Source organism: Phragmites australis, chromosome 16, assembly GCF_958298935.1.
Source record: "Phragmites australis chromosome 16, lpPhrAust1.1, whole genome shotgun sequence".
In the NCBI taxonomy this organism is placed as follows: Eukaryota; Viridiplantae; Streptophyta; class Magnoliopsida; order Poales; family Poaceae; genus Phragmites; species Phragmites australis.
The window spans coordinates 24,510,195-24,582,042 of record NC_084936.1 but is presented as its reverse complement, the minus strand read 5'-3'; the positions used below and the strand labels follow the sequence as shown (position 1 = coordinate 24,582,042).

At 44.4% G+C, this 71,848-nt stretch overlaps 5 protein-coding genes and 1 pseudogene across 18 annotated transcripts; 3 read left to right on the top strand and 3 right to left on the bottom strand.

Moving 5' to 3' along the window:
• Window positions 1-292: 292 nt before the first annotated feature.
• Window positions 293-1,517, bottom strand: LOC133896442 (2-hydroxyisoflavanone dehydratase-like). The gene has a single exon (XM_062337051.1). It carries the CDS (start codon window positions 1,386-1,388, stop codon window positions 438-440), a length of 951 nt encoding a protein of 316 aa, XP_062193035.1. The 5' UTR covers window positions 1,389-1,517; the 3' UTR covers window positions 293-437.
• Window positions 1,518-11,424: 9,907 nt separating this feature from the next.
• Window positions 11,425-19,340, bottom strand: LOC133896121 (uncharacterized). Of its 14 annotated transcripts, XM_062336638.1 has the most exons (9): window positions 19,025-19,340; window positions 18,886-18,932; window positions 18,713-18,799; window positions 16,422-16,495; window positions 15,206-16,263; window positions 12,713-12,884; window positions 12,474-12,623; window positions 12,125-12,227; window positions 11,425-11,952 (listed from the first exon to the last, which is right to left on the bottom strand). In XM_062336638.1, the coding sequence occupies exons 5-9, from the start codon at window positions 15,355-15,357 to the stop codon at window positions 11,879-11,881; spliced, it is 651 nt and encodes a 216-aa protein (XP_062192622.1). In that variant the 5' UTR covers window positions 15,358-16,263; window positions 16,422-16,495; window positions 18,713-18,799; window positions 18,886-18,932; window positions 19,025-19,340; the 3' UTR covers window positions 11,425-11,878. The 14 variants fall into 14 exon arrangements, 1 of the variants encoding a protein (XP_062192622.1); XR_009905706.1 differs by having other exon boundaries at window positions 11,425-12,227; window positions 12,713-13,036; XR_009905710.1 differs by lacking the exon at window positions 11,425-11,952 and adding an exon at window positions 12,972-13,036 and having other exon boundaries at window positions 12,218-12,623.
• Window positions 19,341-21,044: 1,704 nt separating this feature from the next.
• Window positions 21,045-22,760, bottom strand: LOC133894809 (probable carboxylesterase 2). The gene has a single exon (XM_062334979.1). It carries the CDS (start codon window positions 22,484-22,486, stop codon window positions 21,515-21,517), a length of 972 nt encoding a protein of 323 aa, XP_062190963.1. The 5' UTR covers window positions 22,487-22,760; the 3' UTR covers window positions 21,045-21,514.
• Window positions 22,761-30,029: 7,269 nt separating this feature from the next.
• Window positions 30,030-31,517, top strand: LOC133896496 (probable carboxylesterase 2). The gene has a single exon (XM_062337126.1). It carries the CDS (start codon window positions 30,186-30,188, stop codon window positions 31,230-31,232), a length of 1,047 nt encoding a protein of 348 aa, XP_062193110.1. The 5' UTR covers window positions 30,030-30,185; the 3' UTR covers window positions 31,233-31,517.
• Window positions 31,518-49,249: 17,732 nt separating this feature from the next.
• Window positions 49,250-56,502, top strand: LOC133895155 (2-hydroxyisoflavanone dehydratase-like; annotated as a pseudogene).
• Window positions 56,503-70,598: 14,096 nt separating this feature from the next.
• On the top strand, window positions 70,599-71,628 carry LOC133896093 (probable BRI1 kinase inhibitor 1). The gene has a single exon (XM_062336608.1). It carries the CDS (start codon window positions 70,779-70,781, stop codon window positions 71,397-71,399), a length of 621 nt encoding a protein of 206 aa, XP_062192592.1. The 5' UTR covers window positions 70,599-70,778; the 3' UTR covers window positions 71,400-71,628.
• Window positions 71,629-71,848: the final 220 nt, after the last annotated feature.

Sequence of the window (71,848 nt, the reverse complement as noted above, 5' to 3'; positions counted from 1 at the left end):
GCTATTGAAAATATAGCCATTGTAAATATTTTTTATTTATAGGATATTAATAAAATATATGTGAGTGAAATTTAAGAGCAGAATTTAAAGAGTTAGTTGGAGTGCGTAGAGAAATAGATAATTTTTATTTTTGAAAATACTCTGTATATGAAAATATAGGAAGTGAGATTTAGAGAATTGCTGACGCCGTGAAAGTTATAATCATCCCCTGAATTTCAGATGCAACAACGCCGCCTAAACGATGGCAATCCCCTTTCATCCATACACCCAATCGCAAAGAACACGAACACAATTCTGAATCTGAAATGTACCGGTAGTAATTTAGCGCAGCAGCATTCATCAGCAACGAAGCTGCAGTTATTTCGATTTCCGAGTAAGAGTATACACTGAAGCTAAATTTGGTTCGACTCCGGCGACGCCACAGCCTGCGACGCGAGTCAACGGTTGAGGAAGTCGCTGATGACCTTGTCCTGTGCGACGGCCTCGTCGCAGCACGGGTCAATGAGGTGGAACGTGTGGCCCTTGTCGGGCGCCTGCCATATCTCCGCCTCGCCGCGCCACCCGCTGGCCCTGAGCCGGTCGTAGTAGGCACGGCCGCGGTCCCGGAGCACGTCGACCTCGCCGACGCACACGAGGACGCGGCCGCACGCCAGCGCGTCCAGCCCCGGCGCGCCGTCCACGAAGGGGTTGATGAGCGGGTCGTCCTCCCCCGTGGTCCCCGGGCACATGACGCGCCACAGGGATCCCAGGCTCTCGCGCATCGCGGGGTCCAGGTCGTCGGAGGGCACCTTGTTGGTGCCCAGGAAATAGGGGTGGATCATGACGAGGCCCCGGATCTCGGCGCCGTGGGCCAGCCCCTCCGCGGCCACGCGCATCGCCATGTGGTGCGCAATGTTGGAGCCCGCGCTCTCGCCGCCAAGGTAGAGTCGGGAGAAGTCGGCGTGGCCGCGGAGCCAAGGCTCGGAGGCGGCGTGGGAGACGACCCAGGCGAGCGCCTCCCAGGAGTCGGCGTAGGCGGCGGGAACGGGGTGCTCGGGCGCGAGGCGGTACTCGACGGAGACGACGAGGACGTTGGCGAGCGCGGCGAAGCCGTTGAAGTAGGCGTGGAAGGTGGGGTTGAAGGCGGAGCCGAGGCAGAAGCCGCCGCCGTGGTAGTAGACGAGGAGGGGAAGCTTGGTGTTGCGCTCGACGCGGGGGAGGTAGAGGCGCGCGGAAACATTGGGGGAGATGGTGACGTCCTTGGAGGCGACGCCGGTGGCGGCGTCGGTGGAGGCGGCGACGAACTCGGAGCCGAAGTAGCGCTCCACGCGGTTCTTGTAGATGCGGATGCAGGGCATGGACTCGTAGACGATCTCGTCGTCGGGGGAGGCGGCCGCTGCGGCGGCCATCGGGCGGTGGAGATCTGGGCAGGCAACCGGTAGCTTGGCAGAGGGGAGGGAGTCGTCTAGCGATGGTCTGATGGCGATGGGAGGTTGCTACTGAAATTGTAGTTGGTGACTGTAGAGGGATAAGACATCGACTTGTGACTTGTCTAAACAATCTTGCAAAAAGCGAGTTTTTCTCCTTTGCGTTTATTTTGGGTAATCGAGAATTCGAGATCCAACGACAAAATCTGCGTATAAAACAATTTTGGGTAATCGAGAATTCGAGATCCAACGACAAAGTCTGCCTATAAAACACTAGTTGGTTGTTGTTTCATTCTCTCTCTTACTCTTATTCCATTTAATAAAAACTATTAAAATTTAAATAATTTACTTATTTTTATCATCTATTTTTATCCTCCAACGCCTTCATTTCGTTATCGGCTATGAGTATGCAATCAGTTTTACTAATACAAATAAATGAATAAATTAACAGATAATCTTCTTCTTTTTCGATCCCATCTAAAATCAAAGTACAACATAGCTTCAGATGTATTTATTCAGCAACGCTTCAATGCTCATCCACATCTTCGTATCTAAAGTTTATTTTTGATGTATCGTATCCAATATTTATATTTTTGTTGTAACGTATGAACACTTAGTTGGTTATCTAATTGCATATGAGCAATTCAGGGTTTCCAACACATCTTAAGGCTCATAAATGCAATGAACACCAGACTTCATATCCACTTTGTAGTAAAATTTGCAAGATCGGATAGAATATGTACATAATGAGAATGTATAAATAGGCTTAGTAAAGTTTTACCAAACCATAGTTATCATGGCACCATCTTCTCGTCGTCATATTGGCGTGGTGGAAATCCGTGTCTCGCCACACGACACAACGATGTGAGTGCATGTGGCATCCTCCATATAGGCGTGGCTTCCTCGTGGCGACGAGAAGGCATCTTGTGGTGACCAATTTAGTTGTGACGGGCACCATACCATGGAAGGAGTGGCAGATCTGGCATCAACGGTGGCGACAACAGATGTGGCAGATCTACGACGAGGAAGATTTCGTTGCTGGAGGATGCATCGGTGGAGGAGGGTTGTGGTCGACCATGACAACAAGAACGCGCACACGACGACATGCTTTGGAGTGGGAGCAGGATGGGCGCGAGGGATACGGCGGTAGGTGTAGCAGATCCACGCTAAGGAGGAGTTCGTTGTTGGAGGATGTGTCAGCGGAGGAGGGTTATGGTTGGCCGCGATGACAAGAACGTGAACACGACGACGCACTGGGGAGTGGGAAGCAGGAGGGGCGTGGCCACGACTTGGAGAGTAGGAGGGGCGTGGCGGCGAGGAGGAGAAAATGAGGGAGGGGCACTGGGGAGCTAAGCAGTTGTGGGTTAAAACCAGGATTAAGGAAACTCTAAGAATGCTAAAATCCTATAGCAGCTTTGGATAAGTACGAAGCAAGTTGCTCAAATGCTTTAAAGGTCAAATGCAGTCTTGGTCTCAAATAAATTAGGTTGATTAATGATCAATTCTTCGTCGTATGGTATGCAGTTGTACTCTATACTGGTTAAGGTCCACTCTTCTCTACACTGTTCTAAGCAACTATGGTCTGTACTTAGTTCTAGCTCTGTTCTAGTAAGTACTAAGGTCTGTACTCTGTAGTGTTTTAGTGATTGGTAGTGGTAAATCATGATGCATGTATGATGTGTATATTCACCACAGTGATATATATATGGTGTTACAACGTAAAGATGTAAAGATAGTGGGTCGCTGCGTCTCACCACATTGTCATAACAATTACATACCAAACATCAGGTTTGATATATGAGCAGCTGGCTCTGCATGTGACGCACAATGTGACAGCAAAATGGGATCTTCACTAGTTCTCTGAAATGCCATGCTGGGTTGAAAGTTGAAACTCATGTTCGACCACCATGGGCAGTATCCACCATGACCCTGAGCAGTGAGAAATGGAGTTGGCAGATGGAGCCGCACAAGTTTCATCTCCTTTAGAAGGAAGCAGCCATCAGCCAAGGCCACCATGAATCAGCCAGCAAAGAGCTATCAGTTGGTTACTTCATTGTTACCAACCAATCATCCAGTCAAATGCCCTCTTGGGAGGTTTACAGAAATCATCGATACTCGTGACATTTCAGCAACCTTTGGGAAACCCTGACGGCCCTCATTTCTAGCTCCTTTTCATCCAATTCATTTGTATCTGAACTCTTCAGTGGACCCTTGGGCGTCGAAAGTACGGTCAGGGAAAATAGCTAAAATATTTTCAGCTCCGTTTTCATATTAAAATTTTTATTTTCATCCCATTCCCGTTTAAATCTTGAAAATACGAAAACGGTTAAGAGAAAAATAGAAAACGAAACTTACCTCGCCCATTTTCATCCCTATGTACAAGCTTTGAAATGCAGTCATGTGGTGTTATAAGCCCCTCCTCCCTAATGCAGTTTCGTTGCTCTTCCAATGTCGGTTGATCTGTGGGCTTTATATACTCCAGCAAAATCTTCTCATGGTCTCACCACCATCCACTTGGTAATGGCGTGTAGTCAGGATCAGGAACCATTGACACCCTTGCATACTGAAACCATCAATCGAGCCCACAAGGCCCATTCTCAGCAAATTGTGGTATGACTGCCCTTTCTTATCCTTCAGTTTGTTTGTTTGGACTTTTGTTTTTGATTTTTTTTAAAATATTATATTTTTATTTTGTCTGATAAACTGTTCTTAAATAAGTTATTGGTTTCTACAATAAATTTTTGGTTTATCGACACATAGCTTTTCAGAAAAACATATCTCAACAAACTTCTTTTTAGTTTATTTTCCTCAGAATCAGTCTTTTGGCTTCTCTAAAAATTACTTCTCTAAAATCTCATTTATTCTGGCTTCTGATAGTAGCAGAAGTAAAATTAGAAACAGAAAACAAATGAGGCCTACTTCCTTGATGCAATCTTATCAGGTTGGGTCTGTGCTTCCTTTGGTGCAAATCCAAAGAACGCTGCAACCAGGGAGGCAGGCTTCGACTCCCCTCTAGCAGCTCCACCTTCTTCTGGTACTTCCTCCTCTTCATCTTCTTTGAAGCAGCATCGTCACCAGACCTCGCGGTCACCACCTGGGTGAGCAGCGCCGAGTGGATCAAATCCACAACCATCTTATCACGCACATCACGGATAAGCGCACCGACCACGAGTGCAGGATCAGGTGATCGAGTGGAGTAGCGGGGAGAGGTTGCCCTTGATGTACCTGTTGATAGTAAAAAAATGATAAGATCATATTTTTTATATATATCGGATAGTCCGGTGTTTAAGGTTATATTATCATTGAACTATCCGATATGTATAAAGATAATTTCTTGCAGAGAGTTTGCTCTTTGAAAAAATCAGTCGGCGCAGATCATCGGTGAGTACATGTGAGTCGTCAGAATGTCCGGTGAACATTAAAGTATAGTTTAGGATCGCATCTAAAATGAGCTCACCTAATGATCCAACGTTCAAACATTTATTCTCGTCGGACCATTCGACGTAATGAGAATTGATATTACAGCTAGGTAATGGAGATCTAGAGTGATTATTAGTTTGCTCAGTTACAAATATTAGTTGAATATGATGACAAGTGGATTAACTTAGCTATGATTAATAGAATAATTAAATCAATATGGTCGAGTAATTAGAGAAAGATTATTTGTTACTTAGCTCGGCTAATGCTTGATTTGGATCTTAGATAAATTAACTAGCAGGGGAATCGGTCGATTAAAGTTGGCACTTTATGGTTTGAAACATGTAAAATATGGCAGACTATAGTGTTTTGGCTTTAAATCATTGACAAGGCATTAGCCGATTGTAATTAGTTTGGTTCTGGCCACTAACACAGTAACACTGGCTAGTAATATTTTTTTGGGAGGAGGTGGCAGCATGGCGCATGCTAATGATTAGCTAATCATTGTTTAACTGCTGGGTTTAATACATGTTGATGGTAGGCTAAAGACCATTAGAAAGAGAGAGATTTTTTACATGGCCGAATAGAAGTTATTTTCGGTTGAAGAGTTAGAGATGTAATCTCCATATTTGGAGACGTGTCTGATTAGGAATTTTATTTCGATTTGGGAGGTTGTATGCAGCATCACGATGTGATATGACCGAACATATTTTTCTTTGGCGAAAGCTTGGCCATGGGGTAACGTGATCGATTCAGTTTCTCGTGGCAATTGGTCACGGTGGAGAAATATCGGCGGAGTCGATGTTGGCCAGGGAAAAGCGTATACTAGCAACTCTTATAAATAGTTGAGGGATGAAGACCGATTGAATCAAGACAATCGTTAAACATAAAACGTATCTATTTTTCTCGTTCCTTTCCTGGTTCTTACTAGGAGTAGGCCTAGAATAGCTATGTTTTGCTAATTTGACCAGTAAATCAGTAGCCTGCTCTTGCAACATTAGAGTAGGTATATTATCACGTCAAATACTGAGTATTTCATGTGTAATCCATAGCACCATGTATAGAACGTCGAGTGATCGATTTACGAACAAACTAGTAAAGGATAACTAACCCGACGAGCAGCATCTGGAAAGCCCAGTTTGACACTACGGTGACAGACCTTCATCAGCAAATCGCATTCGGGAGAGATCCCGTCAGAACACAATCAACCAACGGTTTATCTTTGATCGTTAAGATCAAGAACAAGTAGCAGCAGGAAAAAGGAAAAAGAAGGAACATGACTATATGAGCTACGTAGAAAATAATAGATACATATTGGTATTTGATCGATTGTTGAATCTTTTAATCAGCCATGACCCTTTTATATTTAAAGGGCGGCATGTTTTAGCCGTATAGGATTAAGACTCATAATTCAAACCGAACAAGACTTATAGGTATGATTCGACTATAACACATAAGTTCAAATTTTCTATAACTAACATATCTTTTCTATTTAAACACGTAAATTCTTATATATCTATTCGAGTATCCTTTATTGCAGTCTGATCTTCTTCGATTCAACTACGTTTTCGATTCGAACATACGCCCGTATCACCTAGTCGTGGTTATGGCTACTGTTCACTGGTTGAGGGGTACTGTTCATATGGTTAGAGATATTGTTCATCTGATCGGAGGTACTGATCGTAGTAATGACCACTGTAGATACCAAATCTTGTTATCAACGATATTCTTTGCTATTCTTACTTATAAAATAGCTCATTCTTCACCGTAATTAAAAAATTATCTTATTCGCTAGTTTGCTTGAAAACTAGTCGTGGCTTCCATAAAATTGAAGCAATCTGGTTATTGAAGAGCTGATGTGTTGATTTTTGGCGTCAACAATACCAAAGGTATGACCCTACCCTATTCTCGAACCCTCTGGCGCGAAGTATAAGCGGCGGATGGTGCGGATCGCCGCGTGCGGGGACTGCCCTGGGCGGAACACGAAAGACTTTGGCGAGAGCCTAGGAGTAGACGGGCTTGAGCAACAGCAGGAGCAGCTCCTACACGACGTGGTCATGGACGGGAGGCGGGCCGGGGGTGTTGAGGAGTACCCGGACCTTGCGCTTGGAGAGGGAGGCGGGGTCCGGCGAGCGGGGACCGGAGGAACTAGCGGGAGCGGGAGCTTCTTCAGCCTCAGCAATGGGAAGGATGCAGTTTATTTCCTTTGCCTATAGCAAGAAAGAGGAATTTTTACATTTTAATATTTTGAAAAATATATATTCTATAAATAGAATCCCGTGAAATAATTTCTAAAAATAGATAATTTTGCACGGCGCCATGATATTTGACACCGTGATTGAATAGTACGGTACTGTAACATTTGACGGTATGCTAGTGATCTTCTATTTCGGACTTGAAAGATTATACAACATCAATTTTCACGATACCGTGTTACTCAACGACGACGTTGAATGTCATGGCTAGAGATAGCGAACGAGAATGGTCAGGAAAACCCCCATAACTGTTTTTATTTATACATTTTCTCTCGAAAACGGAATCGAAAATGAAAAAGCTGGTAACAGATACAAACTCGAGGATATCAGGATATTGAAAACGAACTAATCCGGACAATTCAAACTAAGAACATCGACCTGTAACACCATGACTTTAAATATCTACACGAGACATAATTAATTTACACCAATAAAATAATGCATACCATACATAGATAGATCACATAATGGCATAAGTCTCAACTAAAAAACAACCACTATATCGTAACTCGAGTACTCGATATAACACACAGTCATATAAAATCACTAAATCACAAATAAACACAGTCACATACCCATACACAATCATACATGACACAATAATATCCTAATAAGATAGCAAAATACCGAAATAAACAATCTTTCACCTAGCCTACAACTCATCATCATCATTTATTATGATTAATATATGGATCGCTTCATAATTTCTTGTTTCTTCTCATTCTCATCCTCCTATAATTGAAAAAATAAGAATTCCAATGCGAAATTTCCAATTAAAAATAGGATACCAACAATACGATCAGAAAGCCAGCAAAACTGTTTTCATCCCGTTTCCGTATAAGTACTGAAAATCCAAAAACGATTAAAAAATATAAAAAATGGATCAGAATGGGACTGAATAAATCCAGTCCGTTTTTATCGTGATCATGGTGCCGTAAAAAGAGTTTTTTTTTTTACATTTTTTCCATACCTAGATTTTTTTTTAAAAAGGGCTAAAATCTAAAAATTTGACAAGCAAGAAAGTCATCTCCCACGGTGATCTGCAACAAGAAATCCAATGAATTTAGCACCGATTTGATGTTGAAACTTCACAATGAAATGTGGAAATTACCCTTCTTTTGTCCAACGAAAACTTTTTCTGGAAACTGCATCAACAAACACGAAACTTCCTCACACTAACCGACACATTTTGGAATACAATACTGGTTCCCAACTAACAGCATCAACATTTTGGAATGTATTTTTAAAAATCTGATAAAATCATGATTCTACGATCTGATATTGTCAAGGAAAAAACATCCCGATTCTAACAACCTTGAATAGATGAAGACTTAAAAAACATCCCGATTTTAACAGTTCATATCATACTTGCCGAGCAAAAAATTCCCCATGGAAAATGTTTTTCTTTCACCAAAAGCTCCTCCAAAAAGGTATCGATCCCCGTACCTCTCGCATGCTAAGCGAGCGCTCTACCATCTGAGCTACATCCCCTTTCATAGGGAAACTGAAAAGGTAAAATCTAGAAGTGTTTTCGCCTAAGTTTACAGCCCAGGTATCGCGCCAGCTCACTTTCCCGTGATGGAGGCCCAATGTGAAGCGGTGGCGAAGTTACCAGTAGTTCTTTTTAAGGGAAACACAAGCATAAGGCCCATCAAATCTGAGGAAGCAGGCTGGCCCATCAAGATGATGCATCGACGTGTACCAATACTGGGCCAGGTAAGAATGCACCACCAATCTGAAGGTCCAGAGCGTAAGCATTCAGGCTATTCCGAACAAGCAAAACCCTACCCACTCCCACTCCGCCACCCTCCCTCCCACTGCCGTCCCGATTCCAAACCCTACCCACTCCGCTCCCCTCCCCTCCCTCCGCCGCCATCACCATCGCCGCCGCCACCGTGACATATTGGGAGTACGACGGGCAGGAGGGGTCTTCGGTGTTGTTCTTCGTTCGATGCTCCGTACTGTCTTGCCATCTCCACACCCCCACACCCACTCCCACCCATTATCGGACTCGGGATCCTCCCATGACACGGCTGACGGCTCCTTCTCCGACTTCGAGCTCTCACCCACCTCTTCCCCGACCGTTTCGGACGATGACTCCGACGACATGAAGCTCAACCTCGCCCGGTCTCTGGCGGCTTCAGAGGAGAGCTCCTTCTCCGACGTCATGCTGCCCCCACCCTGTCCCTAGTTGCTTACGGCGACAGATCTTCTACCGATGTCATCGCGCGCGTCCCCATCCCTTCCCCAGTGACTTCGCACGACGGCCTTCCGGACCCCTCGTCGGCGGCTTCGGAAGACAGCGTCGACTACATCACCAACTCCCAGACAACCTCCCTCCGCGAGATCGTGTAACGTCTCTCCCTCAAGGAGGCGGGGCACACCGATGTGCTTTCTCGTCGCTGACGGGGCGTAAATGGCCGAAGTTTCAGCTTGATCTGCTCATGGACGTGGATCTACTTGCTACCCGTCAGTGGGGCAGCATCAGCGGCGTCTCGCTCCTCTCTGCCATCATGCGCTGCGTGGCTACCCACCGGGTCTCCACCTGTGCCGCGAGATTCACAAATATGTCCTTCGGAGGGCACTCCTAGGAGCTCCTAGAGCTGATCCTGCACCTCAGGGACAAGCAGGTTGAGGATCTGGTTCTGGTTCACAACCCTTTTCCATTCGGTCTTCAATCACCCAGAGAAATCCTCAGCTGCTCTTCAGTCCAGCGTCTACACCTCGGAATCTGGTAGTACCCTAGCCACCGGCACGTGCCTACCTGAGTTCAACAACCTGAGAGAGCTTGGTGTCTTCCATTGCATCCTTGCAGATTCTGATATGGATGCATTGCTTAAGCATAGCCCGCAGTTGGAGGTTTTGGCCGTTGTCTTGTGCAGGGAGCATCCAAACAGGCCGCAGCTTGCCTCTCGCACAATTCGGATTGCCTCTGGCACCCTCAGGATTGCCATGGCTTGGATGTGCAGTTTGGAGAAGGTGGTGATTGATAGCGCGCGCCTCGAGAAACTTCTTCTGCATAACAGCTTGCTCAGCAGCCGCCGTAACTACTATCCATATTGTTTCGGCTCCTATGCTCAAGGTTCTAGGGTTCTTGGACCTTAGGAAGCATGATCTGGCGATAAACAACACCCTGATCAAGGCTGGAATGGATATGAGGGCTGACACTATGATCCTGGGCCTGAAGGTACTTGGTGTGAAGATTGATTTGGCTGTGGACAGGGAGGTCAACTTGCTGGCCGTTCTCTTTAAGTGCTTCCCCAACATAGAGACCCTGCACGTCATGGTAATATTCGAGATGCTGCTCTTACCATTTTTGTTGTTTGCATCAGTATTTTTTGACACAAACATGCATAATATTCGAGACACCGTCCTCATTGTTTTCTTACTAGTTGATATTGCAGTCTACATCACCGGCACCATCAACAGCGTGGATGCTCAGTTCTGAGAGTCTCAGGATTCCATCGAGTGTGTTAGGTTTAAGATCTAGCCAGTGGTGTTTCATGGTTTTATAGACAAGAAGAATGAGTTTCGGTTTCTTCGCTACCTTGTTAGGGAAGGGATGACACTTGGTACCCTTGGAGTCATCCGTGACAAAGGTGTACTTGAGAGGCAACGGGCTTCACTAAGTGGCTTGCCCTAATACAAAACAGGTCAACAGTATCTGTTTCAAAATCTCATATCAGCCAACACCAGCATCAGCACTGTGGCATTTATGAAAGATAACAAAAAAAAAAGAGTATTCCACGTTTAATCCTTCAAAGTTATAGTTGTTGCATACTTGATAAACAGGCACTGAGAAGGTTGAGGTGTATTGACCATTTCTTTGGCAGATTGTGTTTCTTTGGTTTATTTGTTATTATATTTAGTGTTTATTTGGTTCATTTATTTATGAGAATGCACAAAAAGAGCCTTATTTATATGCCAGTGCCAACCACATAGATAAATGAAAAAAACATAGAAGTACAATTGATAATTAGAAACTAAGAAAGGGACACGATTTTAAACACATAAAAAAAACCAGAACTTGATCCAAACTTGCTGGATGCAGTATGACACACCAAGTTCAACAATAGAAACCTAAATTCATACGAAAGGAATTTTAGCTCGCAATAAAACTATAAGCTACACGATGAACAAGAATCACGGTATTTGGAGCTGCATATAAAAATATTTGCATGGAACAGTGAAAATCTTCATCAAACAATACTCTAGACTGAGCTACAAGTGTCTAATAGTATTACAGGTGTAAAGAACATAGGTCGGTGCCACTTATTACAGGTGTCTAATAGTACTAAACGCGGCAAGCAATACATTTCATGACCACAACAAAGAACAAAGTTCAATTTAGTGTGCAACGTAAATATATTCACATGTTCCTTATTATACGGGCGTTGAATACAACAGATGTTTGAAGCAAAACCATTAATTTCCTATAGGTTGTAAAAACTCATACCCAAGGAGGAAAACATATTGTCCAGCCAAGTTATCCACATCTCTGATGGAGTATTAGCTGCTGTAGAATTGCCACTGCCTCCAAGTATATTGAAAATGCCAACATATCTTCATACTAACTGTATATTTTAGCCTTTAAGGATGCTCTGTGTGTCTAGTGAATCTCTGGAACAACTAAAACAGGTCACCATAAGATGAACTTGCTCTACTTTAACTGGTGCTACTCCAGATGCATTACAACTACAACGTAGCTTGTTTGACTAGCGGCATATCATGCTTAGAAACCTCAACTCGGTAGAATCCAATACAACAATTTGCATCTAGCACATCTAAAGAGCAATATGATCACATTAAAAGAATGCCCACTTGTGGAGTGATGGTACTGCTCACATAACCTTGAGCAAAGAAGCACACATCATCTAGCCCATGTTGAACCAAACAACCACAACATGCAAAAACAAAAGTTTGAAATAACATGTCAGTAGCAGATAAAAAGATGGTTCTATACATGCTCACAATATGCAAACCTGAAAAAAAAAGAGCACAGAAGCTCTTGCCCATCAAATTTCACATTTTTTAGTTTTGACTTACCAGAAAACACAGCATAAATTTGTATTTCGGCACCCAGCAAAAATTTCGAGCAGACATGATCACTTGAACTAAAGAAAGGTGAATAACACATAGTGGCAGTCACCTGCAGTAAGATAACATCCCAACAAAATAATATTCAAGACAACATCACTGTAGCAGATAAAAATGATGATTTTAGACATGTTTACAACATGCAAAATCCGAAACAATAGCAAGATGACCATCAAACCCGACGATTAAGAGTGGAATCATGCAATCCGGCGCATCAACTCATAAAACGGGTCGTCTATGGTCAGGTCTGTCGCACTATGGAAGCACCAGGTATGGGAAGCAAGGTGGATCTCAATACCATAGTTCTGCTGCTCCTTGCGGTTGCATCAACCTCCTTAACCATCATGTCCTCCACCGCATCAGACTCCTCAGCCTTGTCCTCCTCCATGAGGATGGAGGGCAGGACCTCCAAGCCATGACGTTGGTCGTCGCCATGGAAGGTCATCGTCTTCACATGCAAAAGGTAGCAAGGCTATCAGTATGCAAGTGATTAGGATGCAGCCGTAGAGACAAACAAGAACATATCTTATAGCTCACCAAGAAAGGTGGTCGGGTCCAAATCCTCGTGTCCTCCGAGTTGTTGAAGGATAGGTGGGCACTATGTGGAAGGACAATCACTCGGTCTGTCGGGCCGCCTGGTGAAGCCCATTGCCTCTCAAGTATACCTTTGTCACAGATGATTCCAAGGGTACCAAGTGTCATCCCTTCCCTAACAAGGCAGTGAAGAAACTGAAATTCATTCTCCTTGCCTATAAAGCCATGAAATACCACTGGCTAGATCTTGAACCTAACATACTCGATGGAATTCTGGGACTCCCAGAATTGAGCATCCACGCTGTTGATGGTGTCAGGTGATGTAGACTACAATATCGACCAGCAAGGAAACAATAAGGATGGTGTCTCGAATATTATGCATATTTATGTCGAAAAATACTGATGCAAACAACAAAAATTGTAAAAGCAGCATCTCAAATATTAACATGATGTGCAGGGTCTCTACGTTGGGGAAGCACTTCAAGAGAATGGCCAGCAAGTTGACCTCCCTGTCCACCGCTAAATCAATCTTCACACCAAGTACCTTCAGGCTCAAGATCATAGTGTGAGCCCTCATGTCCATTCCAGCCTTGATTAGGGTGTTGTTTATCGCCCGATCATGCTTCCTGAGGTCAAGAACCCCAGAACCTTGAGCATAGGAGCTGAAACAATATGTATAGTAGTGGTGCGGCGGCTACCGAGCAAGCTGTTATGCAGAAGAAGTTTCTCCAGGCGCGGTGCGCTATCAACCACCACCTCCTCCAAACTGCACATCCAAGCCATGGCCAAAATCCATGTTCCATATTTGAAGCAATCCTGAGGGTGCCAGAGGCAATCCGAAGTGTGCGGGAGGCAAGCTGAGGCATGCTTGGATGCTCCGTGCACAAGACAACGGCCAGAACCTCCTAGTGCGGGCTATGCTTAAGCAATGCATCCATATCAGAATTTGCAAGGATGCAATGGAAGACTCCAAGCTCTCTTAGGTTGTTGAACTCGGGCAGGCACGTGATGGTGCTGGGGAACTGCTAGAATCCCAGGTGCAGACGCTGGACTGAAGAGCAGCTGAGGATTTCTCTGGGTAACTGCCAGAATACCTGCTGAAGTTGCCTGAATGGTCATAGGGTCGCTGTCGCTTGCTGGATCAATGATGTCAGCTTGGCGTCGCGGCTCAAGGGTACTGCAGGACTTCCGACAACACAACCGATGATGGAGGCGGTTGCCAAGCCATGTTGTAGAGCCACGCCTCCCAGAGCGAGTAGTGGACCAGCTTCCATGGCCCACAAAAGGTGGGCCAGCAGGGGAGCAGACCGTGGTAGGCGGGGTTGCCGGAGAGCAACCCACAGTTTCCGAGTTCAAACCACTAGGGGAGGAAGTGCTGGTGGGGTCTTTTGCCTTGAGCCCCAGGGGGAGTTCAATGGTTTGGTCATGACGTCGCTGCCTCGAATAAACTAGAGATACATGTCAGGACGCCATAGGCTTCACTGGGGCTCGGGTTACAATCCTGTCGAAGGGATGGAGATCCTCCGTCACAGGGTCAAAGGTTCACTGTATGGTGAAGTCACGAGGTGAGGAGGGGAGAGCGACAGGGTCCAACGTCCGGGTCTGTGATGCGCCGAAAGTTGGCAGCGCGGGGCTAGAGCCTGCAGGTAGAGACATGTGAATAGGCCTCTCCCCGAGTGGCGTGTCACGAAAAGATCTGAATGAGATTCACGCAGATGCCGAGGAAGGGAGAAGGATCCCGGTCGCCCATCGGACACCATGAGCACGGCCACGAACCGGTGGGCCCCCAACCCCAGCCGCTGTGGTTGGTAGGGGCAGGATCGAAAGCCACCGCCCTGAGGTAGACCTGATCAGCCCATGCCACTAGCGAGGTCACCATCAGCACCGCCGCCCAGTCGTCGCTACAAGAGGAGGACAGGACACAAACACGTTCAAACAGAAATCTTTCTACATGGTCTCATCTACTAGCTTCCTCATTCCGAACATATGTTTGGACGTGCCAATCGCCTTTCATTCCAGGAAACAAACATCGATAGCATATAAAAGGAGCTAAAATGTGGAATTACAATTGAAGACTAAATACTAAAAACTCTACGATCAGAAAGCTTATTCTTGTAATACTTAAGGCAAAGTAAATAACAAATGGATAGAAAATAGGAATTCTAATCTACAGCTAGTAGTTATTCCTCTTCACAATTTGATCGAAAAAGAAGTACCATACTAAACCTAAGGAGCACCTTACAGTGTAATTTTATCTGACTTCTTGCAATTACTATTTTGCTGTATTTATATGCGAATTTTTTTTTAAAAAAAAACTTTGATTAGAATTTAGGTTGTAGCTTCCCCTTTATTCTATGGAATATGTACATTTCAGTAACTAAATTTAATAAGGTGCCACTTATTTCATTCAATATAGAACAGAGGAAATGATGGAAAATAACAAATGAGCAATTTAACAAGAGGGAAAAAAAATAGATTTAGTCTGGTGACACATACCTTTCATTTGAAGCATGGTTCTGTAACCAGAAGAAAGCTCTCAAATAAACATATCTTCCCTGAAAGGCTTGCCTGCTATTCCCATGGCAGCAAAAAGAAAAGAACAAAAAGGAAAGAGGAGATAACTTATCTTCAAAAGTCAAAACAATCATTAACTGAATATAGTTAATGCAAGAACTCGGTAACAATCATGATAGGCATTCGATGTGCTTCCCTTTATATTTCACACTTTCTGAACGATTAATGAATAATAAAGCCTTACCAAACAATCATTTTTCCTTGCACAGCCCGGCCAACAGAACACGAATTCTAGGAATAACCAATTAAACAGCAGTGAAATTTAAAACTTTCATATATTGCAGCTTGCCAAGAAACAAACAAGCCCCCCACTCTTAGACCTTCCATCTATACACCAACCACATAAAACGAGGAAATAGTGTTCCTTAAACTTGACCAAATTAGCTCCTAAATCACACGCACGACTGCACCAGAACAAGAAGACCAGAGTAGCTAGCATGAGAGCAGCCAAACATGGAGATCGTTAACCACCTGAAACAAGAGAAGCAACAAGAACAAGGGGAAAAGAATCCCCAAACCTGACTAGGAAGGGCACGGGCTCATGCCATAGAAAAAAGAGGAAACACAACAAAAATCGAAGAGAATAATTAGCAAGAAAGATGGAGTAATTAGCGAAAAAATTAGGCACAAGAGCCCTTAGTTACCATCAATACTTATCAGATGCATAGTTTGGTGACAGCTGGAGCAGCTGTAGCGATGGCAATGGCACTCGATGTAGCCTAGCGCCTTATGTTCGAAGAAAGGTGAGCCGGATGGAGACATTGTATCTCAAACTCCTTGTTTCCATGATTTATGGCGGGATGTTGCTGAAGAGTTGCTGCTCACACCAAGCCACAACGCAGAGGTCAATGAGGTCAGCACACTCTATTAAGACTGCCTCATCCTTGAGTCGCTCCACCAAGCAGTGGTGGTTAAGGAGGTGTTGAGCCGTTGAGGTGGACCACGTGCGAGGAGGAAGGCCTTTGAAGGAGACAATGACCCTGTAGGCCAAGGCAGCACAGTGGCATGAGCCAATCTCGTCCAAGGTCTAAAAAACCAAAGAACATTTGTTGGCGCGGATTGATTGCTGGCGGCGAGAATGGCGTCCCGCGCAGCCTACGACTGGTAGACGATCAGAAAGTTGTCTGGGAAGAAGCACCTGACGCTGAATTCCTCCGTCGAGACGCCGAGTTCACTGGTGATGAAGTTTGACAACTCATTGGCAGGAATACCCTGTCGAGCACGATCAACGTAAGTGAGGAGCGCCCAACAAAAATAGTAGGATGAGTGTAACTTGACGCTTTAGGTGGGAGTTCAACTTAACAGTCTCTACTGAAACGCTGGTATATAATACAACATAGGGGATCAAGAAAATCTCTATGAGACTTTGAGATCTGGTGGGAGATTGTTAGAATTATAGAGACACGTATAATTTTAATAATTCTCAACAAATCTCAAAAACCCATTTTGTGGAGAGGCGGTTCATCATGAGGCCCACCATCTATTAGTACTATATTGCTAATAGAGATGGAGGTGAGAGGTTTTCTTCCTATATATATCTAAGGACTCCCACCTCATTGGATATATAATATAGACTATTAATTAGAGAATAGTCCTTAATTTGGAAATACTCTCATTATATGAGTCTATATAATAATTAGGGTTTTTGCATCTTCTTCTCTCTGTTGCACTACAGCTATAGTCTATTCCATCCTCGCGTCGGCATGCACCAGCAAACAAGAGAATAGATCTTCAAAACCCTTGCTCTTTAGATCTTGCACCGGAAGAGGGTGAATAAAGTTTTTGAGAAGCATTTCACGCGATTACTCAAGTTCTTCACCACGGCTCGTCTTCCTGGTCATCTGGGCACCACCCACTATCATCATCAACAAATCTGGTGCGTCGTCAACAGGTTCGATCGTGCCGTCAACACGGCGAAACTCGCATCTTCAGCAACCTCCACAGTGCAGGACCAGTACGTAAAAACCATATTACTCGTACTTTATTTCCCGTGATTTCTAATTTCTAGTATAGTAGACTGTACTTTCACTACAGCATCAAGTATTGACTTAATCACACACCAATTGTATTGCATGATATGATATGTGCATCTCAAAGCACCCCCAACAATCTATGGATGCATAGTCATGCTTAGATGACGGTGCCAACAAATACCCTATGACAAAAAATACAAATGCCATTTGGAAGCGGTCTTGTTCCAGTCGACTAGATGCTTCATTCAACTCCTTGTTCAAGAATGCTTCAGCTTGCTTCAGGCTACGTGCATCTTTCTCTGTCATGCTCAAGGATACTCGCATAAAATCAATGGCTTCTTATATTATCGGAAAAAATGCAAAAATCCCTCCAAAAGTCACTTGAATTTTAATTTCCCCTCAAAAGTTGTTTTGTTGAAAAAACCCCCTACATGTTTGATTTTGTTGCAAAAACATCCCAAAAATTCAAAATAATTTAAAAAAATCACAAAAAATTCTAAAAAACTAGAGACAATTCTAAGACCTTTTTTGAAATTTGTTTTCAAAAATAATATCCTTTACATCATATTTTATGGAGAGGAAGTTTAAAAAAAAGAAAAATGTGCAGTTCATTTACCAATTCGAGTTAAATGCATAGTTAATTATTACTAATCCAAAAACCATAAAACCAATTTTTTATTCTTCTTACATGATCCTCTATCTTCTAAAAATACATAAAATCTTGAAATAATTATTGTAACGTGCAAGATTGAGTAAATATGTTGCAAATAGATTAATTCATAACTAATCCATAATACCAAAATTAGTGAAACCACTTTTATTAGTTTACTTAAATAATTATTTGTGTAGGAAAAATAATGATAGATATAACAAATTTAAAATAACATGAGTTAATAAATGAGCTACATATTTTTCTTTTTTTTTCCAAATTTTCTCTGCATAAAATATGATGCAAAGGATATTATTTTTGAAAAAGATCACAGAAGGTCTAAAATTGTCTCTAGTATTTTTTTTGAATTTTTGTGATTTTTTTATTTTTATTTTTTTGAATTTTTGAGGGTGTTTTTAACAAAATCAAACTTTTGAAGGGTTTTTACAACAAAACAATTTTTAAGAGAGAAAGTTAAAATCTAAGTGACTTTTAAAAAGATTTTTACATTTTTTCCTATATTATAGGCATATTTTCACTATCGATCTTGCGCGGACCACACAGGATACCAAACACTTTCTCTACATCTTCAGAAATGGATCCTGCGCGTCCCATCCACAACAATCGACTGGGTTTTAACATCTAGACGGCTCAACAACCAACATACTGAACCTCAAGTTTAGCTTTGAGAGATTAGACAGCATAAAAAGCCTTTCAAAACCAATCGCTCTAAATAGGTCCCTCTTCAACTGCAAAAATATTTGTACCACCGGAAAGACATGGCTGGGAGACACGAGAGTTACCAACCTCAGCTGCTATTGCAGAACCGATGCTGCTGAGCAATGCCACCGGGATCTAAGATATGGCAGCGTGCACTGTTGTCCCCTCCCCTTCCTTAAGATGAACAACATTCAAACCCGTCAACACATAACCATCAAATTTAACAACAACATTGAAGAAAAAGTTGCCAATCAACTTACGCTCACCAGGTTCTCCTCATCCTTCATTCTAGCCAGCACCTGCTGCACTGATAGCATGTTGCAAAGACCAATAAAATCTCTTAGTACATCAAGACCAGAAAGAGGAAAAAAAAACATAGGCATTTTCGGCTATACCTACCACTCAGATGTCCAGGTGGAGAGGGTGGCGGGCGAAGGCATGTGTTGAGGAGCGAAGAGAGGTTGTCGGAGCAGAGTAACTAGGCTTCAGGCATGCCCAACGATGAAGGAGATGAGCGGGACGGGTCAGATGCGAAGGGGAGCCAGGAGAGCACGGTGGAGAGGGGCGCCCCTGAACGACGGCGAAGCGCGGCGAGGCGTTCTTGTTCCTCTTCGACTGCCTCTGGCTCTTTTCCACATAGCGGAGTAACCCAAGTCTCCCAGCTGTTTTTCTCCGGAGTAAAAAGAAGTCAAGTCCAAGATGCTCTAGCACTCCCTCATGGCTCGCTTCATCGAGCAGTGCACTCGAAAAAACATGTCACTGTATTACAGTACAACCACTTTTCTTCTACACGGCACTGACCACACCCACACCGTCCATGTGTCCCCGAGTCTAGAACCATCTCTGCATCTCACCTGTGCAAATCATAGTTACATCGTACCTATCCTAGCACAAATGCACCTCCCGTATACACTGCATGTATAGCAGTCTACTAATCTTTCAGCACGCTGGACGTCACATATTTCCGGCGCGCGCGCCGCTAGGGGTACAAAATCCACTCCCGGATTTTGTTCGCCTGACTTCATATCAGGGTCAAATGTAGTAGCCACTAGCCTGACTTCATATTAGCATGCCTTTGCACCTTCCACCCCTGCAACAGCGCCGCCTCCGGCACGCCCGTGGCTTGCCGGGGTGCTGCCGCGTTTCGGCCATCCCCGCAATGGTAATAATGCTTCGATGCTTTTATCCTTTTTAATATCGGATTATTTATGGGTTAAATCTTCTTTTCTTTTCTTTAAAAATGCTCAGGTACAACTTTTACTGATTACCAATCTATCCGGTAAGACTTAATCTTTATTATTCGGTACAACACCTTCTCTGAAAGAATTATTCCGGTAAGTACTCTGCTCAAACACTGGACCTTCCGGTGAGGTTTTCAGGCCTCTCTTCTATTTAACAAATATACTTCGGTGAATTCAACACCTAGAGTACCAGACCATCCGATGAGATAAATCTTCATGTGCCTTCTCCAATTTAGTATAACTTTGTCCCGGTTACAGTGACTTTTTCATGTATTACATCTATAAAATCTACTAACATATATTCTTGACGAACATATTAGTCTCGTTAACTATGTTGTTATTAATCATCAAAATCACACTTATAGTTTAATGGGATCATTTTCGCTACACGGTCCTTATTATGCAGGGTATTTTCCACCACTTGCCTCAATCTACATGTAGGGCATCAAATTAGAGGATGTGTGGCTTTCTCTAAGGTCGAGCAGATGATCTAGAAATGGGATCGGGCGAGAGAAAGGAGATCAGGCGAGGAAAGGAGGGCAAGGTGCGGTATGATAGATGGATTCGGTGATTCCTTACCTGTGCAAGAAAGAGACGTGGCGGCGGGTGCATGGGGCGATGTGACGACCTAAGAGAAAGATGGGGGCAGCCGGCAAGGAACGAGCAGGGACGAGTGAGTGACGATGAAGACGAGTCTGACCGAATGGATCGATTCAATCCAACCAGAAAAGGCAAACGATGGCCTAGAGGGCAATTCGATCAGTTCATATACATAAATTAGGAAAAACAAAACGCAAATGAATAAAAGAGAAGAGAATATCAAATGATAGAGGTGACTTTCTTAAGGGTGGTAAACAGGAGTGGAACTTCTTGAAGGTAGCGATTTATCGAAGCCCATTGTTTGGGATGGCAAATGGTCAATTGGCTCGCCCCAGAGGTAGCAGAGCACCGCGTCGAACGCGCTCAGCACCTTGTTCCATCAAACTCAGGTCACAGCTGAGCTGAGTACGTGTACGGCAGTACGTTTGTAAAAAGAATCGGTTGTAACAATTTCGAGCAAGACACGGAGTTTTCTCCTTCCATTTAGAGGATTTTTACAGTACACCTAAATGAGTGTATACCGTCCATTTTCTTTATCCGGTGGCTTAGATTGACCTAATAATACTCTATCGCTCATCAGTATCATAGGTATCATTAAAGAGTATCATAGGTATCATAAGGGTAGGATTGGAAAAAAAACTATGATAAATTTGTAAATTATATGTTTAATTAGGGAAGATCAAAATGTTAGTTTATTTTTCGGATAAGCTTTCACTTATTCTGTTCATTTCATTTATTAGGGTTTTCACCCTCCGTCGATCGATCGATGATGGGTGACAAAAGTCCGAAGTCCGGTCAGTCAATGACGTAATTACCCTTAAAGGTATCAAGATAATTACAATAATACCTACTAAAATAGACGGTTGAATCATAACAATAATACTCTTCATAATCTAGTATCACGGTGTACTGTAAAGATTCTCTCTATTTAATATCGAAAATGGAGATTTCGAGATGCAACCAAGTTGTCTCCTTACTCAGCTGCATCTGCAACACGGCAGCACCAGCACCGCAGCATACCACCGGCCGTGGCCTGCGCCTTGCGGTTCTACGGGTTCCCGCGGATGAGCGCCACCAAGCGGTCCACGAGAAGCAACGCCTTGGCGCTCTCGGGCTCCCGGAGGTGGAACTCGTGCTCCTCGCCGGCGGAGTCCAGTAGCTCGGCGTCCTCCTTCGCCCACCCGCTCGCCAGCAGCCCCTGGTAGTACGCCTTGCCCCTGACCTCCAGCTCGTCGTCTGCGACGCAGACCAGGACCTGCTCGCACCCGAGTCGCCTCAGGCTCGGCGCGCCGTCGGCGAGTGGGTTCACGCGCGGGTCGTCGGTGCCAGGGGTCCGCCCGCCGCACGCGAACGCCCACATCTCCTCCAGCTTAGCTCGCACCCACGCGAGCTTCACCTCGCCTTCTTTCTTGTTTCCCGACAGGAAGCACGGGTGCAGCAGCGCCATCCCCTTCACCCGCCCGCCGCCGGGGAGCTCAGCCGGCTCCGAGCCGGCGCGGAGAGTGACGTTGTGGGCGATGTTGCCGCCCACGCTAAACCCCAGCACGAACACGCGCCCCACGTCGCCGTGGTCCCGGACCCACGGGTCCGCATCCGCTGCATCCGCTGCCCACCGGAGCGCGGTCCACGCGTCGTCGTAGCAGGCGGGGATGGGGTGCTCCGGCGCGAGGCGGTACTCCACGGACACGGCGAGAGCGCCGGCCCGCGCGGCTAGGCGGTTGAGGAAGGCGTGATCGGGGGCGTCCGCGGCCGAACCGACGACGAAGCCCCCGCCGTGGAAGTACAGGACGACGGGGAGCCGCCTGTCCGCGCCACCGGGGCACTCGGAGAGGTCAGGGAGGTAGAGGCGTGCCCAGAGGCCCGTGGCCGGGTCTATGCCGACGTCCTTGGAGGCGACGCCGGTGGTGGCGTCGACGGAGGGCGGGACACGGTTTGTAGGGAGCAGGCGCTCGACGCGGCCGCTCTTGTACTGCCGGATCACCGGCACGAACTCGAACGTGACCTCGGCGTCGGGGTCCATGTGGAACGTCTACACGAGGTGGTTGTCAGGTTTGTAGCAGCACTGCACCAACGCGACGCGTCGTGGCGGGGTATTTGAAGATGGGAGAAGCGTCCTTCGTAAGATCGGCGCCTCCGTCGGACGGACAGCATTCAGATTTCAGCAGCATAGCAGGTGAGCAGACCGGAGGCGAGAGATAACCTTGTGCTCCCCGCAAGATAGCGTTCCAAGGAGTAAAATACTCTGCTGAGGGTCAGACCCTGTATCGTGTGCGAGAAGATACTAGTATCCTTTCGTGACAGAGTGACTACCGATACATTATCCTCGGAGGGCTGTTCGTTCAGTTTTTCAACACTGGGTGTTGAATGGTGTCTGCCTCGGCTGTGGCTTTTTGTTCGTGATTGTTACTGGACGCGATATTCCCCAGCGCCCAACCCCTCCTCCTTGGGAACAAGCGCCGGCTCGTTTGGTGGAGTGCTCCGTTGAGAGCAACCCCTCCTCCTTGGGAACAAGCCCCCACGCACGAAGAACGTCGCGACGCCACTGCTCGTCCGCTCTCCTCCTTCCTTCCTTGCCCCACTCGCCTTCTTCCTCCGAGTCATCGCCCATGCCTCCGTAGCATCCATGAACACGAGCATCCGTTGCAGCCTCTACGCCGGGACTCCATCATCGTGGGTGTGCAGCGTCTCCGCCAGCGCACTGCCGCTGCACTCGGTCTCCTCGACCCCTGCAGCGTCTCGGCCTTCTCGAGAAATGAAATTGTGTAGCAACTTTAGTTAATGTTTTGTGGTAAATTCTGGCACTTCTGGTGTGGTAACAACTTCAATAAATATTTTGTAGCAATTTATACATAGAGTATGTAGCAATATCAGATGATATAATAACTTTTAGTTGAAAATATTTTGTAGCAAGTTATGATGATAAATTGTTGGCAAGTTTACGCGTAAGTAGCTTGCACCGTTAAATATGTAACTCAATTTATTGGGTTTCTCGTAAGGAACACAACCGTGCGAACAAAATTGAAAACGAACCTCCGATTAGAGAGCTATGATGTTTAAAGTGAATAACAGCACTAGAACTAACAACGTCGCATGCTGACGTCAGCTGAACCACGCTCCAGCCCAAAAAGGCGCCTCTTTGGTCCACGTGTTGCTGCACACTTCCGTTTGAAGGAATTTTATTTATTTATATATTTTATTTTTTTAATATTTATAAAATCACATGTCTGTTTTAATTGGTAAGAATAGACTACCTCGCTTGTTTAACGAACAAGACCTTACATACCTTACAGGTCAGAAAATTAAAAAATATGAAAATGCGGCTAGACCACGTCTTGTGCATTCAGCCAGTGAGACACTGGCCGGGCGAGCGGCACGTCCATTCGTCTAGCTCGTGTTATGTACATGTATATGTATATTTTTTATTTAACTATTAATTTTATCTAAGAGTATATATATTTTTATAAGTAAACTAGAGCTCACTAGCAACTCATTATTAGTTTGATTAAAAAACCTAAGTTAATATTTAATTAAAATTCTCCAAAACAATCTACTTTTATAACTTATAGCAATTTTTAATACTCAAATTAATTCCCAAAAATCAGAAAAAATTCACTAACATTCTTCTCATATGATATACTAATTTATAAAAATATTTTCAGCCTTAGGTTATTTGGTGAAAAAAATAAATTCCTTTGTAATACTTTATTTATATGCATTTTTATCATTTAATGTGATATTCTTTTAGTGAATTTACCCTAAGTTATTTGATCATCATAAAAAAGATCATCACTACCTTGGATCTCACCTGGTGAAAAAACAGAACTAGCGCATGTGTCTCTATTGACATAATAATGGCTCGCACAAGCTTTAAGTTGTTAGTTAAACTTTAGCTATGATTCCAACATAGCTTTTGTATGTAGTAAAATTGCTCTGCACAATAGCAATGAGCTTACCTATTATTCATGTAATTATATTTGCATCTTATCATGTGCTATATATCTGTCTTAACTGTTTTAGTCCAACTATAAGTTAGACATTGAATCTAAATCTTTTCATTATTTTATTATTATTTTGTTTAGCTTTATCCTTTAAATTGTTTATGTAAACTATAAGCTACCCATATCCTACATTGCAAACTTGTGATTTATGAAGCCATATCAGTTATCTTTCATGATTATACTTTCTAAATGTATGTATATTAAGTATCTACCTTAATTATCTTTAAGTTTATACCACATTGCACCGATGATCCTTTAGTGAATTTACCTTAGGTTATTTGATGAAAATTTTTATAATAATTTTTTTAGTGAACTTACCCCTTGATTGTACAACATTTGGATAAATTTGTACATATTTGAATTCAAAATGAATTAAAAGGAGAATATCAGATAAAATGATAAAAATGCATATAAATAGAGCATTACAAAGAAACTCACTTTTTCACCAAATAATCTAGGGTTAGAAACATTTTTATAAAACATGAGATAAATATTAGTGAATTTTTTCTGATTTTTGGAAATTTATTTGAAGCATTAAAAATTGCTAGAATTTATAAAAGTATATTTCTTTGGAGAATTTTAATTAAATATTAGCTTATGCTTTTTGTTTAAACTAATTAAAATAGGTTGCTAGTGAGTTCCAATTTGCTCATAAAAATATTTATAATTTTTAAATCACTTGTGTACTCTCATATAAAATTGAGAAAAGCCGTGCAGAGAAACGACGCAGGTTGCAAGACATGTCCATACGGATAGGAAGACCATCTATTCTTGACTTATTCACCTAATATATAAAAGCAATTATATTAAATATATAGGCAAATTATACTAGATTGTAAAAGCAAAATAGAAAATATATCTAACAAATCAGATACATCTATTATTTAAACAAAAATCAGAACAATTTATATTATTCTTCTCAACAACATCGATTTGTTTATGGTTTTGCCTGGGCAAATCAAGGTGCAACATGAACTATGTTATTCAAAATCAAATATGAGAGAAGAAAAATATCATATACAAATTGGTAACAATTAGAGACAAATATTTGCATATCCGCAAACAAAATCATACAAACCAAAAGTAACTTTGGCAAATTTTGCAAGCAAAAAATTGGAAAGATTTGCAAAAAATAGGATGATTTTGTAGAAGCAAAATAGAGAGAAAAAAAAGAAGCAATTTAGACATTCCGTAAGCAAATTGGTACAAAAAAGGAAGCAAAAAATAGGCTGTCAACAGTGTTTGTCTCCTTGAATTGCGTTCGCCAGTTTCCCAAAAGAGAACCACAGAGCGCAAAGACTTCAGGGATTCAAAAGGGGACCATGGGCTGATTACAGAGTGTTTGGTTTCTTTGATGGCACACTTTGTGAAACAGCACAAACTGATCATAAGGGGCTACACAATGTGTAAACCATGCTTAGCAATGCAATTTTCAGTAGGAAAAGCAAGCTGATGTAAATATTAAAAAGGAATTCCTACTGAAAACAGGCACACCATCTTCCAAAAGTTATCGATATAAGAATTAAAACAATGAAAGGGCATGAAGAGGTCACTTGGTTGAAATTAAGTCCAGCAGGTCTCGAAGAACAGCCCTCAAAAAGCGTGCCATCAAAGAAACCAAAACGATGGAGAGGAAATGAGGGTTTCATTTCGAGGGAAGAAAAAAGCAAGCACCGAATGCGGTAGAAAAGTCAAAAGAAGGGGAGGGAGAGGATCTGGTGCAGAATATAGACCAGTTCATCGCATAATAATAAGAAGATTCATTCGAGAACCCTGCATCCAAGAAACCAAATGAGGCAAGCACCAATCAAATAGAGGCCCAGTGTGGAGAGAAGAAAAGAAGCCATAAATCAAGTCAACAAGTCCTTGGCCAAACCAAAGTAAAAGCGTCAAGCGAAACTGCAACTGTCTGAATCTAGCATGGTCAGGGCCAGGGCCAATCTAGATGAATGCAATGAACTGAGAAAGATTGATGGAAAGAAATAGAAAGGAAGCATCAGAGTTGGGAATGATTGGGTTGGCGAGTGTGTTGGTGCCTTTGTGGAGTCGCAATCGCTGGAGTAGCGGAGTTCGGAGCAGCAGGCGGAAGAGGGAAGGCCAGCTAAAAATATAGGACTCGGGATGCGGGTGGGGAAGAAATCAGCGCCGTGGAAGAAGATGAGGAGGGGACGAGTGGAGCATGTGGAAGCAACGGCGGAAGGCGGGGGAGGCACGAATGGCGGCGAGGAAGGCGCGGCAGGCGATGGTGCACGGACGGGATTCGTATCCTTCTGATATTTGCTAAAGGAATGATATTGGCATTAGTTCTCTCAACCATTAGATTTAGAATGATTGTACCAGATTGTCTACTACAGAGTATACGAATCCATACGAACGAGGCTAGGTTGGAGGGGAAGTGGAGGAGGATCTCGCACAGGAGGTCATCGCTGAGAGAGATTATGGTGGTGTGCGGATAAGATTGTGATGAGACGGGTTGTTGAGGTTCATTTGAATCGAAGTGGTTGTATATATAGGTTGTTAAATAGATGTACGTTTGAAAATAAGTTTTTCCCCTAAATAATATTATCTCTTTCCTTTTCGAATTATTGACTACTAAGGTAAATTTTAAGAGGTATTAGCAAAACAGACAAAAAGGATTCAGACGTAAATTAAAGATTGAACTTGTTATTATTCAATCACCAAAAAGATTTCAATCAGTCAGTTCTTCCAGACCATTGGATCTCCTTGACACCTGTGCTCCGATTGATGATCTAGAATCTGTTTGGTTTTTCTGGAACAACTCGCACGTATCACACTCATACCTACACACTTATATGTATAAGTTCTAACACATGTCTAAGTTAGATGAGAGATCTAACCTCATATAATATAGATATACGTTTTAACCACTAAACACATCTACATATGTATGTATTATTTATTCTCGTGATTTAATCTAAAAAAATTTGAGCACCCATGCCAAGTATAGGATCCGAATCTGGGTGGACATGTTCTTCCACAAGTCCCTTAATCAACTGAGCTATGCTATTGTTCATCTTATTTGGTTCAGTGTCAAATAGTATCATGCTGCAGCATAGTCACATTTTGTAGCTTACCACACTTTTTGTTTTATCTCTATGTCCTACTTGTCATAGATATAATTTTCTGTTAAACTTTGTCATACTTGTGGTGATTATTTTTAACGCCATTGTTTTTTGAAATGACATACTTTGCGTAGCTTAGTTGTGGTAAAGTTGAACATCAATCAAATGAAGTAGGCATAATCCTCCTTAACAATGCTGCACTACGGTGGTGGCACATGGTGGACTAGTGATTAGGTTCACTTGTTCCCAGCTTAAGTGAAGGCCAGGAGTCCACGGACTGGTAGTGGCAGTGGTGTCACAACGGAGGGAGGGGCGGTGCGGGGGAGTGGCATGTGGAGGATAGAGGGGATATACAGTGGCTTAGAGCACTTATATTTATAAGTTTTAGTAAGAACCTACTCCAAAACTTGGCCAAGTCGTCTGATGGGTTGGCCGGGCACGGTTACGCCTAGACAAAGTCTGGTTAGAGCACGACTTGTCATGCTTAGCTAACTAGCTAGATCGTGCCATGCCGTGCCAACTCTCGTGTTAGAGGCTCAACCCACGACCCGGTCTATAGGAGACTGTGCTGTGTCGGGTCGATCTGGGCATAGATGCAGCACGGCTTGCCGGCGGGGCATGACGGGGCGGTAGTAGGGTGGGGCGATGGCATGGCGGCGCTGCGGCCGGGTGACATGACAGGACGACGCGATAGGGTGGGGATTATTTACTTGCCACGACCAAATTTTGGTTTTTAGTCTTGAATTTTATCTCGGTTAGGCATGATCTAAACAAATTTGCCATGTTAGTGGTAGGTTGTAACCCAAATGTTATCCGAGTGGTTCCCCAAATAAATCTGACGAATTGACAATCAAAGAACAAATGCCAGATAGCCTCATTGTTGTTACAGAAATAACATTTTTGACTACCCGGCATTGACTTTTAATTAAGCTACCTTCCGTTAGAACCACCCTTCTTTGTAAATAGCATAGGAAAATCATTATATTCAGAGGAAGTTTAAGCTTCCATACTTTACTTTACAGTTGAGGATATGCACGATGTCTTGGTTCATGAGTGCTGTAAACGTTGTTTAGGTCAAATTGTGAATAGTTGAATACTGGACGTGAAATCCAACAGAGCAATATGATGATGTGGTACTTTCAAGTGCCATTGTTTGCACTCTAGTTTCATTTAGTAGAGAGAAAAGCTAAAGAGTAATGACCCTTTTCTCCAAAGAAGTTGAGACTAGAAGAGGAATGCTGTGCCAAGCACTCTTGTGTTCTGTTTCGTGAGGAAGATAGCTGGGCAAGCCTGTCGACATTTCTCGCACGCAGGTCGATCCACTCCCATCCCGTCATCAACAAGAAAACAGAAATCTGTTTCACCACATCCAGAGATCTGAATACAGACGCCATCAAGGTTTGTGCCCATCCCTCGTCACGGTCAAAACTACCTTAACCTAAAAGGAGAGTGACCGCAGGTACTCATCACTCCTACATGGCTGCATCACTAGTCCAACAAACACGACATTTTTCCCTGTACTGATGATGCTTGTTGGTTAAACTGGTACAAAGTAATGGAGTAGCGCCGCCCCGTAGCTTTCGGCTAGTAAATGACAGTAGCAGTAGTATAAGGTGATGGACTTTGTGCAGGTTCTAGTACAAGTAAATGACAGTAGCAGTAGTATAAGTCTTTATTGGATGGTTACTGAAGTTGATTATATATTTTACATATTAGAGATTTAACTCTAATTTTACTTCTTGTGTGTCTTAACAAGGTGATTTTTTAAGTAGTAGGTGATGTAGCAATCGACAGTGAGACACTATGGTAACTTTGTCGATGTTTAAGTTTTACATCTTTAGTTGTTAGCAAACACTGTATGAGTGTGGACGTGTGGTGATATAAGTATGTACTGTTTTGTACGAGTGTTTCTCGAAAAATAAAGCGCCAGACATCCATCTTGATGGCGCAATAAGGTGCTGTGCTAAGCTCTGAAAAACGGCCGGCAGCGCCTGCAAACCAACGCACGCTCGCACGGCGAGAGGAAACAAACTACAGATAGGCACCAATGGCCCTTAAATGTCTTGCTGGATCTGGATTCTAGAACCGGGCGGCACAAACGCTCCCAACCAACCTACCAGCAATGGCGCAACGCCATCTCTGCTCCCGTGACGCTGTACGTTTCTGGAGTAACACCAGCAATGGCCGTTGCACTTCACAACGCGCCCCGGTTTTTTTACTGCTTGGCTTGGCGACGAGCGGATCGATAGCTCCGCGCACTCGAGCGCTAACCGTCCGGTGGTTACGGATCACTAATGGCCACTGCCGCCACCGCACTACTGAAACGGCAACGGGCGCGTGCGGTGCGGTGCAGTGCGCTGCGAATTGACCAAACCCTCTCGCCCAATACGCGCCGGGCACATGACGCGCACGCCGTCGGTCGCGTCCCGTGGAAGCTGTTAAAAGAAACGATCGGCGCCACCCATCCGTGCCGTGCCGGAAACAATTCTAGTGCGCGCGCACTCGCGGCCCCATCTTGCCGGCCGCATCGGTGGCTCGATCGGTGCATATAAGCGCGCGCTCCGCGGGCGGCATCTGCACCGTGCACATCCGCGTGCAGCACAGTGCGGGTCACTCGCTGCCACAGCCACCGCGCCTCATGGCTTCCCCTGTCCTGTTCGCCGTGCTGCTCGTCGCGCTCTGCTCAGTTTTCGGAGCAGGGGAGGCGAGGGAAGAGGTGGAAGCATCGGCATTCCGGAGCCGGGCCACGGACCCGAACATGCAGGTCAAGTTCGATTTCACGCCGTTCCTCATCCAGTACAAGAGCGGCCGCGTGCAGCGGCTCATGGGCACGACAATCGTCCCTCCGTCCCTGGACGCGCGCACCGGGGTCTCATCCAAGGACGTCGTCGTCGACCAGAGCACCGGGCTCGCGGTGCGGCTCTACCGGCCTAGCCGCCGTGGCGTTGCCTCGGCCGGCGGCAGGCTCCCCGTGCTTATATACTTCCACGGCGGCGCGTTCGTCGTGGGGTCGGCGTTTGATCCCGTGTACCATAACTACCTCAACGTGCTGACGGCCAAGGCCGGCGTCATTGCCGTGTCGGTGAACTACCACCTCGCGCCGGAGCACCCGCTACCCGCCGCTTACGACGACTCGTGGACGGCGCTCAAGTGGGTGCTCGAGAACGCGCGGCACGGCGGGGACCCTTGGCTCTCCAAGCACGGGGAAATGTCCCGCCTGTTCCTCGCCGGCGACAGTGCCGGCGGCAACATCGCGCACAACCTGGCCATGCGAGTGGGCCAGCAACAGCACGGCGTGGGGGGCAGCGCGAGGATCAAGGGCGTGGCACTGCTGGACCCGTACTTCCTGGGCCAGTACGTCGACCCGGCGGCGGCGAGGGCGTGGGGTTTCATCTGCGCGGGGCGGTACGGTATGGACCACCCGTACGTGAACCCGACGGCACTGCCGCCGCCGGCGTGGCGCCAGCTCGCGTCCGCGCGCGTGCTGATGACGGTGTCGGACCAGGACGGCCTCAGCCCGTGGCAGCGCGCGTACGTGGACGCGCTCCGGGGCAGCGGGTGGGGCGGGCAGGCGCAGCTGTACGTGACGCCCGGCGAGGGTCACTGCTACTTCCTCAACAACCTCGCGTCGCCTAAGGCCGCCAGGCATATGGCCACGCTCGCTGCGTTCGTTAACAGCAGCTAGCCGACGATCTCTCATCGATCGGCAACGTGGTACTCCGATCAGTCAGTGCTCTGCAGCCATCTGCTGTGATAACCTTATAATATACTACATAGCATATATTACTGTACAAGCCAGTGTCCGTGACCAGAGATGTGCTTAGCAATTACGTACTTTTTCTTCTTTCTTCTTCGAGTAGAATTATTTGTAACTGCAGTGCCGGTGAATGCATACTTCGGTTTCTCACTAGAACTTGGGAACGGAAAGGTATAAGGGTGCTGCTAAAAAAGAGACGCCTGTTTTTTTTAATTTTTTTCAGCGATGGCTCTGAGCTGTTAGATGTCTTATAGGCATCTTTAACCTCCCAACTTGTTTCTCTCGCAGCGCAATCAACGATCTTCTTTGTGTCTTCGGCGGCTCGCATGCTTGCCCCACCTCGCTTGCTTGCCCCCCTCTCGCACCCTCCTTCACCCATCTCTAGCAGCGCTCCCACTTCGACACTGCCTATCCAGTCATCCTTTGGCGCCTTGGCCGCCTTGCCTCTTTATCCTCACACCCACCTCCTCTGCTGGGCCGGCCTACCGTTCTCTAACCTCTCTCTAAGCCTGGTAATAGATAAATCCTCATCGAGAAGCCACTGCAGTCAATGGAAGTGTCAAGGTATAATTGGAGAGGGGGACCATAGGCTCGCGCTCCATCTACAAACGTGCCAGAAGTAAAGGCAATGGTACCCGCATGCGGCAGACGACAATTACTCTGGTGCAAATTTGGTGCACAGAGGAATAGATAGTCATCTATGTTTATGTAGGATCGAGAACAGCGATTAGAGGGGGTGAATAGCCGTCTCACAATTTTTTTTCAAAATTCAATGACATTCTCCTATTTTGATCACCCAACTCACTCAAAACACAAGCGGAAGCAAAACAGAGAGAAATCTTAGTTTCAAGAGAAAACTCATGGACATGACTCTCATAAAAGTTGATGAACTCTAGATTCCATTGATACTTGTCTCATAAGTCATTGCCACGAACGAATGCAAACAAGAGAAGACAATTCCGAGAACAAGCGAAGGTCATCGAGAAAAGAAACTCTTCAAGTGGATGGATTAGATGCACGGGAATCAAGACCCGCTTATATACATTTGTATGTGAATTTTATATCTCTAACAACAAACAGTGGCAGATCCAGGATTTTTTCGTAGGGTAGGCATCCAAAATTTCAAGACCACAAATTCCGTAAAAGAGTATAAAATTTGACAAAAGACAATACAAAATTCGGTAATTCGGCATTGCATGTGAATTTTATATCTCTAACAACAAACAGTGGCGGACCCAGGATTTTTTTTCGTAGGGTAGGCATCCGAATTTTTACGATCACAAATTCGGTAAAAGAGTATAAAATTTTACAAAAGACAATACAAAATTCGGTATAATATCATAAATTCAACAATAAATCTCAAATTTGTAAAACTGCAATATAAATAGTCCAAACATGATTCGTTTCAACATGCTTATTCGTTTCAACAAGCCTAATAGAGAGCTCACCAAGATTATTTAGGTCTTTGAATTAATCATCTTTCCTCATGTCATCAATGAAGTTATCAAGTTGGATAGATCTAGCTAATGCAAAAATACTAGTAGAAATATTACATTAATCAAAATTCAGTAGCAAGACATGAACAATGCTTACACTAAGTGAGCAAAACAGTTGACTGTGCTTAGTATTGCCACAACCAATCTCAATCCACATCCTCCATACAAATACTAATAGATCACAGAGATATACATAAACAACCATTGTCACCAGATCCAATCCTCGATTCATCTTTCGTACCAACTCGAAGCACAAAATTCACACCTTAACCGACCAAACAACTTGACGCAGCTAATTGGATTTTGAGTGCAACATTTGCCAATATACCACTAAGCTCGCCCAGACCATGATCCGCAGCCACATACTAGCCATCCCATAGATTAAGGATCATGGAATAGGTAGACCAAGCAGATCAACGAACCAATCAAACAAGTGAGGGAGAGACCGAAGCTACGGTGAGTAGTACCTGCGTGCCGTGGGCAGGGGACTTGAGGCGGGCAGAGAAGGAACCCCTGAGGGCGAACCCCTTGCCAGCGCCAAGGTCATGCTCAAGCGTGAACTGCACGGTGTTGGACTTGTCGACTCCAGCTGATGATGCCTCCGCGAATTGGCGGCGGGAGGATACTACCGGTGGGAAGGGCGAGGAGGTCGAGGATCAAAGGAAGGAAGTGGCGTGAGGAACCGAGGGCGAGGATTCGAGGCGTCGAGTCATCAGTAGCGACGTGAGGAGTCGAGTCGGCGTGAGGAAGACCGAAACCGTCCTAAGCTTTTTCGATTTTTTTACAACCGGACTAAACTTTGGGCTAGATCAAGGTAGACCTAGGCCTACCAGGACTACCCTGTGGGTCTACCCCTGACAACAAAGAGAATGACTTAACAAGGTGCTAAAATTTCAGCCTAAAAATTAAAATGAAAATCGCATCTAAAAGGACAAACTTGCAACAAAACACGTAGCCAATAGAAGGAGACTAGAAGGAGATGAACTCGAACACGAAAGGAAACTTGCACTTCATTTCAACAAGAGGTCAACACGATTTTAGAAAGATTATGAAGTATTTTCCTCTCACAAAAGCTCTATCATATTACAAAACCTAAGTCTACCCTCTCCTTTCCTCTAAAACCCTAGCACTCAAGCATAAGTGGCTGGCTCACCCTCTCCCAGCAGCCATACCCCTCTATTTATAGGTCTTGAAAGATTTCTTGAATGTCAAGTTTCATTGTTCTTAAAATACCCCTCGCTTACAATGAGCTCCTACCTACCAAGGGGGTATTGTGGACCATATTTTGCTCCGTCCATCGAACGGCCATATTCTGGACCATATTTTGGACCATATTCACGACTTAGCTTCGTCTCGACGTTAGCTTCACGATGATACCACGTGCACTTCCCCCTTCCAAGGTTTTGAGCCAAATCGCAAAATCGTCTCGCACGGTTCTCAAATCATGACTCACAGCTACTTGCTTTGACCTCGAGCAAGCATCCCGATGTCGACGCGTGTACTTTGTCTTATGATCTTGACAGCTAATAAGTCTCTCCCGCTCCCGATCCATCGGGTCACCTTGTCACTTGCACTGACATCCTCTTCGTTTGACTTTATCAACACGTCGTTTCATCCTTACTTCCAAGCTTTGCTTGACCTCCATATGCACAACTAGGATCACCATCGACTCCGCCCGGTCTACTCAATCATCTAGCACCAAACACCCCGATTGACCCCGATCATCCCATCATCGGCCGCCAAGTTGCATCCATCACATACACATCATGAGACAAACAGACATGTATCTCCAAATATAATGTATATTTATCACAAGTTAGTCCAAATTGAAATCCTACAAAAATAGCACATCTCACAAAACCGTGAACACCGAATAATCCAACGCTCATATCAATACAAGCATCGGACCATCCGGTGTATACAACTCATCTAGACTCTGGAATCTCTTTGGAAAAAGCTCCAGCGTTCACTAGGCTCAACACCGGACCATCTGGTCAGTAGACCACCACTAGACCATGATTTTGTACTTCTTTGTTAAACAGTCTGGTGTTTCTCTGGTGTTCACACCGGACCATCCGGTGTATAGAATAGCTCTGGCATCGAAATGCATCTCTGTTAAATGCTTCGATGTTGAAAGTCTCTTACCACCGAACCTTTCAGTGAGTAGACCGCTCTAGATGCCCATTTTTAACACCTCTGTTAAATAGTTTGGCGCAGACACTAAGTGCTCACTGGATCATCCAGTGTATATAAATTACTACACATCAGATCATCCGGTGAACGCAATTTTTCTGTACTTTAACAGAACTATGTCAATTTTATTTCTTTCAGTTTTGGTTAGTCATGATTATAATAATTTCAATATATATACATGCTTATACACTTAAAACATTAACAAACTAAAATAACACTTGATCAATTCGTTCGTTACATGTAAATCAAGTCTCATTTCTATTTAATTTCTCAATTTCGCCCCGTGGCCCGTGCCGGCCAGTGCTTGGAGTGTGTTGTTTCCTCTCGATCCGCGGCGGAAACATGCCAAATCCTCCCCCTATCCGCGGCGGAAATGATGGGACACAGTGCAGCGGAGGGAGAGCTGTGACTCTCGCTTGTGCGTGCTCAGCAGCCAGGTGTGTTCTCGACGCGCATCAACGCATGAGGAAATCTACGAGTTGCCATCGAATAACTACTGATTCTACAATCCACCATCGAATAAATTCTGTTTACTTTTATACCATCGAATAAATGTTTCAGTTCCTTATATGCCATCAGCTTCCGATACTACCCTCTGCTGCACTGTTCATAAACAGTATGAACAGTACCCGTGAATAAAAAAAGTCACAAAAAATATGTCGATTTTTGTGCACGCTCTATAATTCATAATCAACCCGTTTTAACTGTATTCACCTAAAAATACTGTATAGAATTCAAACTAAAATTCTTCAAAATGTACTACTTTTGTAACTTCTTGCAATTTTTAAGCCTCATAAAAATTTACAAAAAATCTAAGAAAATTTACTAATATTCCTCTAATGTGATGTAACAATTTCTAAAATTATCTCCCGCGGTGAAAAAATTAGTTCTTTGTAATACACAGTATTACAAAAGTAGCTCATTTTGAGAAATTTTAGTTTGAATTTTACACAGTATTTTTAGGTGAATACAGTTAAAATAGGTTGATTATGAATTATAGAGCGTGCACAAAAATCGACATATTTTTTTATGACTTTTTTTATTCTCAGGTACTGTTTATGAACAGTATAGCGGAGGGCAGTATCGGAAGCCGTTGGCATATAAGGAACTGAAACATTTATTCGATGGTATAGAAGTAAACAGAATTTATTCGATGACGAATTGTAGAATAAATAGTTATTCAATGGCGAATCGTAGATTTTCTCTCAACGCATGAGGGAGCTGCTAGGAGTCCTAGGACTGCGTAGACTTTGAGCCTGGTTCGTCTAAACTTGGGCGCACTGTTGAGGCACATAGTTGTGTTGTGGACCATCAAATGTGTGTCACGACTTGCATTTCAGATATTATATACTAGTACTAGTAGCGGCTGGGAAAAATTTGCAGGCATGTTGTAGGATGTAGGTTGGTCACAATCGATCATGATCTCTTCTTAAAGATGCAGCCTTTTATTCGGATGGCACGCATTTGTAGGCTGGCTATTCATACAGCTTCCAACCATGGTTGACGCACTTGATCAAGCTCAAAGTGCCGCTGTGGTTCGTGGATGTCGCGCTCTCGAACTAACTTTACTGCCATAGTCTTTTTTTTAGTTCAGCTTTTTTTAAGAAATAGACTGTTTAGTTCAGTTTTTTAAACAGACTGTTTAGTTTAATTGTTTACTTTTAAGTAAAAAAATAGCAGAAGCTGAATTAAACATAGCACTTAGCCACTCGGGAGTGTAACCAATCCAAGAATGAAAAGAATTATTTTCAGATGGCATTTCCGAACGACTGTGAGCTGCCAAATTTGCACCTTTCTCTAACAAAACTTACGTCGAAAGAAAACATCCTGTCTAGCTCTTTGATCTCATACCAAATCCCTGCCATCGACGATCTGACACCATCTTCCGACTTGAGAAGGTTTCACACTTCAAAAATGAAACTGTCGTGGCCAAGGGCCACGGCTAGCAGCAAACCGTTGTCCACCGCTGAAAAAAAGATTATCATTATAGGTTCAAAAACTACATTACTATATAATTATTATTGCTAGTTATAAAACTGTTAGTGATGGTACATATTACTGCTGATTCGTAACATGAACCGATAGTGATACAAGCTATCACTATCGGTTCTTCAACTTATTCTGCCGATTTATATACTTATCACTGCCGATTTATAAGGAATCGACAGTGATACACAATTGTCGGTGTTGCCCTCATCGTCGTCGAGGTCATCGCCATCGCCGAAGTCATCCTCGGCCTCCTCAGGATCCTCCTTTTCCTCCTCGTCCTCCTCCGATCATCTCGATCGGGGCTTCTTCGCCTTTGGCTCATCGATGAAAAAATCCCACACCTCGTCCTTGGAGGGGGACCCAACGAGTAACCAGAGTCCAAGGTTGTCGGTGCCATGTTCGACAACCGCATCGGCAGGGCCTCATCCTCCTCCTCGCACAAGGGCGCGGTGGAGGCATTGGTGGAGTTGGCGATGGTGGTGGCGGTGGCGACGGGGAGAGGGTAAGAGCGAGAGGGGGTTGATGATGGAGTGTGAGAGTAGTAACAATTAAAGGCGTTGGGAGAAGTCACGCAGGCGCGCACATGAAGACATAAGGAATTTGTATATCACTGCTAGTTCTTAAATGTAACCAACAACGATATCTATTATCACTATTACCGGTGTAGTAGGTAAGGGGGTGCCCCACCAAGCGAGCGCCCAGCTACCAAATGTTAACCAGTGGTAGATATTTTCAAGACCACGACATCATCTTATGATCAGGGCATGACTCAGTCGACCAACCCCCTTGTCGAAGGACAAGACCCTGCGACTTGCTGATCGCAGGGCAGTTACTCACCTAACTAGTCAAATCACATTTAATATCGTCCACTCAAGTATTTTTCTTCCCCAAACACTCCCTTTGGATGAGCCAGGTCATGGACAGGCGTGGTGATGCAGTGATCCGCCCCGTAGCATTTAATGCTACAGGATGGTTTCACAGGCGAGCGTGTGAAAGTGCATCTAGCCTTTATGTGTGGTTTTAGTAATTAATGATAATACCTATAGACTGACAATGATGTTGAGTTTGTTAGTAGGTTGTTTCATAGGCAATGCATTGAGAGATATGCATGAGCTCTAGGTGAATGGGGAGATTGAAAATGCTTCAAGATGAATGAGCTCTAAGTGATACTCGGGTAAGTGATAACAATACTTATGGACTAATAATTGTGTTAAGAATTGTTATTAGGTTAGTCCATATGAGATGCATAAGTGATGAATCATGGATTTCCTGAGAAATGCCATGAGAACAAAAGAAATGCATCGTTGTCATTGAGCTCTTAGTGATGCTCATAAGAAGAAGAAAAAGCTCAATAAGATTGGCAATAAACTTGAAGACTAAGTTACTTGTGGAGATCAAGTAACTAAAGGTATAACATTGTCAATAGAGTTTTATGGACCAACCTGTGTGCTATGTGCTTAAGAATGAGTGGGGTTAGGTTCTATATGAAGATTGACAATATGCATGAAGGCTAATAAGTTACGTGTGGAGATCAAGTAACCTAAGGTACAAAAGTTGTTAATTAGGTTTTATGGACTAACTCATGTGTTTTGTGCTTGATAATGAGGTGAGGTTAGGATCCATAAGAAGGCATAAAGTTGAATTGAAATCATGTATGCTAAGAGTAAAGAACAAGAGTGGACTTCATATTTGATAAAATGAATTTTTGAAGATGTCGAATACAAAGTGATTTTTTATGGTAAGACGGTGAAGGGCAAGTAAGATTCGGCTGCAATGGACCATCCGGTGGTGAAGGGCAAGCAAATGGCTTGGCGTCGAAGGACCAAGGTGGTGACGAAGAGCAAGTGAAGGCTTTATGCCAATGGACCGTGTGAGGTCATGGGAAGCTATGAGTGATTCGCATTAATCATATAAAGAATCAAGAAGAAATGAAGTGAAGAATACATGGAAGTTGGCAACCCTCAAGGTTTGAATAAAAGAAGTGGTACTTGAAAAAGTTATTCAAAGGCTCAAAGTGATTCAAACAAGTTTTATCTTTAAATTTGAGTATAGATATATCTCACTATTAAGAAGGATATAATATAGATCTAATTGTCGTGTCTCAGTGCTCAAGAGTTTCTAACCAAACACAAGTGAGAGTTCTTTTTAGAAATCCCGGTGCGGAAAGTATGGAAGTGTCCGAATTGGGTTTTGGAGTATTCCTAATTTGATTCAATGTGTTTGAGGTCATGAATTCAGTTGGGATGTGTAGTCCTCTGAATAAGCTTTTCATAGAGTCTAAAATCGTCGAAATCGGACTTCAGGATCAAAAGTTATCGCCATTTTTAGAGGGCCAACTGTGCTGAACCTGGATACTCCGGGTTGACCCGGATTCTCCGGGTTGTCCGGAGTGTCCGGGTGAGGTTCTGAGGGGAGGTATTGGTTGGGGAATTTAGTTCATCCGGAGTCTCCGAGTTGAGTTCTAGCTAGGTGTTCTCGGTTAAGCTTTCCTGTGCCAACCCGGAGTCTCCGGGCTGACCCGGACTCCGGGTCAGTACAAAAAGTGTTGTAATGGCTAGTTTTGGGAGGTTGGGTATTTATTCTCCCTCACCCCATCCTTTGAGGCTGCTGTAAGGGCATGAAAGAAATACCTTTTAGAGCTAAAAGAACTCCTTCCTACTCCATTTTAGTGAGGGATTTGAGAGAAAAAGTGAGTTAGGTTGAGAGATTGGAAGATTGAGTGGAAGTGAGCTAAAATCCATTCTTGAGCATTTGAGTTTATCGGCAAGAAGTTTGTGAAGCATTTGTTACTCTCGGAGGTGAAGCATCCTAGCCGGCTAGGTGTTTCCCGGCAAGCTCCCGTGCGTGTGGTGAGCTGCGAGAAAGTTTGTGAATGTTGATCTCGCCTCCGTAAGGGAGGAGATAAAGCTAGTGGATCGAGAAAGCGGTTGAAAGAGATTCGGCTCGTTGGAGCTTCCTCAACGGAGACGTAGGATTTATGGTGGTGAATCCAAACTTCGGGAAACAAATCTTTGTGTCTCCACTCCGGTTCTTCGTGGATCTACTTGGAATCATCACTTGGAACACATGACTTCATTTGGTTTGAGCTAGAACTCTTTAGGCGTTTAGTTTCAGTTTCAAGCTTGTTTCTGTACAGACCCCGGAGATTTTGGATTTACCCAGAAGTTCTAGAACTGTACAACCCGGAGTATCTGGATCAACCCAGATACTCCGATGAACAGTGTTTTTAGTATTTTTTAATTAATATTTTATTGCATATCTTTTGCTAGAATTAAATAATCTTTGTCACCTTAGGATTGTAACTTTCATACTTATTTAGAGTGATTGTGCACTAGTTGAGCCTAGCATATTTAGGTTTTTCGCTTGTGAAAAATTCGTTAGTTTATATTTTGCTGCAAATTTAGGCCAATGGTAAAAGGGGATGAATTTTTATAAAAACGTCTATTCACCCCCCTCTAGGCGACATTATTGTCCTTTCAGCATGACGGCATTCAATGGATAGGACAGGGCATGCAGGATGACCAGACCAGGTTGAGCGTGCATACCCCATGTTATAATGAGCTAAGAGTAGTTGGCTTCTTTAGGAGTAAGTCTGCTATAGAGTTTGGCACGATCAGTCTGTATGTACTCCTTTTCCCCTATTATATAAAAGGGGGAGGACCCGGCTTGTAAAGAGAAGGATATTCTATAACAAGTTCATCCAATCCATAAGAAAATACATAGGACGTATGGCTATTATCCCATGGGAGGTCCGAACCTACATAAATCATTATGTTCTTGTGTCCATTTGATCCAACCATAAAAAACACCTATCAATGCGCCCGTCGTCCGGTGCACCCATGATTCATTGTCAGGGATCAACCCCGATAGTTGGCGCGCAAGGTAAGGGTGCATTTTTTTTGCGTTTCTTCAGGTGTTGAGGCTATAGTTGGGCTACCCATGTCTGGATCTGTGATGGCCGCTGTGTCCCGTTTCGAGGATGTTGGTCGTTGCGAGGTTTTCGTCATGGGGTATGACCCAGACGAGCCTAATGTGCTCCAAGCATAGGACACCGCGACAAGGTCTGAGAATTCAGAGACCAAACGTGAATTCCGCATAGCGGACCATGCAATGGGGGGCAACAGAGACGCTTATGTCTCAGGAACCAGAGGTGAGCCCCAAGATATTGGCTAAGAGGGAAACTAGCCTGATGCCAAGCATGGAGTCGGTCCTATACTGCCCCTGCGACTACAACTCCATTCGAAGGAGTTCCCGCTTAAGGTGGAGCCCTTGGCGGAATCATCTTCAAGGCCGTCACGCCACACCATGGACTCGCGCCATATGTGAAAAGCGACAGTCGGGGGCTTCCCCCTCGTGATGTCTCGTTGCTCCGTGGTTAGCGGCTCAACTATGAAGCCATGACCCCCATGTATATCTTGCAAACCACGCGAGTGCATCTTAGCCACCTGCCAGAAGCGGTACTGGAGAGTTCATCGGTAGCGCCATGGCTGCATGACCTTATCTTCTTGGTAGAGACCGCCCGACGCTAGACCGTGGTCACATCCACCCTGTCCATCACAAGGAGTGGTCGAGGTTGCAGTCGACAGGGTTAGTTGTGGACCTTGTGGCAGGAGAGAACCCATGCTCCCTTAATAACTGGGAGTGCGTGGAGACCCCATCATGCTGATACAGTCCACCCATTGACCTACGTGACTCTCTTTGCTACAGTGACCTCTAGGACATAATCTGGGGCTAAAGGGCCACCAGAAAGTAGGAGGACCGCGCCCGATGAGAGCAGGAAAAAGACAAGCGGCCCTGTCATTCACCTTCCCCTCGCAAGGAGACGTCAGAGCTCCAAACCCATAATCGCTAGAGGTGAGCTCGTTGGGCCTTCCCCTCCATTTTCCACCACTCGTCGGAGCACTCCAGCCACCGAAGCCCCTTTCCGGCCGCTCTCCAATCACCCTCCAACGCGTAGAGCCCTTGCCGGCACTGTTGGTCCACCGTGGACCCGTGGACCGAGGTCTCCTTTCGATTCACGATCTTAATAGACATAGTTCACTAATTTTATTTAACAAAATAATTCGTACTGAATAATGACGCCAGCATCTATAGCCTTGCGCATAATTAGTTTTCTGTATAAAAATAAATACTAAAATTTGGTAGTTTTGTGGAAAAGCCCCTAGAACTTCAAATGCTCATAACTTTTTTTCTCGTAGCTCCGATTTAGGTGATCTTTGTGCTCAAATTCTCGTAGCGATGTGTACAATCTTTTTATAGGTTTTTTTACCGTGTTTTATTACTATTTTATGTATTGTTATTAGTAGTTTCCTTTGTGTGTTTTTCGATAATTGTTCGATTAGCCGAAGAGCAGTGCAGGAATCTTCAGGACCAAGAATTCGAAGACTTTGAGCAGCAAATCGAGGAAGGCATGTGTCCTTTCCCATTTTGAGCCTATGTTTTTAATGGTTTTGTTTACAAAATTGCATGCTTATCAATACTGTGGGGAAATCCTATTGTTAGGGTAACTAGGTTTTTTTCCCCGTATATTCCTTGAAAACCATGGGTTAATTTCTAGCAAATGGTAGAATATGCTTAGCCTTGCTGTTTATTTCTTGGGTGGGATATATATTAATCTTGACTAATGGATGAACTTGTCATGAGGGCAAAGTAATTGAAAATGTTTGTTTAGTAACATGGCCTCGGGATCTGAGCAAGAGGTTTGTTGCTGGCTGGTGCTAAGGCACGAGGGGTGTTTGGTAGAATCTTGCTTCAGATCTAAGGACCGATTTGTGGAGCGACCACCCAGGTTAAACAATACAACCATGAGACCAGTTTGGTTAAGGCTTGGTTGAGTAATTAGAGATTTTTGTGGGTTGGATGGAGACACGGGGACAGAAGTAGGTTACTTCTTAGGAACAGCAAGACACAAGAGGGGGCTTCTAGGGTGAAGGGTTACTTCCCTAGCGGTGGAACCTTAGTGAGCCTGCACACATTGAGGAAACTCTGTGGAAAAGCCTCGTAGTGATCACTTGGTGCACACCTCAAGCGGTGTGTAAGGTACTGAGGATACCTACAACATTAGTGAGCACGACTCGTGAGCAAAGTTATACAATCTCTGTAGAGAATAAAAACTAATATATCAATCGTACTCATGATTATGAGTGGCCTGGACCCTCACATGATTAGCGGGTGTTTGGTTGGGTTGGCTCATCAAGTTAAGTGTTAGTTGACGTTTGTTTGGCTTGGGTAAAGCCGAGAGCAGTTTGTGGTAGATATGTTTTATTAAGTTCAATGCCACTTAGAAAATATGATGCCTTTAAAATGGTTTGAAACTAAAATGGCTCTTATGCAAATAAACCTTTGGTCAAGCCTTTCCTTGACTCTAGCCCCATGTCATAGTTTTCCCCACTTGTTGAGTATTGGAAATACTCACACTTGCTTTTTAGAAGGTGAAGCCTATGAGGAATACCCTAAAGACAGCACATCATTCTAGGTGTGCGAAGCTTCCGATCGACTGCCTCTGGAGTTGGTATGCTACGTTGTGTTTATTTTTCGCTACATTATAATTTTCTTTAGACCCAAGTGGTCATTTTGTAATAAATAGCATGGTAATAAAGAACATTGTGCTTTTGTTTGCCACTAATGAAGTCGCTATATGTATAAAACTTGATTCTGATATACATATATGTACATCTGGTTTGGCCTTAAAACCAGGTGTGACACCCGTCTAGCTTCTTCTCGCGGACCTATCTTGGTCGGAGTCTTTGAAGAAAGAGTCACACGACCATCCACCGCGGTCTTGGGCCCAAGTGAATAGGATGCTCCACTTGGAAACGGAGCACCTGAGTTAACACCTTTGGAGGTAACGTCTCCTTTAGTGCAGTCCTCTAGTGGCCATAATATGGTCACCCAGTTTGATTCGGGTATGACGTGGATGGATTAGATATTGGCATACCTTCAGAATTGAACGATCCTTGACGATGATACATCAACAAAAAAGGTCACGCGACAAGTTCGTAGATACTCCCTGGTAGAGGGACACCTCCATCGCAAGGGGTGCAATGGCCTTTTACTAAAATGCATCACTCGGGAAGAGGGAGCAACCTGCTCTCTGATATCCACATAGGCATATGTGGCTGCCATGCTTCATTCCGCACTCTGGTCGGAAAAGCATCCCAGTAAGGATTCTATTAGCCTATGGCCCTCCAGGATGCTTGCGAGCTAGTGAAACAGTGAGAGTCGTATCAGTACCATGGACGACAGACCAACCTACCATCTAAAGCACTACAAACCAAACCACTATCTTGACCTTTTGCTTTTGGGGGGCTCGATATTGTGAGACTATTTCCTATGGCCCTTGCTGGTTTCGAATTCATATTCATGGTAGTCGACAAATTCACTAAGTGGATTGAGGTCGAGCTGGTCAGGAAGATCACTATTGTGGCAACGATTAAAATCATACAGGAGTTGGTAGTGTGGTTTGGCATTCCAACTTGCATAATTACGAACAACATGACTCAGTTCATCACTAGCGCTTTTAAAGACTATTGCGAGGAGATCAGGGCCAAAGTATGCTACGCATTGGTGGCACACCCCCAAAGCAATAGTCAAGTTGAAAGGGCAAATGGGATGATACTACAAGGGATCAAAACCCAACTCTTTGACCAGCTTCAGAACTATTCAAGACGTTGGGTGGATGAACTCCCCACGGTACTTTAGTCGCTACGAATGACTCCAAGCAGAGCCATGGCTAAAACTCCATTCTTCCTAGTTTTTAGTGCTGAAGCAATGCTCCCCTTCGAGATCGTCTTCTAGCCTCCTAGAGTAACTAGCTACTCGAACGAAGACCAGGTGACTCGATGGGATGATGGCATAAACCTGATCAAAGAGTTCTGTAATCGCACTCTAATTCGAGTAGCCCAATACCAGCAAAGCCTCAGGCGTTACCACGACCACAAGGTGCGAGAGTGAACCCTGGTTGTAGGTGATCTCGTCCTAAGGAAAATCCAGAATAAGGCAGGCCGGAACAAGCTCTACACCAAGTGGGAAGGACCTTACACAGTGGTCGAGGTTACCTGACCTGGTGCAGTTAAACTAGCCATGTAGGATGGCCGTGAATTGCATAGTTCATGGAACACAAACAAGTTGCGTAGGTTCTATATGTAAGGCTGCTCGAGCGTGAGCCTATTTTTTTTCTATTTTGCAGGATCTCCCGGACAAGAGCAGACTGCCCTCGGCTTGTAAGTTTTTCCGATTCAACGTTTAGACCGCTTGGTTAGCAACCCTCGTGCCGACCGGATACTCTATTTTGCACAATTTCCCGAACAAGAGCGGACCGCACTCAATGTGAGGAACGATGACGTCCTAAGGGGGGTGAATTAGGACACTTAGAAATCTAAAATAAAATGGCTCCAAAAACTTCACAAAATAAACCTATCTCAAATTCTATCTAAATGTGTTATAGATTTATCTAGTGTATTTATTTTACCTCTTAAGAGAATTGCAACATACTCTAGCAAGGATTTTTATCCTGTTGTATCGATGGCATGAATACCACCCTAGTCCACGTTGGAGCTCCACAAAGGATATGTTCTCGGTCAGCACAACTCTTCCGGTCATGGCTTTTCAACTATCAAGTCACTAAAACAAGGTCTCAAGCACAATGAACCACCAAACCACCAAGGCAAGGTCTCATCACTAGCCTCTCTTACTTTCACTTGCTGTCATGATCACTTCGAAGCTTGAGCCACCAAGGCAAGGGTCTTCACGTCCACATACACGTGTCTTGCCGCCGCTTTATACCAAGTCAGAGGGTCAACAAACTGGAGCCACCAAGACCCAAGATGCCGGCGAGTCACCAAGACTCTAAGGTGCCGATGTACCAAAGAAGTACAAGCTAGGATCACTCCTTAATCCCTTCTTCAAGTTGCATCACTTAGCTACAACTTACTCTAGGCCTATAAGCACTAAACACACTATAATCTTGTGCTTAATTACATTGGATGATCATTTTAAGAACTTTGGTGGCTTGGATGTCTTCTCAAGTGTATATGAGCTTTCTCTAGACTCCAGCAGTATGCCACACGTCAAATGACTGAGTGGATAGGTATTTATAGCCTCAAACCCGCTAACTAGCTATTTTCCCAATAACTTAGAAAGCTGTTAATACCGGATAATCCGGTGAGAATAATAGTACTAACACTAGATCAACCGATGAGTACAAACTCAGAAACTAGCTATTGGAACACCACTCAAAGCCTCTGTGGACACTGGACATTCCGATGTACCTTCAAATCCATCACCGAACCTTCCGGTGAGTTATCTTGAGCCAGACCGTGCCACTTCTTCTTTGTGTAAAATGCTTTGGTGCATTCATCTTTGTGATTACCGAACTATCCGATGAGTTAATATTCATTCTTTAGCATTTACAGTCGCCTCTGCAAAAAATGCTATGGTGTCATACTCTGGTGTGCACAAACCAAGCATCAGACCTTCCGATGGGTTGATCTTCAGTCTTTACACTTGCGCTCTTCTCTGCAATCCGATGCTATCAAGTGTAGATCACAGGACTATCCTGTGAGGTCCTCAGCCTTCTCCCCTTTGTCAGAAATACTCCAATGAGTTCAACATAGAGAGCACCAGACCATCCGGTGAGGCTATCAGCCTCTGTGCACAATGCTCCGGTGAGTGCAAACTCATTAGCACCGGACCTTCCAGTGAGGTCAATTCTCCTAGGACTTCTCTAATTCAATTAAACTTTGTCCCGACTGTGGTGGCTTCTTCATGTAATGCATCCATAAGACCTACTAACATATATTCTTGACAAACATGTTAGTCCCAATAACTCTATTGTCATTAATCACCAAAATCATAATCATGATCTAATAAGGACATTTTCACTACACTCAGCTTGTAAGTCTTTCCTATTCAAAGGTTAGACCGCTCGATTGGCAGCCCTTCTACCGACCAGATGGTCAAGGACTAGAATAATGTTGAATTTGTGTACCTTTTATGCTCATAGATTATTTTACGCTCCTAGATTATTTTGCCTGTTTGCGCATAATGTGAGTACAAAGTCGCTTTTGGGAAAAAAGAAAATTGTTGCTCGCACAATGTCAGGGATGTAGGTGGCTGAAGGAAAAAAAAGGCAAAGAGGTCAAAAGTCCCAATTCAGGTCGAGTGCTGGTCGCCACCGAAGGGTTTGTCGTGCTAAAAGATGTCCTAGGCACCACAAAACTAACTAATGAGTGGTACGGAAAACCTTGGCCCCCTCTAGGAATAATGAGTAATCAGAGCCTACTCACCACAAGAGCGCAGGGAAAATCTATTTAGGAACAAGTCCTTAGGTTACAAAATGACCCGGGTAACTCCCGGGGGATTGTTCTAGCAATTTGTTCAGCGTCCTCAAGATCCGAAGATGCTTCTCTGTGGTTCGAATTGGACGGTCCAAAGAAGAGAGCGAACTGGGAATAGAAATGAGTCAACAAGGTTATGAAGCTCCATCGTGGTCTTTTGGGCACTTGCGAAGCCTTCGGAGACTGCCGAAGCAAGGTAGAGGTCAAAGAGATGCTCGCTGACGCAGGCAAGATCAAGGCACTCACCATAGACTCTGACCTAAAAAAGGTGATCGCCAACGGTCTCGCGAAGCCTCTGCTCGAGTTCATCTGCCTCCTTGGAGGCCACCAAGAGCCAGTCAATAAGACCAGTCACGATGCTCCCAGGAGTTAGACAAACTTGAACACCGGCGGACCAAAGCAGTGAGTCAAAGGGAGAAAACGTCTGACTAAGGCAATCATAGAAATACGCCTGCCACTGGTCATTTTCCTCATCATCCACTCCAGGCCACTTTGCGCTGCTAGCAGCTCCTCCCTGTAAGTTGGTGTCACACCCGGTTTAACGGACAAAACCAGATGCGACTTATGTGTGTCTAGAATATTCAACACATATAAGGACGCCATATGTGAAGTAACAAAAGCAATATTTTTATAGAATAAACATTTAACTCTTACAGCAATTGAGATATATTATTTTCTATGAAGATATCTGCAGCGGAACATAAGCACTGGTGTCCAAGAACACCGCAAGCAACTGACCGGGTCACACGCGCTAGAATGTCACAACCTCATCTTGATAGTCTTTGACATCTTCACTCACTGAGCAGCACCATACATGTCGCATGGTATATGGAAAATAGCAAGTGTGAGCACATGATGCGCTAAATAAGTATATAAGGGAATAATGATATGCAGACTTATAACAATGACTGGCTAACACAAGGGTTTATTTGTATAAATACAAGTAAAGAAAGCATTTGAATTTAAAAGCATTGAGTACTTATTGAGTGAATGTAACCCAAACGACCGAACAACTAACATACAAGGCTCCCCGCTTTGCAAACCATAACCATCTAGTACCACCAATACTACCATACCATAACCATAACCATTCCACCACTATATCCAACACCAAACCATCTAATGATCGTGAGCACGGATGATATATAAGATTTTACACTCTGCAGAGGTTGTTCAGCCTTCCCCACGAGTCAGTGAATTCCTTGTTGCTGTGTTTGCAAGACACTTAACACATGTCAGTGGTGTGCCACCCGGAGATCATTGTATGACATTACCACTAACTAGAGCCTACTCCAGTATGCATCTGCCCACTAGGTTTTACCACCAGGGATTACGGAAAGGCAGCAACATTTCCAACCCAGAAGCCCCCTTTTGTGCTGACCCGTTATGCACTGGATAGAACTCTAACTAGTATGTCACGTCTTACCAATATCAGCCTCGTAGTTGGTATGTTACTTCTTGAATTATCGCTCCACGAACTGATCCTTAGGTTACTTGAGCAAAGACTAACCTACCAACATAACCATGATCATCATCACCAACCTTCTTTGCTCAAGGCCTAAGGTTCCATGTTTCTATACCATTAACCAATTAACCATTATCATTGCATATGTCCATTAGTCAAGTGTAACGTGCTTCCCAATATTCCCGATAGCACGGCTAAGCAATTCTACCCAAGAAAGACATATAACTATAAACCACTTAGGCTTCAAGGAATGATAAGGGAATATCTAGGTAATCCCTAACATAGATGATTACCCATCAAATTGACACTACATGCAACTAAACAGTTTAAAACATAGGAGAAATATGATCAAAAAAATACACTTGCCTTTTACCAAAATGTTGCTCAGTGTTGTCAAAATCTTGGTTTTGAAGTCTTTGAATAGATCCAAAGCGTTATCGACTAGTTGCGGATTCTCATGTTTCGATGACATCAGAGAGGCAGCGAGGCAGTCTGGCGACGAGAGAAGGCAGCGATGGCTTTGAGATCTCGTTGGCAGAGGGGTTTCGACAGCTCGGAGGCAAAGGAAAGGGCACCAGCGTGTTCCTCGGGTCCGTGCAACGCTTCTTCAGGTCTTGGAGACAGCAAGCGAAACAGGAGGGTGTAGATTTGCGAGCTAGAGCGAAGCTCGGCAATGGTAGTGGTTTGGCTCTGATTTTGGTAGAATTGGCAGGGGGAGGCGGCGGATTAGGGCACGAGAATGGTGGCTTAGTGGTGAAACAAGGCAAGGGCGCGCTCTGGACTGTGATTTATAGGGGTGGAAAATAAGCGTACGGGAATTGGAGACCGAGGTGGCGGTGTTCTTGTTTCTAGCTTGGACTCGATTTCCTTCATTTAAACGTGATTAGTTGGTGATAGGACAACAACAGGATGTAGGGATCACGCGGACTTGATCTGGTAGGCTTCTAGATGATTTTCCCCATCCGAATTTGGTCGGTTTTGGCATGGGATTTAGCTGGCTAGCTCATTCATGTGGGGCACGGACTTGGCCAAAGATGAAAGAAGGTACCAACGTGCGGGCCCGAGCTGTCATTGGTTGGGAGAGGTAGGGTGAGCTGCTGGGGAGGGTATGGGCCTGGCGCGGCCTTTGGCCCATGTGAGCATGCAGGAGTAGAGCACAGGGAGCGGCCAGATGTGCTGGCAGGCTGGACCGGGACATTGGCTCGGCCTAGGCGGGAAGCAAGGGAGGCCGGGGAGAAGAGATGGGCCTGGCCTCGGCTGGCTAATGCAGACAGAGAGGGAAAACATGCTAAGGGAAGTGGGTGGGATTCAAAGAGAGAGAGAGTGGGAGAAGAGAATGGGCTGGACTGGGCTAGCATTAGATTAGTATTTTTCTTATTTTGTTTTGAAAATTCCATAAAATAAGATAGCAAATGAAACCCCAACAAAACTTCAAATGAAGCCTACAAATTCTAGAAAATTATGGCAAGCTTTTGAAATCATGAAGAAGCCAATAAAAATATTTTGAACTCATAAAAATATTTTGATATTTTGGAAATTAAATATAACACAAAAGAAATCAAGTAAATCCCAAATGAACTCAAATAAAATCCAGGAAAACCAGAGAAATACAACAACTCAAAATAAGACATAAATGCCTATTTTCAGTATGAATGCATTGAAACAAATAATAATCCTAATTCAATTTTGAACTTGAATTTATAAAATAGGATTTTTCCTATTCTAATTATTCAACTAATAATCTAATCTTGGGAAATTTCAAAAAATTGCAAAATCTGAAAAATCAGGGTGTGACGGTTGGTCGAAGAAACAGGTTGAAAAACACGCAGGAGTCAGCTCGTCTTGTCTTACTTGGCTAGCCTAAGACTACACATGGTTTAGTCTGTGGCAAAGCTGACGCACCTCGAAGATCACTCTACAGGGTCTCTCGCTCGACCATTAACCAAAGTTCACACTCGATCATCGCTTCCTGACTGCGTTGGTCAATGGAGTCGTCGATGGAGGTGGTCGGGGGTGCGGAGCGAGCAGGAGGGACAGTCAACGCAAGAGCTCTACGACCACAACAACGACGCAAGACTATCAAAGAAATGAAAAACTTCATTCAAATATGATACAATCCTAAGTTACATAACCGCATTTACTCTTCGATGGTCACCACCTGGAAGAGAGACCCTACGTACTCCACAAAACCTTGGCACTTCGCCTGCAGCCTCGCCTTGGCTTCAGGACCAGCGGTCATAACCCCCTCCCAAACAATCTTGAGGTCGAAGTTTGGGTCGCGACAGTGGTAGCACTAGAGAACATACTCGCTAAGGCATTCGCTACCTTCGTCATGTCCTCCGCGATCCTTGCCACTAGGATGCCCGGGAGCTAGGTAAACTTCTCTACAAAGACACTGATGGCATAGGCTCAACCTTGCATGGTTTCTTCCTTTGGCCTAGTGACTTCCAAACCGACACTCCTTAGGGGGACCCACAATGCTAGGAAAGCGTCCATCAGAAAATTGTTGGTCGTCCACTCAGCCTCCAACTACTTAACACTTTGGGCAATGAGCGCATCCTTCTCCTACTGAATCACACGCCTCGCTTCCTTCTCGATGGCCCCTAACCTCTCCAGCTCAGCACACCTGGGGTCCGCCACCTCTTTCTCAACGATCAATGTGCTGATGGAGGTAGAAAGGCTAGCGACTAAGGAGAGGAGGTCAGATGCAAGAGTAGGCATCGCGAGAAATGATGTGGATGGCTCTATATCTACGAAGGCCATGACAAGTGATCCCGGTGTCGGGGTTGTTGTAGTCCTGGGGACTGGAGCATTCTGCTGGGGCAGCGAGGAGGAGTGAGATCCAGAGTTATTGAAGGGGTTGAGGACTTGCAATGATAAGCGAATTACGGATTCAAGGAAAGAACTCAAAATGATTGTGCCTAACCAAAGAGCTTACCGTATGGTCAGAATTGTGAGCACCACTCTCATCCTATCGAAGCCACTAAGAACATGCGAAGAGGAGGTCATGGCTGCCAGAGAGCTGCCAGTTATCGGTGTCTCACAGGCGCATTTGGAAATTACGGGGGCAGTTGGATCCACCGCTGATCTCTTCCCCCCTTGCCCAAAGGCTTGATGAGTAGTAGCCTGGGCACCCTCAGCTGCTTCAGTGCGAGGCTAGTCGCTCTTCTACTGGTCGGCACTGCTTGCAGAACCTCCACTTGTGGTCGATGGTCAACTCCGAGCAGCCTGATAAACCCTGTCTACTGCGACGCGAAGCTAGTTGCTCCTCTACTAGCTGACACTACTCATAGAACCTCCATCCATGGTCGATGGTAGACTTCGAGCAGCCTGATCGTCCCTGGCTGGTTCGGTGCTGGGCGAGTCGCCCTCCACTGACCAGCACAGCTCTCAGGATCTCCACTTGTGGTTAATGATCGACTTCGAGCAGCCTGGTCATCACCATGACTAGATGAGTCTATCTGAGGCAGAGATTGTTTGGGCGCTCAGATGGAAATCTTGGACAATCTCCATGACCTCATCGATTATTGGGCGTAGGACATCAACCTCAGGAAGACCTTGCTTCCGCGCAAACTATGAAACCCTAACCCAAGAAATGGCTTGGGGCAGGAATTTTGGAAATTCCAAACTTACCCTCATGAACCGTGCTCTTTCCGACAAAGGAAGATCGCACAGTGAAGGGGCGCCGCTCAGAGGACCCTCTTTCCTCAGGGTAGCCAACATTAGGTTTTGGACACGCGAGTCGACAATCTCGTCAGTAAGATCTAGATAAAAGGGGAGATGTGAGAGGTCGCACACCTAACAAAAAACACTAGGGAAACGGCTGCGGCATTACTTGAAGAGCTCTTCCGAGTGACATCGTCTGGCCCGACGTGTTTGAATACCAGATGTGCTCGCCTCCACAAGGGGCACAACCAACTCTTGATGAAGTCATGAACGACGTCTAACCTCGTCAACTCGGCCACTCAAAGCTGACCAATCAATTTGGCAAGGGTTACCAGCTCCGGAGTTGTCGATGACCTGCGCCTATTTGCTCGGTGCGCGGAGGTTGTCCAAGGAGTTGTCTACCATGAGGTAGAACCACTCCTCCCTCTAGTCCGATAGCGATGACTTGAGGTGCACCTCAATGTAGGAGTCCGTGGCTCCATCACGGAGACATAACCCATAGCTTTCAGTGGTCGACCTGGTCACCAATCGACATGTGTAGAAGAACTGAAAGAGGTCTAGGCATGGTTCGACACCGACGAAGTGCTCACACATATGAGAAAATATGTGCAGCATGAGAATGGAATTAGGGTTGAGATGAAGGTGATAGGTGGCGTAGAAAGAGATGACAATGGTGAAGAACTCGGAGAAGGGCAGCATGAGACCGGCCAAGAAGAAAGAGACAAACATAACAATCTCCCCCTAGCGGGGAGCGGGCGCGCTCTCCCCGGAGTGTTACATAGAGGACAAGCAGTGATTGAGCAGGCTGACGTTGTGCATTTGCTTCAGCCTCAACGCATAGCACTTGGATTTTGGGAAGGCGGGCTCATTGCCGGTGCACACCATCGGATTAGGGAGGAAGGTGCTTCGATGGCAAGAATGGTGATGGAGACAAAGGGCTCTAGGTGCAGAAGCTTGGAGGCTAAGGGAGACGATAGAAGTATTTGTGAGGGATCTCAGCGCTCCAATTTAAATGGCCACCACAGTATCTCAACCACTGCGGGGTCTGATCTTTTCGAATTTCGAGAGGCTGCGCTTGGGTAATTGAAATTCCCTCGGGTCCGGCGTTATTTCATTTTTCCCTCCCACACACACACACTCTCTCTCCAGATGTTTAACCTCCTCTTGGGATGAGGTTTCTTGAGTCAATCACGAAAGCGGGCAGCATCAGTGACCACTCTTAAGGCGAACATGCATTAACTTGGAGCCCAAGTGAGGTGACCAGACTCGACCACAACCACCAGACATATAGCAATCACGGACCACTAAGGCGAACCACTCAGTCCAGTACATCCGCGATGGAGCTTGGGGGATACTATCAGTATAATAGGTAAGGTGGTGCCCCAACAGGCGGACGCCCCGCTGCCAAATGTCAGCTGACGGTAGATATTTTCAGGATCATGACCTCACCTCACGACCAGGGCAAGACTCAGTCGTCTAGTCCCCTTGTCAAAGGACAAAACCCTACGACTAGCCTGATCATTGGGTAGGTACACGCCTAACTAGTTTAATCATATTTAATGATATTCACTCAAGTATTTTTCTTCCCTAGACACTGCCTTTTGACGAGCTAGGTCGTGGACAGGCGTGATAATGCAGTAACTCGTCTCGTAGCATTTAATGCTATGTGATAGCTTTGCAGGCGAGCGTGACAGCATTCACCGGATATGACAGGGCATGCAGGACGACTAGAGTAGGGTGGCCGTGTCTACCCTGTCATGATGACCTAGGAGTAGCTGAGTTCGTCAGGAATATGCATGCTATAGAGTTTGATACAGTTCGTTTGTATGTACTCCTTTTTCTCTGTTATACAAAGGGGGGAGACTCGGCTTGTTAAGAGGATGACATTCTGTAACAAGTTCATCCAATCTATAAAAAAATATACAGAACGTAGGGCTATTATCCCATAGAAGATCTAAACCTGGATGTTATTGTGTCCATCCGATCCCATTACGAAGAAATGCCGATCAACATACCCGTCGTCCAGTACACCCCGAATTTATTGTCAGGAATCATTCCCCAACAACTGCCGAATATTAAAGGGATATCTTTTGATGAGTTAATATTACTGCCGGTTGTTAGCTATAACTGGAAGTGATAATTTGAATATCACTTTCGATTTGTATTACTAACTAACAGTGTTAATCACTATCATTATCGGTTCTGACTCGACTTTTTATATATGTGTGAAGCTTTTGAATCGATCTTCGAATCGATAGTGATATATTATCACTATAGTTTATTTTTAAATTGGCAGCGTAAAAGAGACGCTGATGGCTCTCTAGCGGCGAGTGCGTCCACCGTAAGAACATCAGGTAAAATAGTCGCATATCATTGATGGAGACATGCTGCAAACTGTAGAAAACATCATCGAAGAAGACGACGAAGTCACTGCCACCATGGAAAGCACCTCTCACAAGAGACGAGGCCTCACTGCATATGGACGTCACCTCGACCCCAACCTTCTTGGAACGCATTGTTTCTCCAGAAGCTTGTGGCCTTGCGGATGCTCCCAGATGTGACATTGGGAGCATGTGATACCTGATTGGCAGATGAATCCATCTCGAATCCAAAGCAGGTGAAATACTTAATTCGGTCGTACCACGGCTCGTGGCGCACGCTGGACCAGTGGACTGGCAAAAGCAAGGCGCTCCTGCTCATACAGCTCCGCAGTTACGCTCTTAGACTAACACAAGGAATTCTCTTCGGGTCAAATTCTCATTGTGAAGGAATTTTTTTTTTCAGTATTTCAATATTTTTTTATGGTTCTCGTCACAACGGAATTCACAGGGTCATTTATTTCAGAACGAGATTCTCTCTTATTTCCCTTCGCGATTCCCCTCGAAGGGAAACTGTTGGAGATGAGAGAAAATAAAGGGGATATGAACCGGGAAGTGAATTGGGAAGGAAAAGAAATGAAGAGAATATGGTTGGAGATGGCCTTACTCTTCAGTCTGCAGAGGTCACTCTCCTGGTTGTCGTTGACTCGAGCGCCTCGCGGCTTCGGCCTTGGATCCGGACACCGAGATCAACTTTGACTTCTCGTCGTTCCTCATCCGCTACAAGAGCGGCTGCGTGCACCACCGTATGGGCACGTCAAGGGTTGACGCCGGCACGGACGCCAGCACTAGCGTCGCCTCCAAGGACGTCGTCATCAACGCCGACCTCACCCCGCGGGTCTACATCCCTAAGGATGTCCTTGGTGAGCCCACGAAGCTCCCCCTCCTCGTCTACTTCCACGGCGGTGCCTTCGTCGTGCACTCAACCTTTGGGAGCGCGCACTTCCGCTTCCTCAACGCTCTCGTGTCCATGGCCCGCGTCGTGGCTGTGTCCGTCGACTACAGCCTCGCACCCGAGCACCCTCTCTCGGCCACCTACGACGACGCGTGGGCTGCACTCGGTTGGGCCGTGGCGAGCTACGCGGGGTTCGGGCCGGGGCCGGGGCCGGGGCTGGAGCCGTGGTTGGCCGAGCATGGTGACGCCGCGCGCGTATTCGTCGCGGGGGACAGCGTAGGCGGCAACATCGCGCACAATGTGGCGATGAGGACCGGAAGGAGCGGGCTGCCCTGCGGCGCGCGGATCGAGGGGATGGTGCTCCTGCACCTGTACTTCCGCGGCAAGGAGCTCGTGCCGTCTGAGGGCACGGACCCCATGTTCCTGCAAAGGGTGGAGCGGTCATGGGCCTTCGTGTGCACGGGGAGGTACGGGATCGACCACCCGTTCATCGATCCGCTGGCAATGCCGTCGCCGGAGTGGGCGGCCCTCGGCTACCGACGAGCTCTGGTGACCGTGGCCAAGCTCGACACGATGAGGGACGGAGGCCGGATGTACGTGGAGGCGCTGCGTGGAAGCACCAGCACGTGGGCAGGGGAGGAGGCCGTGTTGTACGAAACATCGAGACCCAAGGCGAGGGGCACGTTTACTTCATCAATAAATCCGGCGGCGGCGACAAGGCGGAGAAGGAGATGGCCACCATTGTGTCGTTCATCATATCAAGCAACAAAGTTCGGTAGGATCCATCTCTGTGTCGTTCATCAGTCGAAGTATTGCTGTTAAGCTCTAGGTCCTTGTGGAATGCAGGATCCATACTTTCTTGCTCGGATTATTCCCATTTCCCCAAAGTGGTGTTGCATTTTTCTTGTGAACTTAAAATGTTTCTTGCGGAACTGGCGCGCTGAAAAGTCAATAAGAATGGCATGAAAGTGTTTGGTTGGTTCATTGATTGTGCTTTCTTTCTTCTATCAAAGGAAGCAAGTGGTGCGAATGCAGTGTTTATAGTAAGCAGGTGATTGCAGCGATAAGGATAGGAGATCCTAGGGGCCGGAGATATGAATATATCCCGTCTGATGATGAGGTGAGTGAATTGCCAACAACTAGACTATGGCAGTTACAGCAGCATAGCACCTGGCCAAATTTTCAGGCAACCATTGAACGAAGTTACCAGTGGAAAGGTACAGTCATGCAACTGCAAAACCTGAAACTATTATGAAACCTTTTATTTGACGGTACCTAAAACAGTTCAACCTGCCTCGGCGGCAGAAAGCTTGGGATATTCACGCCGCCATGTAACGTGTATACAGGCAGCTACTAATAGTTCGTCGCCGGCAAGGCGGTCGTCTCTGCTCGACCGATCGCAGAACGGAATTTCCGAGCAGAACCGTCCGTGCTAGCACAAATCACGCGGTGCTGCGATTGCGCTGCGCACTGGGCAGCAGCGCGGGCCGCATGCGCGAAACGCCCGTGCCGAGCGGGATTTCACGCACGGGCACCGGCCGGCCGGCCGCCCGCCCGCCTCAGTCCTCAGTTCCTCACCATACGACGCGACTAGGGATGAAACAGGATGGATATTTTTTGCCCGCCCGTCTTATCGAAGTCTTGTAAAATAAATATAAGATGCAACAATAAATATCTGATGCTATCTGTATTCGACTCCAAATCTGAAAAAAAATATATATGATATATAATAACTGGTATCCGTATGAAATATCCGAATGTTAGCTCTTACCGTAAAGCTTATTGTGATTTCATCTAAAAATATAATAATATATAGGTAAATTAACATACCCCGTAGACAGATAATACTGAATGTTCTTATTTTCACATCTCAGCGACTACTGTATCTGTGCTCACTTTGATTATATATATATATATATATATATATATTGTTTAATGTGAAAATACAAATAAAGTAAAAAAAATTCATCTATACGACTAACTAAAAGTTTGTGTTACTATCCGCTCTGACTCTAACTTTGAAAATTAAATGTAGGATAGAATACATGATAAAAAAAATAATCCAACACTATTAATATCTGACTCTAACTCAAAAATATAAAATAAAATTTAGAATAAACTATATCTATCTATGTCTCATCTGATTACACCCTAAACTGCATCAATCGGCGTGTTATAGATGCCTGTGCTGTCAATTAGCGCCAACGCAGTGGTCCGTCCGTGGTGGCCGGGGTTATCTGTTCGTCGTGTTCTGCAACGCGTCCAAATGGGCAGATGGCTTGCCTAATCCAGGGTTTTTGATTTTCTAGGGCATCCCGATTACTTACTAGTAGTTCATAGGATAACAGCTGATTAGATGAGTAGTTGTTTCGGTTTTTCTTTTTTTTATATATACACGTTATTCCGGAAATTGAAACGGTAATGCTGCATGCCCTAAAGTTTCTGCTCGGTACTGGCATCGTGGGGTTAACGGCTTGTAGCCCCATGCGTTGACGTGGAGGAACGTTTCTGGGCAGTTATGGGTAATTGTGCCACGGCGGCATCCTACGTGTGCTCTCGTGGAAGGCGTCAGCGCTCAACCAGGCGGTCGACACTTGGAGCGGTCCTCGCGCGATCCTGGGAGCCAGCCGCTCGAGAGCAGGTACGTAACGTTTCAAAAAGGATAAGCAGGTCGGTAAAAAAGTGCTAGAATTTGCCGTGTGGGTCGTAGCCAAACAGACACTTAGAATCTTAACTTTATTTAGCTATTAATCATCTACTGGGGCAGAGCTTCCTTGTGGGCAAAGGTGGCCCTGGCCCCCTAAGGATTTTTTTTTTAGAAAACGCTAACAAAAGCATTCAACTTTGTGTGAATTTGGGTTTAACTTCTTTAGTTTGGCCCCCCTACAATCTTCTTCCTTAGCTTGGCCTCCCCTGCAATCTTCTTGAAGCTCCGTCCGCCACTGATCATCTATAAAATAATCCCATTGATAACGTAGTATTTTCCTCTCTTTAAGAGTAGGTGTAAGTGTGTTTGTATTGTACCTGTCCTAAGTGGTGCTTTCTTGCACTTTGCATGCGGTGCAGAGGATCCTTCCCTGCCCTGAGGTAGGAATCTGTATCCTGAACATACATGCACTTGTCCCGACGTCTGTAATGCTGCGACCTTGCCGTCCAATGCGCGCGACGACGCCGTCTCGAGATCCTCGTTCTCCCAAAGGCCTTGCAACGTCGGCGTATATGTGTCCGATCAAACCTGAGAAAACTACGAAGTACAGGTCGCACTCCGATGGGTACGTGGAACTATCCGATGATCGCACGTCTACAGCTGTGGCACAAACCAATTCCATTCGCAGGCGGCAACATCGCGCACAACATGGCGATCCGCGCCGGGAGGGAGGGCCTGGACGGCGGCGCGACCATCCGGGGCATCGCGCTGCTGGACCCGTACTTCTGGGGGAAGCACCCGGTGCCGTCGGAGACGAGGGACGAGGCGACGCGGCGGTGGCGCGACCGGACATGGAGCTTCGTGTGCGCGGGGCATTACGGGGTCGACGACCCGGTGATCAACCGGGTGGCCATGGCGCGGGACGAGTGGCGTTAGCTCGCGTGCGCGCGCGTGATGGTGACCGTGGCGGGGCTGGACGTGCTGAGCGCGAGGGGCCGCGCGTACGTCCAGGCGCTCTGTGACTGACTTGACTGTTACATTGAGACAAGAACGCTTATGTGATATTAATCCATGAATTGTTCAAGTCCTAACAGACAACAACAAAAACCAAGTAAACAAAACGAGGTCCTCATTCAACAAATGTAATGTTTGAGCCTTTACATAGAGGTACTGGTATGTGCAGGTCATAATAATCCCTCGTTTCATCAATGACAGAGATTATTATGACCTGCACATATGTCCCAAAAGTAATAAATCCAACAAGGGATTGATCTGGCAATAGTTCAATTGCTTGTGCTAGAGCAGACTTCAAATAGCCAATTTCCTCCTCAATCATACATGTATCAACAACAAAGCGGAAGACTGGAGGCACCACAGGACCCATTTCAGCAGTGATATGTACTCGACGGTGGTATATTGAGGAAATAGTTCCGCAGGGAGGTTATGTTCCGAAATAGAGTAGTAGTGTTGGAGGAAGTGGTTGCGTTGAAAGCAGAATGGACAGACCCAAATCTTTGCAACGAAGTCAACAATGGAGAATGGGTTGAGGATCGAACGGCATATGTGGCAACGGAGGGGGGGCATAAGGAAGAACAGGGATGGCAGGATTTGGCTTTAGAGGAGTATAAATGGCAGAAACAGGGACCACACAGTTAGTAGCATCCTGCTTTGTGCCCGGTATAACATTCCAAGTCATTCTTATCCCATCCTGGGCCTCAAGGTCCAGGAACTCAGACATTTTCTGTAACCAGGTTGCTATAACGATAGTTTCTTCAACAGAATCTCTGTTTCACAACACTATCAGGCCTCTGACAGCAGCAAGAAGCTCTCGGACCTGTAATAACCAATTCAATGGTGGGTTAAATATGCCAAAGACAAATACAAAAGAGGAAAAAGAAAACAAAACAATAACCAACAATTGATATACAACGACGACAAAAAAAAAAAGCTTTCGTCCTGAACAAAGATGAAACCACAAGATCCAACTAAAAAATGATGATTAAACAATAATAAATAAACATACTAGTAATAGTAAAAAAGTAAAAGTAATAGCGATACAAGGAGACTGATGTATAAGTTATGATTCTAGCATGTGGATTGCTAATTTTCACACGTTTCTATATATAAATAGTTCTTTGAGGATATTCCATTCATTCAGGTTTCTTTTTATATACTCCTCCTATGTTAGATTTGGTCGACCCCTTCCTCTCTTCATATTATCAGTATGCCTTAGTATCCTGCTATATATGGGTGACTCTAGAGGCCTCTATGGGATATGCCCAAACCATCTCAACTGATGTTGGACAAGTTTTTCTTTAATTGGCGTTACCCCTACCCTATCACGTATATTATTATTTTGGATCCAATATTTTATTGTATGGCTACAAATCTATCACAACATACGCATCTCTGCTACACTTAACTGCTAGACATGTCGTCTTTTAGTTGGCCAACATTCGGCACCATACAACATCACAGGTCGAATCAGCGTCCTATAGAACTTACCTTTCAACTTTTATGACACCCACTTATCACAGAGGATGCTAGAAGCTTGACGCCATTTCATCCATCCGGCTTTAATTCTATAACTAGCATTTTCATCGATATCACCATCTCGTTGTAGTAGGGGTGTAATCGAATTAAATATAGACGGATATACCTCATCCTGTATCATATCCCATACTTTTTCTCGGAGTTGGAGTCGGATATGAATAGTACTAGATAATTATTTCTTCATCATGTATCCTATCCTATATTTTTTTCTTGGAGTCGGAGTCGGAGCGGATAGTCAGATAGATATCGCACTGACAGGTGTTAGGCTAAGAGGAAACGTGGATTAGTCGGATAGATGGAAATTTTTCATTTTTTTTGCATCCCCACACAACACATCTCACCGATCACTTTCTCTGTTCTCACTTTGATTGCACTCCTATACTGTTTAACAAGAGCATGCAGTATTATTTATCTACGAATGTGTGACAATCTACCTATATATTATCATATTTTTAAGTAAAATCACAATAAGTTTTCTCGTAAAACCTAACATTCGGATACTTCGGACGAATACCAATCATTCTATACCTTATCCTATATTTTTTTCTCGAATCCGGAGTCAGACACGGATAGTGTCGAACAGTGTCGAACACAGATATCAGTCATCCCATATTTGCTTCAAACACCTTCAGGCGGTCGGAAAATATCCGTCCCGTTTGCACCCCTATGTTGTAGCATCGATCCCAAGTATCAAAAGGTGTCTTTCATGGGAACCACCAATTGATATAAACAAATCAAATATAAGTAGTGTCTAGACTGGTGAGTTTACTGTCTTATTGTGAGTTTCTGAATTTTCAAACTACCGCAGCAGACTTTCCAAGCCAAGGATTAATGAAGGAAGTGATTCTACAATGAATCTCCAACTATTCCTGAACTAGAGTTAATCTCTAATTTTCTTAGTCTCTTAGGCACTCCTAATAAAATTTTATTGCTTATAAAAGTATTCATAGCTGGCAAGTGGAGATCTCTACTTGAGATTAAAAGAAATGCATTATTGTTATTGAGCTCTTAATGATGCTCATAAGAAGAAGGAGAATCTCATGAAAATTAACAATAAAAGTAAAGGCCAAGTTGCTTGTGAAGATTGAGTAACTTAGGTATGAAATTGTCAATTAGATTTTATGGACTAACTCATATACTTTCTGCTTGAGAGTAAGTTAGGGTTAGATTCTATAAAAAGGCATGAGTTGAATTCAGATATTTAATATACCAAGTTGGAAGAGCAAGATCAAGACAAGTTTAGTGGATAACTTATATGCTTGAATGCATACGTTTCATGCCTCGGTGGTGAACAAAGTAAAGAGCGTGAAGATCCCAGATACATAGTGGCTTTCTATGACAAGACGGTTAATGGCAAGCAATACTTGAGTGTGATAGACTATCTAGTGTGGTGAAGGAAAAGTAAATGGCTTGGTGAAGAAGAACCAATGCAGCGGTGAAGGGTGAGTGAAGGCTTTGCACCAATAGACCGTGTGATGTCATTGGAAGCTATATTTTATTCGCATCAATCACATGAAGATCAAGAAGGAAAGCGAGGATGAACATCGTCATCATCCTTAAGTGAAGAGTTGACAAGACTTAAAGAGCTACGAGAAGCATCGTGACTTGGATGATGTGTTCGTCAAGTCCGATAGGATTGCTCAAGACAAAGTTATAACTAGAATATGTTTTCTAATTTTGCTGGTCTGAAGGAGTTTTGTGTGAGACCGGGTTATAGGTATCCCACACTATCAAGAGGGACTACCAAAAGCATTGCTCGATTGTTGTGTCGAGTGCTCAAACTATGTGCTTAGTGCGGGATTGGTTTATGTTGAGAGTTCGCTTTAGGAATCTGATGTCGAAAGTATGAAAGTATCCAAATTAGATTTCAGAGTATTCCTAGTTTCATCCTATATGTTTGAGATCATGATTTCTGTTGGGACAGGTATCCCTCTGAATAAACTTTCCGTGGAGTCCAAAATCACCGAAATCGGACTTCGAGATCAAAAGTTATCATCATTTTTCAGAGGGTTAGTTGTGATGAACTCGAAACTTCCGGGTGAGATCAGAAAGTTCCGGGTAGCTGGAACCTCTAGATAAGCTGCAGACAGGGACACTCGGTTTGGGCTTTTTAGTTTTACCCAAAAGTTTTGATCTGGAACCTCCGGATTCTGGTGTCCTGCACCGGAATCTCCTGATGGAGTACGAGTTGGGGTTCTCGGTTGCTGAGGTTGTGTTAACTCGGAAGTTGTGGGTTATACCTGAAAGTTCCGAGTTAGTCCATAATGCCTTGTAACGGCTAGTTTCTGACTGTTGGGATTCTTGGGACCTGGAAGTTTCGGGTTGTACCCAGAAGTTCTAGGTTGTGTAGAACCTGCGCAATGGCTAGTTTTTAAGAGTACGGTATAAATACCCCTTGTCCTCCTAGCATAGAGGAGGTTACTTGGCTGGCTTCGTGTTGTTGGTGTGAGGTGTTTTGAACTTGGCGTTCCACCTTTGAGTGCGTCCTCTCCCTCTCTAACAAGATATGGTGAGAATCAAGCCTTGTTGGCTTCGTGAGGAGAGAGAGAGGTTTGAGAGGGTGTGGTGCTTTGGTAGCCCACGGATTGTCGCATAGGTTGCAAGTGTTTGAACACTTGGAATTGATCGTGCGCAAGTTTGGATATTTATTACTCTTGGAGCTTAGAACTCTTAGGCGGCTAGGTGTCGCCGGCGAGCACCCAATGTTATACTATGCCGCTGGAAGTTTGTGAAGGCTAGATTTTCGCCTCCGCAAGGGAAGAAATCAAGAATGAAAGTTCAAGCTCAAGTGTGACCGATTTTGGTGAGTAAAATGGTTGAAAGAGACCCGACTCAAGTGTGACCGAGCTCATTAACGGAGATATAGGAACCTCAAATGGAGGTGTTCAAACTTTGGTAACAAATCAAGTGTCTTCGTGTCTCCTTTACTTTTGTGCTTAATTGCTATATGCTTGCTTGCAATTCGTTCTATCTCCTTTTCTATATCTTGTATAGAATTGAATTGCATGCTTGCATCTATATTTGTGATATCAACTCTTAAATCATCTTGCATACTTTCTTAGAATTGTTATGTGTGTCTATCACCCTAGGATTTCAATCCATCACACTTCATTTAGGGTGTTAGAGCACTAGTTGAACCCAGCGTGTTTAGGTTCTGAGCTGAACCCAAAAGTTTCGGGTTCTGTATAATCCATTGCAAAGCTCTGAACCTGAAAGTTCCGGATTCTGTATAATTCACTGCGAATTTCTAATTTTGTAGGAACGTCTATTCACCCCCTCTCTAGGAGACATCTGTGTCCTTTCACTTGGTTTGATCTTGCAAGAAGCAGAGGAGGAACACGACACACTTGAAGGTTTGCCAGTCGAGAGTCCAACGAGCTCTCTCTTTCTCTCTCTCTCTCTCTCTCTCTCTCTCTCTCTCTCTCTCTCTCTCTCTCTCTCCAATGAGCCTTCCCATCTAGTTCTCCCTCTATTTGACTCCTTAAGCAATGCGTAACACCATCTCCCCATCCATTTCGCTAGACGAACTCAGGGGACAATCATTCCATGTCATAGCCAAGGAGTTGTTGACACAGTCATCTTCTTCTTCACCAACCATCTTCCGACCCCATGAGGCCGTCGATGACAACCGCCTCGCTTCCTTCACCACTCCAGTAGCTTCTTTAAGCGTGGATAGAGTCGTAGCACACCGGACAAGCACCGTAGATCCTCTATTCCACCGCGTCATCTCGTCTCCGACCATCTTCCGGTAGTCACCACGACCAAGGAGCTCCACCACTAGTTTCATCGTGCCCACATAGGGCTAAGGCACGCCTTAGATGAGCATGAAGCCTCTCGGTTTGTCGCATAGTGTAGCGCATAGGTCTGCCACACATCGCTGCCATGTCCTTGCATGACCATCTTTTGACAACTAGTATAGTCGTGCATCGCTTTGATAGCTTCACTAGAGTGTGTAGAAGCTAATCTAAGAGCCCTTAGGGCCAGGGAATGCACACTTGCATAGTTTGGCGATAGCCGGGTTGGTTGCCGCCTTTCTCTTGCTGCCAGTTGTGCCTTGGTTGTCAAGAGCCCAACGAACCCCTTGCCAAGTTTGCAGTGTCCCTAGGAGTGTTTGTGCGCATCAGTTTAGCAGCATATGTGTTGTACATATTTTTCTTATATGCACCACCACTTTTCCAACTCCGGCAAGCTCATGTCACCAGCCACAAGGACCCCACCATCTTGCTTATCATGTCTATTAGATCATCCTAGTGTACGTCAGGTTGAGATTCACCGATGAGGAATCCGTTATCACCACCACTGGATGTAGGGCAAGGGCATTATTATCCAGATCCCCTCTGGTGAATGGTCCACGAGGGTAAGTCCATGGTGGACTGCCCCTTGGACTCGGCCCTAGTCCGCAGTCCACAACACTGTGGACTTAGTCCAGGGAAAAGTTCTTTGAACGTTGGTTCTTGCCCTAGTCCACAACTGTCCTACGCGTCGGTCACTAATTATTTCCCTTTTTTCAGGAATCATTTTCTTTAATTAGAAATCCTTTTAAATAAATTCATAGAATATTCTCATGGAATACTCAATTCCCTTTTCATTTTTTGGATTTAATTCTCCGATTGATCTTTTGAAGGCTATAATTCTTCCGTTTCAACTCTAATTTTAGTGATTATTTTGCCTAAATTCATATAAAATCATAATCTATCATTTGGCTTAGTTTTGTAATTTTTGTATTTTAATTGGTTTTATTTGGATTTTATTATATAGATGTTCATTTTCATATTCGATGATAATTTGCATAATATAGAAGAAGTTTTTGGAGAAGAGGAAGTTGAGGACTCAGACTATGAGGAAGGACTAGGAGAGCAATACTTTGGAGAAGGAAAGTCCTAACCCTTTGATTCTATTGAACCCATGTTTAAAAATACTTTGGTTAATAGCTAGATAGATGAGTCACCTTGATCCTATATATAAATTTACATTAAAATTGTAATGAAATTGTGAGCATATTTTAATTTTAATTAATCTACATTACATTATTATTTTTCATTAATTAGTTACTAAAATTATATTTTTATAATTGAGATTTTAATTAAGTTTTATCAAATGGATTTTAAATAAAGAGTAAAACATTAATTGAGATTTTTAACATTGTTAATTGTTATTAATTAATTAGCATATTCTAAATTGATATTTATTAATTTATTAGATTTTAAATAATCAATGAAACATTGTGTGATTATTTCTTAATTGTAGATGGATGCATGATGTGAACCATTGTGGCCTGGAGTACATTAATGGTGTGTCTGCTTTCCTAAGAGCGTCCGTGGAGTACGAGTCAAATAAAAAAAACTATATATATATATATATATATATATATATATATATATATATATATATATATATATATAGTCCATGCATTGATTGCAAGAAGGAGATGTAGTTTTCTACCACAGGTAATCCATTCACACTTGATTCGAAGGGGTTTTAAGCATAGCTATACCTGTTGGATTGAGCATGGTGAAGATGAGATTGTACATGAATGTCATAATGTTGTCAACAACGGAGACACCAATATGTTGCTAATGTCGGATATGGTTCTGATATGCCGGCTGATATCGGATATGAATCTGATATGTCAGTTGACAAACAAGATAATCTAGATCAGATATTGCACGATGGAAAGGGAGACTGCACTAGTGAAAGATAGTTTGAAAATTTCCAACGTATGATAAAGAACTCGAAAACATCACTATTCCTCGGCTACAAAGATGAGTAGACAAAGTTGCATATCATACTTTTGCTGTTGCAATTGAATGCATTCAATGGTTGGCCCGACAAGAGCAATGAGTATACAAACTATGGTGTATGTGAATGATGAACTTGTTGCAAAGACTCATGACTTAAGTATGTGAATGATGAAGTGTATGTGAACGGTGAATGATGAATGATGAACTACATGTGTGAATTGTGTTTTTGAATTGTTGAGATTGTGATATTTATGAATTATTGTGATTCATGGTGTAGTAGGAAAATACATGTTCTGAATTGGGGCGCCCATATATCATTGTTGATTCATAGAAACAAAAATGCAGTGATAATAAGAACATCACTGTGGATTCATATCAAGAACTAGCAATGATAGTGTAATTATCATTGTTGGTGTGTTGTATCAACTGACAACGATAATATTAATATCATTGCCAGCTCATGTTATAAACTAGCAATGATAATAAGACTATCATTGCCGGTTCTTAGTTTTATCACTGTCAGTTTTGAAACCGACAGTGATACACTCGCTTGTTTACTGTTGATTCAAAAACCAGCAGCGATGCTAATTATGAACTGGCAGTGGTAAGCTTTTCCAAGTAGTGAAGGTTTTCTTGCTAGAAAATTATTTTAAAATATTATTTTTTAGGAATATATAATATCTATTTTTGATATGAAATCCTTACACGTGGTGTGTTTATATGCTTGTTTTTAATGAACATGTGTTTCTATGCTAGCATAAAAGCAAAAAAACATTGTTCTAAAACAATAATGATGTCTGGACCCATTAGACCATGCTACACCACTTTAGTAATGGAATTGATGAGACCATCTTCATCATGGATGCAACCACAACTAGATAATTCAGTCAATCCATGCAACATGTATATTTTTTATATGCATGATTTTTATGGTTTACATGACGGTAAGTTTCTTGTGAGGATAAACAATACTCCACTACTTCCCCTACTTCATGGTGATCATTATATGATGCTGCACGGATACAACTATGACTACCCCAACATGCATAACTATATTCCCTGCATAGCCAAGCCTACCTTTACTTTCTCTACAACGACACGATTGCAACCAGTTCAGGACAGTCTGACATCATTGTCTTCCGGAGGCCATAATTATTTTATCCAGAATGTGATGTAGGCATATGAGTACTTGATGGAAAACCTATTTCATGAGCTTTCCAATGAATCCAGTCGCATATCAAATTTCATCCAGGAAGACTTTTAAAACACTATGATAAGTCATTGTTGTTTCTACCTGGTCATCACCTTTTTATTGGGCCTTGAATTCATTTGGAACTCAAGCCAAAGTTGTTCTGCACCCACACCACTAGGAGCATGCCCAAGGGGTGCCCTAGGACGTCCACCCCCTTGGCCACCACCTCCTCCATGGTCACTGCCACCCATTCTCTTATATAGTTCGTTGTTGCCACTCTTAGATTTGAGTTTTACTTGAAAATCATCTACATACGTTGCTAGTGAGATATTCACCTCTGCATCGGACTGACTAGGATGCTTCTCCCTCCGTCTCAAAATAGATGGTGTTTTAGAGTTGAGCAAAAGTATTAAGGTGGACAATAAAATTATCATCTCACCCTCTTTTAATACTATTTATTACGTGGGAAATGAGACTTACATTGGGAAGGAAGTTACTTAATAGAGGGAGTAAGATTGGAAAATTTGGGCTAAAGTTACCACTAAATCGTAGAACGTCATTTATTTTGAACATTGTAGAAGAGGCTAAAGCATTATCTATTTGAGACGGAGGGAGTACTTTGGTTTGTGGAACCTCATTTACTATGTTTTTAGTATTATTCACAATTTCAAATTACATCTTCTATGTTTTTACTTGTGTTTTGGATTCGCATGTAGGGATTAGAGCCGTGCTTGTGCCTGGTTGATAACCAATGGAGCTGTAGTGTAGCGATTGCGAGGGTTATATTCAGTTCTGAATGGAAGTCTTGGATAGTTAATGTTGAGTCTCCACAAATCAACTTATCATTATTTTTCGTAAGATCGGGCCAAAAGTTTCATCATCAGGAATATTGCTCTGTTGCAAATGCAACATGAGGCTTTTTGTGTGCCTTACAAAATGCGGGTTTCTGTTAACCTTTTTCCAAGATACTGATCAAGCACAGCACGATGGCATTGTTACTGTGCATGGCAGCATGCCCTATCGTGGCTTTTAAGAGCACGATTTCTAATGGTGGTAGCTTTATTTTGGTAAAAAATTAGATATTTTAAGATGAAGACTAAATTTCGAGCGTGCATTCTTTTGTCGTTCCACTCGCACACCGTGTCTGATCGCAATCACCTATCCACATTTCTCTTCTTCTTCACGAGAGAACAGTGCCCCAACCACCACCTTCCCATTCCCCAAATTCACCGCCACCTCCGAGCCCTAACTTCAACCCCCCTCCCCTCCCATGGCTGCCATCGGGGGCCAAGCACCTCCGCCTGCTCCACTTCTCTAAGCTTGCGCCATCCTCCAACACTGCCACCTCCTCCTCCTCCCTTTTGCTTCCCCCTCCCCCTCCTCTGCCGCTCCCCACCCAACCCTTCGCCTCAACGTTGCCTCGCCAAGGGAATCACCTACTCTGACCTGCTCCAGACAGAGTGGAAGCAGCCCCTCTACCTTCGCCGTATGCCGTGGGGGTGGTGGGGTGGCGTACGATGGCAAGGCCGAGAAGGAGGACGGCGAGGCAGCGTCCGCCAGTGAGGCCGAGTAGGAGGACCTCGTCCTCTAGGACACCTTCACACAGGAGATCACCGTCATCATCGAGGACCCCAACATGTACTGTGATGTGCTTGTATTTGTGATTTCTCTTGTTACCAATGTGATGCTTCGTCTAGATGCACACCAAGGAACGATAGCAAATCTAGTTGATAGAAACGACGGTTCGTCACTGATTTGCTTTTTTGCATTTTGTATCGATTTGCCTATATATTACTTCAGATTTGTTAATAAAATAATTCAATTTACTTTTTTAGGTTTGTTTATAGTTCTACCAAATCGCGCATACACTGCTACAAATTTGTCAAATGAAATACATCAAATTGCTTTTCCACTGTGTTTGCAGCCATCCTAATTGTGCTTCTTATAATCAATTGTCTAGTGCAAATCTTGCGTTGATTTTGGTTTGTTTTCAATCTTAAACATAAGCTTTATTGTTTGAACCGAAACAAATCTTTTTAATTTGTTTTTTATGATCTCTGAGTTCATATCAATTTGCTTACACATTTATTTCAACTTGCTTCTGAATCTATTCTGATTTGTTTATAACTTTTAACAAAAATGCTTATCTAGTTGGGTAAATAGGAAAATAACATATGAATTTTCCTATTTGTTTATTTGGTTTTGCTGCATATTAAAGTGGGATTTGTAAACAATGTGCTTGGAGTAAAGACCAAAAACGGATGTTAAATATCCCAAAAATGAAAAGATCAGTAACGTTCATACCAACTTATACTAAATATAAGTATGTATGTTAAATTACTATAGCATGTACAGCAAGAATTTAGCCACACCCTATTTTAAATCACCTTAACTCCTATAAAATGATACTAAGAGATAGAATAGAAGTTGCTAAGGAGATAATGCTAGATAACTACTCTTGTCACCCAACTCAAAGGGCAACGGATGTTACACGTCCACGGCAATCTTGTCTCCCATAGCTGCTGGAAAACATGCAAAAACTCTAAACGTCTTACTGCAATCAGTTGTTGCACTACAATTGAACAACTCTCAACTGCAATCCCTTAACCATTCTTCCTTCCCTCATCAAGCTACTACAATTGCAGTCACACCTCTCTGCCTCTGCCTCGTGATCTCACCATGCACACATGTGCAGTGTCACATAAACCCTACATCTCAAAGCCATGGCCACCACGGCACCACCACCGTCGGTATCCAAGCCAATAATTATACAGCTCCTTGCCTCGATCCCTCTCCTGCCACCACATCTCTGCCTCTGCCCACCGCCTACTCAGCATCTTCTTCTCCCTTCTCTTCCTCTGTTCCCCACCACCGACGACGACATCGTCCTCCACGGCGGCCGGGCCACGTACGGGCACCAACATGTCCCGACGAATCGACCGCGTCCTCAGCGACCTCAGCCATAGCAACTACCACACAGCAAAGGACCACGGCCTCCACCACCAGAGCACGAGCAACAACGACAGCGGCAACGCCGGCAATGCCAAGCATAATCTTTTGCTTCTCTTCTCCAGCATCGGCTCATGGAGAAGAAGCAAGGGCAACGGCACAGGCGGGGCAGGGGCGCAGAACACGAAGCAGCCGACCAAGGGAACCGGCAAACGGCGAGGACTAGAAATAGGCCAGGTGGTGAGAAAGTACGTGTCAATGGTGGAGCAGCTGTTCACGTCTTATTCCGGCAGCAGCTGCGAGAGGGAGAGGCGAGAGCTTCGGCAGAGGCCGCACTCTTTCACCTCCGGCCGCCGCGGTGTCAACGCTCAGCCCAAACGGCACAGGGGGAGTCTGTCGTCGGCGCCCGCATCGCTGAGAGGTTCGCCGGCGAACAGCGGGCACCTCTCCGTGGGGGACTCGGTGAAGGTGTCGACGTCGTCGGAGGTGAGCACGATGGAGGAGTTGCAGAGCGCCATCCAGGCGGCCATCGCGCACTGCAAGAACTCTGTCACCGTCGCCAAGCAGACCGGCGGCGACAGGTGTAAATGTTGAGGCGGTGGTGTCTGTCTGTCTGTCTGCCTTTGCGTGTGTGATACTTCGCATCGGTACATCACGAGCAAATGTACGTGCATGCATGTACTGTACACGGCTCGGACTTGGCCGTGAGAAGTTTAATGGTTCGGTGTGCGTTTATCGGTGTGTGTAAAGCTGCATGAGTGAAAGGAGAAAACGCGAGATAAATTTGTAGCGAATGATGTTTTGTAACATGTTGATTATCTGCGGAGGCTCTTTTTAGGTTGGAATTTTCTTTTCTTTTTACTATCTCGTATCTACGTCTGCGATCGGTCCCATTTTACTCTATCAGTTGCAAACTGTGCAGCAAGGTCCAATTTGGAACGCAAGAGTTTAACAGGAGATTTCTCACCAAATGTTTCGCATTCCGAAGGAGACCTACAATACCTAATTAAAATGGCGGAAACAACTTTATATGAAGACCGACG

Coding starts and splice junctions, on each gene's coding strand:
- LOC133896442 (XM_062337051.1), bottom strand. CDS start 1,388: ATGGCCGCCGCAGCGGCCGCCTCCCCCGACGACGAGATCGTCTACGAG.
- LOC133896121 (XM_062336638.1), bottom strand. CDS start 15,357: ATGATTGTTTTGACTTTTGAAGATAAGTTATCTCCTCTTTCCTTTTTG. Junction 12,624..12,712: donor GGACCCGACCACCTTTCTTG/GTGAGCTATAAG, acceptor TTGCATGTGAAG/ACGATGACCTTCCATGGCGA. Junction 11,953..12,124: donor AATTTATGCTGTGTTTTCTG/GTAAGTCAAAAC, acceptor AACATGGGCTAG/ATGATGTGTGCTTCTTTGCT.
- LOC133894809 (XM_062334979.1), bottom strand. CDS start 22,486: ATGGACCCCGACGCCGAGGTCACGTTCGAGTTCGTGCCGGTGATCCGG.
- LOC133896496 (XM_062337126.1), top strand. CDS start 30,186: ATGGCTTCCCCTGTCCTGTTCGCCGTGCTGCTCGTCGCGCTCTGCTCA.
- LOC133896093 (XM_062336608.1), top strand. CDS start 70,779: ATGTCCCGACGAATCGACCGCGTCCTCAGCGACCTCAGCCATAGCAAC.